The following is a 72089-nucleotide window of genomic DNA, read 5'->3' as shown; positions in this document are numbered from 1 at the left end:
CCCCCCCATCATATGCCAGTAATAAGCACCCCCCCATCATGTGCCAGTAATAAGAGGCCCCCCATTATGTGCCAGTATTAAGAGCCCCCCAATCATGTGCCAGTAATAAGAGCCCCCATCATGTGCCAGTAATAAGCACCCCCCATCATGTGCCAGTAATAAGAGACCCCCATCATGTGCCAGTAATAAGAGCCTCCATCATGTGCCAGTAATAAGAGCCCCCCATCATGTGCCAGTAATAAGAGCCTCCATCATGTGCTAGTAAAAAGATCCCCCACCATGTGCCAGTAATAAGAGCCCCCATCATGTGCCAGTAATAAGCACCCCCATCATGTGCCAGTAATAAGCACCCCCCTATCATGTGCCAGTAATAAGCACCCCCCAATCATGTGCCAGTAAATAAAACCCCCTCCAATGTGCCAGTAACAAGAGATCCCCCAATGTGCCAGTAACAAGAGCCCCCCCCCGATGTGCCAGTAACAAGAGCCCCCCCCCCCCCCAATGTGGCAGTACAACTATTGTACACATATAAAAATATAGTCATTGAGAAGTGCTGCGGCGAGGCAGGGGAGGGAGAGGAATGTCCCTTCCCCTTCCTCTGATAGGCTGCAGGCACTAGGAATGGTAGCGCTCATCTACCTGTGCCCTGCCGACACCGCAACCCCCACTTCTGAGCAGCTCGGGGGAGGGGGGAAATTGCCCCGTTGCCCCCCTTCCCTGGATCCGCCAGTGACTGGAGGACTGACTGCCCAACTACCATGTATGATTGCATATTATCTCGAGAAACACTGTAGCATTCTCTTTCAAAATGCTTAAAGCAAAGAAACTATAACATTTAGTATGTTTTATTTATTTACACACTAATATAGCGCTACTATATTCCACAGCTCTTTACAGACATTAGCATCACACTGTCCCCAATGAGGCTCACAATCTAAGGTCCCTATCAGTATGTCTTTGGTAGGAAACCAGAGTACCCAGAGGAAACCCACGCAAACACATGGAGAACATACAAACTCCATGCAGATGTTGTCCTTGATTGGGTTCAAACCTAGGAGCCCAGCGCTGCAAGGCACCAGCGCTAACCACCGAGCCTCCATGCTGCCCGTGTATTCAAGGTGGCCTTGCTTAAAAGGGTTTTCCCATTATAAGAAATTTATGTTATTTAATATGTTATGTGTTTAATGTGTATTTCTACCTACAGGATTTGAACATTGACTATAATTGAGTTGACATGTTGCGTACTTTCATTGCATGTCCCACTTCCCGTTCCAGCATGCACAGTTATGCTCGCAGCCAAAACTGTCTGTTCTCTTCTAGAAGTGCACTGAGGACATCTAGTGGGCACTCTCTGTATTGCGAGCAGCAGATCTTTTGTAGTAGGACGTAAAAAGGTTCACATCACCATTTATTTTTCCGTTCTTCTGATACACCAGAAGAACAGAAAAATAAAGAAAAAAATGGATCCTATATTTAAAGCATCCGTTATGCACATTTGGAATCTGTTTTTCCTGCATGCAGGACTTTTTTCCCCATCTATAATAACGGATCTCAGACAGAAATGGCTAAAACTGATGCCAAATGTGCATAACTGAGCATAACGGATGCTTTAACCCCTTCCCGACTTGTGACGTACTATTACGTCACATGTCGGGTCTTTAAAGATGTCGCCATAGCAACATCGGCGGTTAATGTCCGCATCCGGTGGTAATGCGATCAGAGGAGCTGGAGCTTGTGTGCAGCAGCCCCTGTCTTTGTGAATGACAGGAGGCTGCCCTTGCCTGTAATAGGGCTCCATAGGAAAGTAGTAAAATCATAATAGACTCCAATGCAAGTGCATTGGAGTCTATAATAATAGCAATCAAATGGTTAATTGTTATTGTTCCCTATGGAAACTATAAAAAAGTGTAAAAAAAATTTATAAAGTTTTTACAAATAAAATAAATATAAAAGTCACCCCCCTTTACCCAAAATGAGAATAAAGAATGTAAAAAAATCGAAAAATACACATCATGGGTATCGCCGCTTGCGTAAATGCCCGTACTGTCATAATATAAAAGTATTAATCCCATACAGAAAAAGTCAAAATGAAAAAAAGGGTAAAAATGGCTTATTTTCCACTTTTTTGGTCGCTTCTCCTCCCACAAAAAAATTAAATAAAAAGTGATCAAAAAGTTGTACATGCCCCAGAATGGTATCAATGAAAAGTACAGATCGCCAGCAAAAAAAATGAGCTGTGCACACATAACTACAAAAAAGTTATAGGGGTCAGAATGTGACAGCAAAAAAATAAATAAAAAAATGTCGTTTTTTATTTTTTTTTTTAGCAACAAATGCATGGAAAAGTATACATATGTGGTATTTACGGATTCGTACTGACCCGGAGAATGAAGATTACAAGTCAGTTTTATCGCATAATGAATGCCGTAAAAAAAACAAAAAACCACTTTTGGAATTTTTTCCCACTTCTCACTACATTCTATGCAAAATTAAATGGTGGAGTTGGAAAGTACAAATTGTCCCGCAAAATATAGACCCTCATACGACTATGTGAACGGAAAGATAAAAAAGTTATGGCTCTGGGAAGGCTGGGAGCGAAAAATTAAAACGCAAAATAAAAAGAAACCTCCGGGGTAGAAAGGGTTAAATACCGGATCCGTATTTTTTTCTGTTCTTCTGATGGATTAAAAGAATGGAAAAATAAACAATGATATGAGCCTAGCCTAAGGCCTCCTGCACACGGCCGTTTTTTCCACCCGTCTACTGGCCGTTTTTTTGCGTTCCGTATACGGAACCATTAATTTCAATGGTTCCGCAAAAAAAACAGAATGTACTCCGTATGCATTCCGTTTCCGTATTTCCGTTTTTCTGTTCCGTTTAAAGATAGAACATGTCCTATTATTGCCCGCAAATCACGTTCCGTGGCTCCATTCAAGTCAATGGGTCTGCAAAAAAACTGAACACATACGGAAATGCATCCGTATGTCTTCCGTTTCCGTTCCGCTTTTTGCGGACCCATCTATTGAAAATGTTATGCCCAGCCCAATTTTATCTATGTAATTACTGTATACTGTATATGCCATACGGAAAAACGGAACGGAAAAACGGAACAGAAACAGAAACACAACGGAAACAAAAAACTGAACAACGGATCAGTGAAAAACGGACCGCAAAACACTGAAAAAGCCATACGGTCGTGTGCAGGAGGCCTGAGACAGATCTAGCATGCCAGAGAGGTGCAGGGGGCTCTGAGCTTATACAGCCAGTCCCATCTGAATGTAAGTGTAGTCAGCAGACCCAGGGCTCCACTAGTCTAAGAAGTGAGTCAGTGGAGATTCTATAAGAATTGTGCTTTCTGCTTTGTGAGTGACCATTATGCTTTGAACCTTGTTTGTAAGCATTATTATTATTGCTTCCACGTGCGTTCTTTTATAGTGGTCTACAGCCTATTTATTAGCACCACACCTTAAAAGAAACAAAGGCATCCAGGTCTACAGTACTACCTGCAGATAGCCCACTACATTCTTAGAGCACATCCTTAGGCTACATGCACACGACCGTTCTGTTTTTTGCAGTCCGCAAACCGCGGATCCGCAAAACACGGATGGCGTCTGTGTGCTTTCCGCAATTTGCAGAACGGCTCGGACAGCCTTTAATATAACTGCCTATTCTTGTCCGCAAAGCGCGGACAAGAATAGGACATGTTATATTTTTTTGCGGGGCCACAGAACGTAGCAAGTGGAGTGCTGTCCGCATCTTTTACGGCCCAATTGAAGTCAAGGGGTCCGCATCCGAGCCGCCAAAACTGCGGCTCAGATGCGGAACAAAACAACGGCCGTGTGCATGAGGCCTTAGTAGTATATTTTCTGAACACACTTTTATAAAAAGAACTGAAACTCAATTCAACACATTTTTGGTGCACTGGAAATGTCTTACATATATATGGGAATATTGATAGACTTTGATAGCCTCATGTGTTGCAAAAAGTTGTCATTCAGGCATAGATGTGGCTGGTATAAATCAGGACACCGCAGTGTGAAACGCAAATATATATACCGTATTTTTCGCCCTATAAGACACACCTGCCCATAAGACGCACCTAGGTTTTTGAGGGGGGAAATAAGAAAAAATATATTTTGAACCAAAAGGTCTGCTTTTGGTGGGTTTTGAACTAATGGTGGTCTGTGGATGACACTATTATGGGGGATCTGTTGAGGACACTGTTATGGGGGATCTGTGGGTGACACTGTTATGGGGGATCTGTGGGTGACACTGTTATGGGGGATCTGTGGGTGACACTGTTATGGGGGATCTGTGGGTGACACTGTTATGGGGGATCTGTGGGTGACACTGTTATGGGGGATCTCTGGATGGCTCTTATTGGGGTCTCTGAATGACACTGTTATAGGGATCTGTGGATGACACTGTTATAGAGGGATCTGTGGATGACACATATACTGTATGTGTCATCCACAGATCCCCTCCATAACAGTGTCCCTGTAGTGTGAATGACCCCCAATACAGGGGGTGGGGGTCGCATCTGGTTTTATAATGATAGCGTGGCCCGTGCAGTGACTGTATTCTACTACACGTGCCCCGCTCACTGTATATACCGTAATCTTATCTATAATTGTGGCATTGTTAAATATACAAATTCGGGTTAATCAGCGCCTGTATTACTTACAACAAGCGCTCGGTAGCAGAGAGGAGGGAGGAGGCAGGCCGGGAGGACGGGGTAGAGATATATGGAGCTAAAAAGAACAATAAATTACTAATAGGAGTTTAGTATAAACCAGCTAATATACCAGAGTCCACAGAAAATCTATTAATAAATGAGATAGACAAGGCGGCAAATCATAATGAGGTGGTTATTATGGGGGACTTCAACTACCCAGTTATAGACTGGGAAACTGAAACTTGTATATCTCATAAAGGAAACAGGTTCTTGGCAATAACCAAAGACAATTACCTCTCCCAACTGGTTCAGGACCCGACTAGAGGGACGGCCATACTGGACTTAGTATTAACCAATAGACCTGACAGAACAACAGACGTGCAGGTTGGGGGACACCTGGGAAATAGTGACCATAAAGTAATAACCTTCCAATTATCATTCAAAAGAGTGTTTCTACAGGGAGGAACAAAAATACCAAACTTCAAAAAAGCTAAATTTAGCCAACTAAGAGAGGCCATAGGCCTCACTAAATGGGATAAAGTCCTCACAAATAAAAATACAGCCACAAAATGAGATATCTTTAAAAGCATCCTAAAAGCTCATTGTGAGAGGTACATACCGTATGGGAATAAAAGGTTAAGGAACAAAAAGAAACCAATATGGATAAACAGAACTGTAAAGAAAGCAATAAATGACAAAAAGAAAGCATATAAAACACTAAAACAGGAGGGTAGCACAGAAGCACTGAAAAACTATAAGGAAAAAAATAGAACATGTAAAAAACAAATAAAAGCGGCCAAACTAGAGACTGAGAGATTAATTGCCAAAGAGAGTAAAACTAACCCTAAAATGTTCTTCAATTATATGAATGTTAAAAAGTATAAATCTGAAGGTGTCGGCCCTATAAAGAGTAATGAGAGGGGAGTTGCAGAGAGCGACGAGGAGAAAGCAAAGCTGTTAAATATTTTTCTCTCCAATGTATTCACTGAGGAAAATAAACTGTCAGATGAAATGCTGAATGTTGAAATAAATTCCCCATTAAAAGTGTCCTGTCTGACCCAGGAAGAAGTACATCGGCGACTTAAAAAGATTAAAATAGATAAATTGCCAGGACCGGATGGCATACACCCCCTTTTCCTAAGGGAATTAAGTAATGTCATAGCCAGACCCTTATTTCTGATATTTGCGGACTCTATACTGACAGGGAATGTCCCACAGGATTGGCGCATGGCAAATGTGGTGCCAATATTCAAAAAGGGTCCAAAAACAGAGCCTGGAAACTATAGGCCGGTAAGTTTAACATCTGTTGTGGGTAAACAGTTTGAAAGTTTTCTGAGAGATGCTATGTTAGAGCATCTTAACGGAAATAAGCAAATAACGCCATATCAGCATGGCTTCATGAGGGATCGGTCATGTCAAACTAATTTAATCAGTTTCTATGAGGAGGTAAGTTCTAGACTTGACAGCGGCGAATCAATGGATGTCGTGTATCTGGACTTCTCCAAAGCATTTGACACTGTACCACATAAAAGGTTAGTATATAAAATGAGAATGCTCGGACTGGGAGAAAACGTCTGTATGTGGGTAAGTAACTGGCTCAGTGATAGAAAACAGAGGGTGGTTATTAACGGTACACACTCAGATTGGATCACTGTCACTAGTTGGGTTCCTCAGGGGTCAGTATTGGGCCCTATTCTCTTCAATATATTTATTACTGATCTTGTAGAAGGCTTGCATAGTAAAATATCAATTTTCGCAGATGACACTAAACTGTGTAAAGTAATTAACACTGAAGAGGACAGTATACTACTACAGAGGGATCTGGATAGATTGGAGGCTTGGGCAGATAAGTGGCAGATGAGGTTTAACACTGACAAATGTAAAGTTATGCACATGGGAAGGAATAATGCAAGTCACCCGTACATACTAAATGGTAAAACACTCGGTAACACTGACATGGAAAAGGATCTAGGAATTTTAATAAACAGCAAACTAAGCTGCAAAAAACAGTGTCAGGCAGCTGCTGCCAAGGCCAATAAGATAATGGGTTGCATCAAAAGGGGCATAGATGCCCGTGATGAGAACATATTCCTACTACTTTACAAATCATTAGTCAGACCACACATGGAGTACTGTGTACAGTTCTGGGCTCCAGTGAACAAGGCAGACATAGCAGAGCTGGAGAGGGTCCAGAGGAGGGCAACTAAAGTAATAACTGGAATGGGGCAACTACAGTACCCTGAAAGATTATCAAAATTAGAGTTATTCACATTAGAAAAAAGACGACTGAGGGAAGATCTAATTACTATGTATAAATATATCAGGGGTCAGTACAGAGATCTATCCCATCATCTATTTATCCCCAGGACTGTGACTGTGACGAGGGGACATCCTCTGCGTCTGGAGGAAAGAAGGTTTGTACACAAACATAGAAAAGGGTTCTTTACGGTAAGAGCAGTGAGACTATGGAACTCTCTGCCTGACGAGGTGGTGATGGTGAGTACAATAAAGGAATTCAAGAGGGGCCTGGATGTATTTCTGGAGCGTAATAATATTACAGGCTATAGCTACTAGAGAGGGGTCGTTGATCCAGGGAGTTATTCTGATTGCCTGATTGGAGTCGGGAAGAAATTTTTTATTCCCCTAAAGTGAGGAAAATTGGCCTCTACCTCACAGTTTTTTTTTTGCCTTCCTCTGGATCAATTTGCAGGGTGACAGGCCGAATTGGATGGACAAATGTCTTTTTTCAGCCTTATGTACTATGATGTTACTATGTTACACGGGCCCCGCTCACTGTATATACCGTAATCTTATCTATAATTGTGGCATTGTTAATATATACAAATTCAGGTTAATCAGCGCCTGTATTACTTACAACAAGCGCTCGGTAGCAGAGAGGAGGGAGGAGGCAGGCCGGGAGGACGGGCGCTGGCAGCGTGAGTCACTACGTCATGCGCCCACGCCGCCTGCTTCATTCATACAGTGAGCGGGGCCCGTGTAGTAGAATACAGTCACTGCACAGGCCCCGCTGTCATTATAAAAGCAGATGCCGGCCCCCAGCCCCTCCTTCCTCTCAGCTGATACACCCGCCGTGCGGCATCGCGGCGCGGCGTATCATTGACAGTTCGGCAAAATGCAGCATTCGCCCCATAAGACGCACTGCTATTTCCCCCCCACTTTTGGGGGGGGGGGAAAAGTGCGTCTTATAGGGCGAAAAATACAGTAAATGTTTTTTTATGCTCTTGATGTTGATGATCTACCCTCAGGATAGGTCATCAATATCTAATCAGTGGGAGTACGAGGCCCCGCACCCCAACCAATCAGCTTTTCCCTGCAGCCTCCAAACCTTGAACTAGCACTTTGAATAGAACAGGAAGCACAGATCCAATGTGTAGTGGTCATGCTAGGCTACTGTAGCTAAGCTCACATTGAAGTGAATGGGCAATAAGCAGCAGTAACCCGGAACGGCCACTACACCTTGAATGGAGCTGTGAGCTGATCAGTGGGGTGCAGGTTGTCATGCTCCCACTGATTGGCTATTGATGACCTATTCTGACAAGATTGTTTCAAAAGAAATACTGCAAAAAATGCTAGTATGGCATGGCTTTAAAGGGGTTTTCCAGTTTGCTTCCACTTCCTTTAAAATAATTATTTATGAAGAAAGCAGTAATTTTGTAATGTACTTATTTTTCCTTTGTTGCTCCTATCTTCCATTCTTGGATGTGGTCACATGATGATGTCCATGCAGCTCTTTCTTATAGGGAAAGGGGGAGTGTCTCTGTAACCAGCTGAGTGGGAGGAGCTATAAACTAGCTAGGAACAGAGTATGGGAGCGGTAGCGGCCCTTATGAGATAATATGTCACAGTGTACTGCATCATTCCATTGCTCCCTTGGGATCAGTGCAGTGAAATGGTGCTGGTATACAGTGCAAACATTAAATAACATTACAAACATTACATAACACACCAAACTTTGTAGATACCCCCTGGTCTGGAGTACTACATATGAGTTGCAATCAGTAAGTAGCTGGTCCTTTATCTAAATGGAAAGAGCTCCTCAACTGGTTTTGTGCTGTTATGGCAGTTATATCTCTGAGACGGAATAAGGGCATGAACACAAGGCACTGGTTTGCCATAAGTTTTATGAATTCTTTGGAAAATATGCATCAGAAGTCCAAAGCAATTTCTGCTGTGGATTGGCAAGCATATGCTCCTGCAGATCATCCCCATTACTACAAGAATCTATGGTCATAATGAAAATGGAATATGGATATTAAAATCTGCACAGGTACACTGCTCACATGCATTACCACCAGAATGTCAGCAAATACCGTCTGAATATAGGCTCGATATCCATGAAAGAATTCTGAAAGTGTGAGCATGAGCTTAGACTATATAGTAGTGGTTTCGGCATTATAGTGCTAGGAAGTTCATGCGCAGTGAAAATAGAATGTGTAGCCAATCATACAGCCACTGCTAAAAACTAACCATATGAAAGGAACAGAAAAACCTAAACAAAATATGTCTGGAATATGAAAATATAATGTTATCTATCGCTCGTGGAGAATTGTTATTTTTTTGTTCACCTCTCTTTCCCAAGAAATGGAATAAAAATTATTAAAAGGTCACATATATCCCAAATGTATTCCAAAGCAATAAAAACTTGCCCAGCTCCATCAGCAGAAAAATAAAAATGTAGGTGTCTAAATATGGCGAAACTCTAGTCCTAAAACATTCTCCACTTAGATTAGACAGTTGAAAGATGTGCCATGTTCATCCCAGTGGCTGATGCTGGTTGATGAATATGGCACACGCTTTAGACTGTCTAGTTTAGTTTTATACCACCTATTAATTGACCTATTTAGTGGCAAAGTTGTACACCGAAATTCTGGTGCAATTTTGGAGCCCGGCATCACATTTTATGTTACACCCCCTTTTCCCACAAAGCATGCCCATTTCATGCTAGGTCACGCCTTATTTTCAAGGAGACCTGATAAATGTGGCAAGGAGCAAACCACTCTAAGCTCCTTACTCTGAGCCAAATCCCACCATAATAAGAACTCAGACATTTATTGATATTAACTTAATGTCAAACCAGATAACTTACCAACGCAATCGTACACCCACTGCTGCCAGACCTGGACATGACGTCTGATGGTCCAGAACCACAAAAGTATAGCAAACATCAGCTGTGATGTGATTTAAATATCAGAAACAAATTATAGCTCTATTGAGCCTAGAATAAGATAAATCATTCCCCTTCTTTTTTTTCCATAAACGATATCAGACACCAGACAAAAGTCACACTCGAGTCAATAAAGAAAAAAGACCATCGAGTGGGACACTGAAAACTCTTCTTCCTTCACAAGGACACAGGAAAAGAGACCAACCAACTATAGAGTGGGTCATAGTTACTTTTGTAGTGCCCTGGAGCAAGGGTACTTTGGACTATGGACATGTGTGAACATTTGCTCGTATTGTTGCTATGCAAAGCCATCAACTCCCTACTTTATTGTACTTTGATGGGTTAACTTGCGCTGAGATTTATGCTGTTATGTGCACTTATACTGTTTCATATTGTTGAACTGCATTTATATGTTTATTGTAATATATCCTGTTCATTTGCACTGTTATTACACTATAGCTACACTGCAGTGTGGAAAGGGTTAATGCACCGCCAGCTAATACTAAGATACTTTATTATGAATTTCTGTCTATGATAGCTATGATCTGTAGTTTTGGAGCGAAAAAACTGACACATTGACCTTTTGACTGGTTTAGCTCTGTTGTCTGAAGACTTGTTTATGTCTTGAATATCTATACAAGTCTATGATAGAAATTGTAACAATGTTTCTATTTAGGTTGTGCTTCTCTACTCCACCCCTCCCACCAGAAGGTTGAAGTTCAGCTAGAAACTGTATATAAGGAGAGCAGTCATATCCCCTAGTTTTGTGCAGATAGGGACCAGTGCTTTTTAGGAAAGAGTCTGCCAGACTGAGTGACCAGAGTGACCAGAAGAAGACACTGAGATGGGGATACTCAGCCACAGTTTCTGGGTCACCAACCCTGTGACCAGGGAGCCAGCCAGATGACTGAGCCAAAGACCCAGGGCCACCAGCCTTTTGCCAGGGAACAAGCCTTCTGAGAAAGGGACAGCTTACTCAGGCCTTTCCTCAGCAGAAAACCTTCTTGTGCCAGAGATAAGACTGGAGAAGCCAGATCAGTGCGTTGCCTGTATTGCTTTGCACTTGAGTTTCCCAGTAAAGAAACACAGTGTTTACTGGAAACCCTAAATCTTGGACTTACTTCCCATTGTGGTGCACTGCACCTTACCGTACTTTTTGGAAAGTAGCAACACATGGTGACACCTCAAAGGAGTCCTGAAGACCCAGCGTTGGGGCCACTCTAAACCCAGACACTGCACTTTTTAAGGGAGTGCCTGCAGGGACAAGTTAGGTAGGGGTTAACTGGAGGGATCTCAGGCCCATGGGAATCATGTCAGGATGGTTAAAGAGGTTGGCCCATCTTAGACATTGATGGAATATTGTTAGCATATGCCACCATGTTAGATAGATGTGGGTCCCAGAGGTGGGACCAGAATGAGGCCCCTAAAGCGAAGAAGAGCAGACTGCGCATGTATGGCATACTCATCGCTATGGAAGTTCCAAAAGTAGCTGAATGAGTGAACTCAGCTGTCTTTGGAAGTCCTATAATGATGAAAGGAGAGCGCACTGCACAGGTGCAGCCAACTCTCCATTTACTGCTGTACGACTGCTGGAACTAGCTGATCCAGCACTTGGCTATTTTCAGGACTCCCATAGCGATGAACTGAGGATGGCTGAGTTGTGGCTTCTCTCTGTTTACTTTGGGAACTCAATTCTGGAGATAGGAAAGGCTCCCAGAGGAGGGACCTACGTATAGATGATATTGAGCGAACTCAGCTGTTTTTGGAAGTCCCATAGTGGTGAATGGAGAGCGCACTGCACAAGTGCGGCCAACTCTCCATTCACTGCCATATGACTGCTGGAACTAGCTGAGCCAGCACTTGACAAATTTCAGGACTCTCATTGTGATGAACTGAGGGTGGCTGAGTATGTGGCTTCTCTTCGTTTACTTTGGGGACTCAATTGTGTAGATAGGAAAGGGTCCCAGAGGAGGGACCTGCATATACATGACATTGATGGAATATCCTAATGATATGCCATCACTGTCTGAGATGGGCCACCCTTTTAACCCCATCCTGACATGATTCTCATGGGCATGAAATCCCTCAAGTTAACCCCCTACCTAAGAAGTAAAGCCTCAGTCAAGCTGTGACACAGATCCCAGATAAAACCATGAAACTCAACTGTTTTCCAGGCTGTATATATAATGCGTTTATGCATGGTTGACATGGTGGGAGGTTTCATATATTTTGAAATTGAATATATTTCTGTGGTATAAAACAGTACACACATAGGCGTGCACAGCCTATTGCATTAGGGTGTGCACCCTAAAGCACAAACACACACACCACGGGCGTGTGTGTGTATGTATGTATGTATGTATGTGTGTATATATATATATATATAGCCTTTATGCCATTAGCCCCTATTATCAGCCCTTATGCCTCTCATTAGCCCCCATTATGCTTCTCATTAGCCCCCATTATGCTCCTCATTAGCCCTCATTAAGCCCCTCATTAGCCCCGATTATTTCTCATTAGCCCCCATTATGCCTTTTTAGCCCCCATTATGCCTCATTAGCCTCCATTATGCATCATTAGCTCCCATCATCAGCCCATATGCCTCATTAGCCCCATTATCAGCCCTTATGCCTCATTAGCCCCCATTATGCCTCTCATTACCCCCATTATGCCTCATTAGCCCCTATCATCAGCCCTTATGCCTCATTAGCCCCATTATCAGCCCCTATGCCTCTTATTAGCCCCCATTATGCCCCTCATTAGCCCCATTATGCCTCATTAGCCCCATTATGCCTCTTATTAGCCCCCATATGCCTCATTAGCCCCCATTATGCCTCATTAGCCCCCATATGCCTCATTAGCCCCCATATGCCTCAATAGCTCCCATATGCCTCATTAGCCCCCATATGCTTCTCATTAGCCTCCATTATGCCCCCAGCAGCTTCATTTTATATAAAATAAAAAACCACTAACCTCTCTGTTCCTGGACGCCGCCGCTCCTCGCCGCCCGCGATCCCCTTCCTCCTGCTATCGGCTGTGCTCTGAACTGGCGTGCACAGCGTGACTTCACAAAGCGCAGCCAACATCCGAGGACCAGGAAGAGGTAAGTACATAGCGTTCACCGCTTTCTGGTCCTCCGGTACTAATGAGCACTTCCAAAATGAAAGCGCTCATTAGTATTCGCTGGCACACCCCGTGCGCACGCCTATGAGTACACAATAAATCAGAGTTAAAATAAAATTCACCAAAAATATACAATCATTGTAGGTTTTACTGTGTTCAGATTATATCGCTGTCACTGTTAACTATACTTTTTTAAAAGTCATGTATATGTCTTCCATCAAGTGAATCATGTACATATAATATGCAGTATGTCACCGCTTTCTGTTGATGTCAACATGTTTAAACAAATAACTTATTTCCTGACACTTTAAGTTCTTCTCTCTCAAAATGATACTGAAAGTTGCTTTTTGTTACGTTCAGAACGGATCCGTCTGCATAACTGGTTTTTACAGATCCGACAGTATATTCTAACACAGAGGCATTCCCATGGTAATGGGGACGCTTCAAGTTAGAATATACTAAAAGAACTGTGTACATGACTGCCCCCTGCTGCCTGGCAGCACCCGATCTCTTACAGGGGGCTGTGATCCGCACAATTATTGTGCGAATCATAGCCCCCTGTAAGAGATCAGGTGCTGCCAGGCAGGAGGGGGCAGACCCCCTCCCTCCCCTGTATTAAATGTGACCAGTGCGGCCCCCCTCCCTCTATATTCATTGGTGGCCAGTGCGGCCCCCCCTCCCTCCCTATTATTAAATGTGACCAGTGCGGCCCCCCTCCCTCTATATTCATTGGTGGCCAGTGCGGCCCCCCCTCCCTCCCTCCCCAGTATTAAATGTGACCAGTGCGGCCCCCCTCCCTCTATATTTATTGGTGGCTAGTGCGGATTTCTAGTATTAAATGTGACCAGTGCGGCCTCCCCTCCCCCCCCCCCTAATTCAAATCACCCCCCCCCCCCATCATTGGTGGCAGCGGAGAGTTCCGATCGGAGTCCCAGTTTAATCGCTGGGGCTCCGATCGGTTACCATGGCAGCCAAAGACGCTATTGCAGTCTTGGCTGCCATGGTTACTTAGCAATAAATAGAAGCATTATACTTGCCTGCGAGCTGCGATGTCTGTGACCGGCCGGGAGCTCCTCCTACTGGTAAGTGACAGGTCTGTGCTATAGGCAATGCGCCGCACAGACCTTTCACTTACCAGTAGGAGGAGCTCCCGGCCGGTCACAGACATCGCAGCTCGCAGGTAAGTATAATGCTTCTATTTATTGCTAAGTAACCATGGCAGCCAAGACTGCAATAGCGTCTTGGCTGCCATGGTAACCGATCGGAGCCCCAGCGATTAAACTGGGACTCCGATCGGAACTCTCCGCTGCCATAAATGATGGGGGGGGGGGGGGGGTGTGATTTTAATTAGGGGGGGGGAGAGGGGAGGCCGCACTGGTCACATTTAATACTGGGGAGGGAGGGAGGAGGGGCTGCACTGCCCACCAATGAATATAGAGGGAGGGGCGCCGCACTGGTCACATTTAATACTGGGGAGGGAGGGAGGGGGGCCGCACTGGCCACCAATAAATATAGAGGGAGGGGGGCCGCACTGGTCACATCTAATACTGGGGAGGGAGGGAGGGGGGCCGCACTGGCCACCAATGAGTTAAATACAGGGGGGGGAGGGGGGGATCTGCCCCCTGCTGCCTGGCAGCACCTGCCAGGCAGCAGGGGGCAGTCATGTACACAGTTCTCAGTATATTCTAACTTGAATCGTCCCCATCACCATGGGAACGCCTCTGTGTTAGAATATACTGTCGGATCTGAGTTTCACGATCTAACTCAAATCCGATGGTATATTCTAAACATGGAGGCGTTCCCATGGTGATGGGGACGCTTCAAGTTAAAATATACCATCGGATTGGAGAAAACTCCGATCTGATGGTATATTAATAGGGGACTCCTGACTTTACATTGAAAGTCAATGGGGGACGGATCCGTTTGAAATTGCACCATATTGTGTCAACGTCAAACAGATCCGTCCCTATTGACTTGCATTGTAAGTCTGGACGGATCCGTTTGGCTCCGCACGGCCAGGCGGACACAAAAACGCTGCAAGCTGCGTTCGGGTGTCCGCCTGCTGAGCGGAACGGAGGCCAAACGGTGCCAAACTGATGCATTCTGAGCGGATCCGCATCCACTCAGAATGCATTGGGGCTGTACGGATCCGTTCGGGGCCACTTGTGAGAGCCTTCAAACGGAGCTCACAAGCGGAACCCCGAACGCAAGTGTGAAAGTAGCCTAAGAATATGAGAAGAGTCCTGACCAATTAACTTTATATTATATTATTACTAGCAGAAGGACCCGGCTTCGCACGGGTATATTTCATCTATTTCATTTTATGTTTCCGTGTGTCATAAAAAAATATCAACAGTTTTCCCCATAACAGTGACCTTTACAGTACCCGTCCCTATAACAATAACCTCCACAGTGCCCGCTCCTTTAACAATGACCTCAGCAGTGCCCGCCCCTTAACAGTGACCTCCATAGTGGCCGCCCCTTTAACATTGACCTCCACAGTGGCCGCCCCTTTAACATTGACCACCACAGTGCCCGCCCCTTTAACAGTGACCTCCACAGTGCCCGCCCTTTTAACACTAACCACATCTTTAACAGTGACCTGCACAGTGCCTGCCCCTTTAACAGTGACCTCCACAGTGCCCGCCCCTTTAACAGTGACCTCCACAGTGTTCGTGTCACGGTAAGTGGGGAAAGGAAGAACACCAAATAAGCAAACTACAACAGTAACACAGACTAGACCCCAAAGCTAGTGAGAGGGGGATGGTAACCTCGTAGTTATCCCTGAGCCTCTCCCTGACTGCTGACAATATGAGCAAATCCTAATGGTCGAAGAAATACACCGGAACCTAAGAACTGCTGAAACTGTCAAAAACCCTAATTTAGGGAGCGGGGATGAGACTGACGGAACCTTCCACCGTGAAGGGACCAGCGTCTCCCTGAGACCTAGACACAACACACACACAAAGTAGAAACAGGAGGACTTAGCTTGAGATGAGTAAGAAGCAGAACCTCTAACAACCAGCTAAGAACTCCAGAAGGAAATAACAACCACAAGGTCTGCAGTCAGAGGCGGGCTTAAATAGAGCCACTAAACAACAAATGAGCAGTACCTGTGGAGAGGTGAGATCCTGCCCACAACAACAGACAGCAAGGAAAAACAGACGGATAGGCCTCTTTCACACGACCGTATGGCTTTTTCAGTGTTGCGGTCTGTTTTTCACAGATCTGTTGTTTCATTTTTTGTTTCAGTTTCCATTCCATTTTTTCATTCCGTTTTTCCGTATGGCATATACAGTATACAGTAATTACATAGAAAAACTTGGGCTGGGCATAACATTTTTAATAGATGGTTCCGCAAAAATGGAACGGATACGGAAGACATACGAATGCATTTCCGTATGTGTTCTGTTTTTTTGCGGACCCATTGACTTGAAAGGAGCCACGGAATATGATTTGCGGGCAATAATAGGACATGTTCTATCTTTCAACGGATGGAAAAATGGAAATACGGAAACGGAATGCATACAGAGTACATTCCGTCTTTTTGCGGAACCATTGAAATGAAAGGTTCTGTAATCGGACCGTATACGGAACGCAAAAAACTGCCCGTAAATGGAAAAAAGAAAACGGTCGGGTGAAAGAGACCAAAGACTCACGTGCTGCAAGTCTATCTGATCTTCTCAGACCTCTCAAAGGGCAGGCAGTGACAGTCTGCCCCTTTTACAGTGACCTCCGCAGTGACCGCCCCTTTAACAGTGACTTTAACAGTGCCCGCCCCTTTAACAGTGACCTCCACAGTACCCGCCCATTTAACAGTGACTTCCACAATGCCTGCACCTTTACCTGTGACCTCCGCAGTGCCCGCTCCTTAACAGTGACCTCCACAGTGCCCGCCCCTTTAATAGTGTACTCCACAGCGCCCGTTCGTTTAAAAGTGGCCCCTGCCCCCTATGCATGTAGCAGTGTAGTTGTGCCGTCATACGTCATATGACTGAATATTTAAGGACCTGCGACCTGCTGAATCCTGTGATCAGTTGGTATGGCAACCTGGAGTAGGACCTGCGAGCTTCTATTGGCTGATAAGGGACATGTGACCGTGTGTATGGCAGTTGGGATATGAGTAAAAGACTTGCAGGCTTCTATTGGCTAATGCAGGTCATTTTTGGGGAATATCTCAGGAACGGTATGTCCTAGAGAGCTGAGACCCGGTCTAAAACCTTCCCGGACACCCGATGTACCTGTGTGCCAAATTTGGTAAAGATCAGTCTAGTCGTTTGGTCGTGCATAAAGAACGTCCAGACAGACAGACAGACAGAAAATAATTTTAATATATTTAAGAGACTAGCAGAAGGACCCGGCTTCGCATGGGTATATTTGATCTATTTCATTTAATGTTTCCGTGTGTCATAAAAAGATATCAAAAGTTTCCCCTATAACAGTGACCTCTACAGTACCTGCCCCTTTAACAATGACCTCCACAGTGCCTGCCCCTTTAACATTGACCTCCACAGTGCCCGCCCCTTTAACAGTGACCTCCAAAGTGCCCACACCTTTAACAGTGACCTCCACAGTGCCCACCCCTTTAACAGTGCCCACCCCTTTAACAGTGACTTCCACAATGCCTGCCCCTTTAACATTGACTACCCTGTTAACAGTGACCTCTACAGTACCTGCCCCTTTAACAATGACCTGCACAGTGCCCCCCTCTGTAACAGTGAACTCCACAGTGCCCGCCCCTTTCACAGTAACCGCCTTTTAACAGTGACCTCCACAGTGCCCGCCCCTTTAACAGTGATCTTTATGGTGCCTGCTTCTTTAACAGTGATCTAAACAGTGGCCACCCCATTAACAGTGATCGCCCCTTTAGCAGTGACCTCCACAGTGTCCGCCCCTTTAATAGTGACCTCCACAGTGTTTGCACCTTTAACTGTGACCTCCACAGTGCCCGCCCCTTTAAAAGTGACCTCCACAGTGCCCGCCCCTTTAACAGTGACCTCCACATTGCCCATCCGTTTAATAGTGGCCCCTGCCCCCCATACATGTAGCAGTGTAGTTGTGCCATCATACGTCATATGACTGAATATTTAAGGACCTGCGAACTGCTAAAACCTGTAATCAGTTGTTATGGCAACCTGGAGTAGGACCTGCGAGCTTCTTTTGGCTAATAAGGAACATGTGACCGTGTAAATGGCAGTTCAGATTTAAATGAAAGGCTTGCTGGCTTCTATTGGCTAATGCAGGTAATTTTTTGGAAATATCTCAGTAACGGTAAGTCCAAAAGAGCTTATACCCGGTCTAAAAGCTTCCCGGACACCTGTTGTACCTGTATGCCAAATTTGGTAAAGATCAGTCCAGTCGTTTGGTCGCGCATAAAGAACGTCTAGACAGACAGACAGACAGAAACTCATTATTATATATACAGTACAGACCAAAAGTTTGGACACACCTTTTCATTCAGAGTTTTCTTTATTTTCATGACTATGAAAATTGTAGATTCACACTGAAGGCATCAAAACTATGAATTAACACATGTGGAATTATATACATAACAAACAAGTGTGAAACAACTGAAAATATGTCATATTCTAGGTTCTTCAAAGTAGCCACCTTTTGCTTTGATTACTGCTTTGCACACTCTTGGCATTCTCTTGATGAGCTTCAAGAGGTAGTCCCCTGAAATGGTTTTAACTTCACAGGTGTGCCCTGTCAGGTTTAATAAGTGGGATTTCTTGCCTTATAAATGGGGTTGGGACCATAAGTGGCGTTGAGGAGAAGTCAGGTGGATACACAGCTGATAGTCCTACTGAATAGACTGTTAGAATTTGTATTATGGCAAGAAAAAAGCAGCTAAGTAAAGAAAAACGAGTGGCCATTATTACTTTAAGAAATGAAGGTCAGTCAGTCAGCCCAAAAATTGGGAAAACTTTTAAAGTAAGGGCTATTTGACCATGAAGGAGAGTGATGGGGTGCTGCGCCAGATGACCTGGCCTCCACAGTCACCGGATCTGAACCCAATCGAGATGGTTTGGGGTGAGCTGGACCGCAGAGTGAAGGCAAAAGGGCCAACAAGTGCTAAGCATCTCTGGGAACTCCTTCAAGACTGTTGGAAGACCATTTCAGGTGACTACCTCTTGAAGCTCATCAAGAGAATGCCAAGAGTGTGCAAAGCAGTAATCAAAGCAAAAGGTGGCTAGAATATGACATATTTTCAGTTGTTTCACACTTGTTTGTTATGTATATAATTCCACATGTGTTAATTCATAGTTTTGATGCCTTCATAGTCATGAAAATAAAGAAAACTCTTTGAATGAGAAGGTGTGTCCAAACTTTTGGTCTGTACTGTATATAAGAGACTAACAGAAAGACCCGGCTTCGCACGGGTGTATTTCATCAATTACATTTTATGTTTCCGTGTGTCATAAAAAGATATCAAAAGTTTCCCCCATAACAGTGACCTCTACTGTACCCGCCCCTTTAACAATGACCTCCACAGTTCCTGCCCCTTTAATAGTGATCTCCACAGTGCACGCACCTTTAACAGTGACCTCCACAGTGCCTGCCCCTTTAGCAGTGACCTCCACAGTGCCTGCCCCTTTAACAGTGCCCATCCCTTTAACAGTGACCTTCACAGTGCCAGCCTCTTTAACATTGACCAGCCCCTTAACAGTGACCTTTATAGTGGCAACTTCATTAACAGTGACCTCCACGGTACCAGCCCCTTTAATAGTGACTTCCACAGTGCCCGCCCCTTTAACAGTTACCTCCGCAGTGCCTGCCCCTTTAACAGTGAACTCCACAGCGCCCGTCCGTTTAATAGTGGTCCCTGCCCCCATGCATGTAGCAGTGTAGTTGTGCCGTCATACATCATATGACTGAATATTTGAGGACCTGCGAACTGCTAAAACCTGTGATCAGTAGTTATGGCAACCTAAAGTAGGACCTGCGAGCTTCTATTGGCTAATAAGGGACATGTAATATGAAGGGATATGAAGAGAAAGACTTGCAGGCTTCTATTGGCTAATGCAGGTAATTTTTTGGGAATATCTCAGTCGTTTAGTCGCACATAAAGAACGTCCAGACAGAGAGACAGACAGTCAGAAACTATTTTTTAGGACCCGGCTTCGCATGGGTATATTTCATCAATTTTATTTTATGTTTTCGTGTGTCGTAAAAAGATATAGACAGTTTCCCCTTTAACAGTGACTTCCACAGTGTCCGCCCCTTTAACAGTGACCTCCACAGTGCCCGCCCCTTTAACATTGACCAACCCTTTAACAGTGACATTTATAGTGGCCGCCCCTTTAACAGTGACCTCCACAGTACCCGCCCCTTTAACAGTGACCACCCCTTTAACAGTGACCTTCACAGTGTCCTCCCCTTTAATTATGACCCCCACAGTGTCCGCCCCTTTAACAGTGACCGCCCCTTTAACAGTGTCCTCCACAGTGCCTGCCCCTTTAACAGTGACCTCCACATTGCCTGTCCCTTTAATAGTGGCCGCCCTTTAACAGTGACCTCCACAGTGCCTGCCCCTTTAACAATGATCTCCACAGTGCTCGCCCCTTTAACAGTGACTTCAACAGTGCCCGCCCCTTTAACAGTAACCTCCACAGTGCCCGCTTCTTTAACATTGACCACCCCTTTAACAGTTACTTTCATAGTGGCCGCCCCTTTAACAGTGACCTGAACAGTACCCACCCCTTTAACAGTGACCACCCCTTTAACAGTGACATCCACAGTGCCTGCCCCTTTAACAGTGACCTCCACAGTGCCTGCCCCTTTAACAGTGACCTCCACATTGCCTGTCCCTTTAATAGTGGCCGCCCTTTAACAGTGATCTTAGTGCTCGCCCCTTTAACAGTGACTTCCACAGTACCTGCCCCTTTAACAGTGACCTCCACAGTGCCCACCCCTTTAGCATTGACCACCCCTTTAACAGTGACCTTCATAGTGGCCCCCCTTTTAACTGTGACCTCCACAGTACCAGCCCCTTTAACCGCCTCCGGACCGCCTAACGCAGGATTGCGTTCCGGAGGCGGTCGATTCATTCCTCCTGGACGCGGCGGCACGTCATCTAGCGAGAGGCGAGATTTCCTGTGAACGCGCGCACACAGGAGCTCGCGTTCACAGGAACCGAAGTTAAACGAGTGGATCTGCAGCCTGCCAGCGGCGATCGTTCGCTGGCAGGCTGTAGATGCGATTTTTTTAACCCCTTAAAGGTATATTAGACGCTGTTTAGATAACAGCGTCTAATATACCTGCTACCTGGTCCTCTGGTGGTCCGTTTTGCTTGGATCGACCACCAGAGGACACAGGCAGCTCTGTAAGTAGCACCAATCACCACTATACTACACCCCCCTGTCACTTATTAACCCCTTATTAACCCCTGATCACCCCATATAGACTCCCTGATCACCCCCCTGTCATTAATCACCCCATATAGACTCCCTGATCACCCCCCTGTCATTGATCACCCCCCTGTAAGGCTCCATTCAGACGTCCGTATGGAAATAGATATTTATATATATTTTTTTTTCTTACAAAGTCTCATATTCCACTAACTTGTGACAAAAAATAAAATCTCACATGAACTCACCATACCCCTCACGGAATCCAAATGCTTAACAATTTTTAGACATTTATATTCCAGACTTGTTCTCACGCTTTAGGGCCCCTAAAATGCCAGGGCAGTATAAATACCCCACAAGTGACCCCATTTTGGAAAGAAGACACCCCATGGTATTACGTGAGGGGCATGGCGAGTTCATGTAAAATTTTATTTTTTGTCACAAGTTAGTGGAATATGAGACTTTGTAAGAGAAAAAAATAAAAAATAAATAAATTAAAAATATTTTTCCGCTAACTTGTGCCAAAAAAAATATATTTTAGGAACTCGCCATGCCCCTCACTGAATACCTTGGGGTGTCTTCTTTCCAAAATGGGGTCACTTGTGGAGTATTTATACTGCCCTGGCACTTTAGGGGACCTAAAGCGTGAGAAGTAGTTTGGAATCCAAATGCGTAAAAAATGCCCTGTGAAATTGTAAAGATTCTCATTGGAATTTGGGCCCCTTTGTGCACCTAGGCTGCAAAAAAGTGTCACACATGTGGTATCGCCGTACTCAGGAGAAGTAGGGCAATGTGTTTTGGGGTGTATTTTTACATATACCCATGCTGGGTGAGAGGAATATCTCTGTAAATTGACAACTTTGTATAAAAACTTTTAAAAGTTGTCATTTACAGAGATATTTATCTCACCCAGCATGGGTATATGTAAAAATACACCCCAAAACACATTGCCCTACTTCTCCTGAGTACGGCGATACCACATGTGTGACACTTTTTTGCAGCCTAGGTGCGTAAAGGGGCCGAAAGTCCAACGAGTACATTTAGGCTTTACAGGGTTGCTCACAATTTAGCCTTGCCCAAAATGCCAGAACAGTAAACACACCCCAAAAATGACCCCATTTCGGAAAGAAGACACCCCAAGGTATTCGCTGAGGGGCATATTGAGTCCATGAAAGATTGAACGTTTTGTCACAAGTTAGCGGAAAGGGAGACTTTGTGAGAAAAAAATATATATTAATTTCCGCTAACTTGTGCCAAAAAAAAAACTTCTATGAACTCGCCATGCCCTGCACGGAATACCTTGGGGTGTCTTCTTTCCAAAATGGGGTCACATGTGGGGTATTTATACTGCCCTGGCATTTTAGGGGCCCTAAAGCCAAATGTCTAAAAATGCCCTCCTAAAAGGATTTTGGGCCCCTTTGCGCACCTAGGCTGCAAAAAAGTGTCACACATGTGGTATCGCCGTACTCAGGAGAAGTAGGGCAATGCGTTTTGGGGTGTATTTTTACATATACCCATGATGGGTGAGAGAAATATCTCTATAATGACAACTTTGTATAAAAAAATGGGAAAAGTTGACTTTTAGAGAGATATTTCTCTCACCCAGCATGGGTATATGTAAAAATACACCCCAAAACACATTTCCCTACTTCTCCTGGGTACGGCGATACCACATGTGTGACACTTTTTTGCAGCCTAGGTGCGCAAAGGGGCCCACATTCTAAAGAGCACCTTTAGGATTTCACAGGACATTTTTTGAATTTCAAACTACTTTTCACGCATTAGGGCCCCTAAAATGCCAGGGCAGTATAACTACCCCACAAGTGACCCCATTTTGGAAAGAAGACACCCCAAGGTATTTCGTGATGGGCATAGTGAGTTCATGGAAGTTTTTATTTTTTGTCACAAGTTAGTGGAATATGAGACTTTGTAAGAAAAAAAAATAAAAAATAAAAATCATAATATTCCACTAACTTGTGACAAAAAATAAAAAGTTCTATGAACTCACTATGCCCATCAGCGAATACCTTAGGGTGTCTACTTTCCGAAATGGGGTCATTTGTGGGGTGTTCCTACTGTCTGGACATTGTAGAACCTCAGGAAACATGACAGGTGCTCAGAAAGTCAGAGCTGCTTCAAAATGCGGGAATTCACATTTTTGTACTATAGTTTGTAAACGCTATAACTTTTACCCAAACCAATAAATATACACTTATTGCATTTTTTTTTATCAAAGACATGTAGAACAATAAATTTTGAGAAAAATTTATATAGAAATGTAGTTTTTTTTTTTTAAATTTACAACTGAAAGTGAAAAAACAAAAAAAGTAAAAATGTCAGCAGCAATGAAATACCACCAAATGAAAGATCTATTAGTGAGAAGAAAAGGAGGTAAAATTCATTTGGGTGGTAAGTTGTATGACCGAGCAATAAACCTTGAAAGTAGTGTAGTGCAGAATTGTAAAAAGTGGTCTGGTCATTAAGGGTGTTTAAGCTAGGGGAGCTGAGGTGGTTAACATTGACTTCCACAGTGCCCGCCCCTTTAACAGTGACTTCCACAGTACCTGCCCCTTTAACAGTGACCACCACAGTGCCCGCCCCTTTAGCATTTGTAACATCCCAGAGTATGTCACTAAAACTCTGTCACCCAGCTTCATGATGTTAAAGTGTAGATGTGTTGTCATCTTGTGTATCCTGACATTGCATTTATATTATCTGGATTTTCTATGTCTGTATTAAATGTATTTGCTGTAATTCCAAATGTACACCAGCAGGTGGCAGCAATATGTAGACAGAATAAGGCCAGTTAGTATACCTAGACTGGAATAGACCATTCCAGGCTAGCTGTATGGCAGTTCAGATTTAAGTGAAAGGCTTGCAGGCTTCTATTGGCTAATGCAGGTCATTTTTTGGGAATATCTCAGGAACGTTAAGTCCTAAAGAGCTGAGACGTGGTCTAAAAGCTTCCCGGACACCTGGTGTACCTGTGTACCAAATTTGGTGAAGATCGGTCCAGTCGTTTGGTCGCGCATAAAGAACGTCCAGACAGACGTCTAGAGTCTAGACAGACAGACAGAAATTCATTTTTATAAGAGACTAGCAGGATGACCCGGCTTTGCACGAGTATATTTCATCTATTTCATATATAAGTTTCTGTGTGTCGTTAAAAGATATTGACAGTATCCCCCATAACAGTGACCTCTACAGCACCTCGCCCTACTGTCTGCTGAGCTGTGTATCTAATCCTATCCCATTTGATACTGTCTGCGGAGCTGTGTATCTAATCCTAACCTGTGTGATACTGTCTGCTGAGCTGTGTATCTAATCCTAACCTGTGTGATACTGTCTGCTGAGCTGTGTATCTAATCCTAACCTGTGTGATACTGTCTGCTGAGCTGTGTATCTAATCCTATCCTGTTTGATACTGTCTGCTGAGCTGTCTATCTAATCCTTGCTGAGCTGTGTATCTAATCCTATCCTGTGTGATACTGTCTGCTGAGCTGTGTATCTAATCCTAACCTGTATGATACTGTCTGCTGAGCTGTGTATCTAATCCTATCCTGTTTGATACTGTCTGCTGAGCTGTCTATCTAATCCTTGCTGAGCTGTGTATCTAATCCTATCCTGTGTGATACTGTCTGCTGAGCTGTGTATCTAATCCTATCCTGTGTGATACTGTCTGCTGAGCTGTCTATCTAATCTTTGCTGAGCTGTGTATCTAATCCTATCCTGTGTGATACTGTCTGCTGAGCTGTGTATCTAATCCTATCCTGTTTGATACTGTCTGCTGAGCTGTGTATCTAATCCTTGCTGAGCTGTGTATCGAATCCTATTATGTGTGATACTGTCTGCTGAGTTGTCTATCTAATCTTATGTTGTGTGATATTGTCTGCTGAGCTGTGTATCTAATCTTATGTTGTGTGATATTGTCTACTGAGCTGTGTATCTAATCCTATCCAGTTTGATACTGTCTGCTGAGCTGTGTATCTAATCCATGCTGAGCTGTGTATCTAATCCTATCCTGTGTGATACTGTCTGCTGAGCTGTGTATCTAATCCTTGCTGAGCCGTGTATCTAATCCTATACAGCGTGATACTGTCTGCTTAGCTGTGTATCTAATTCTATTCTGTGTGATACTGTCTGCTGAGCTGTGTATCTAATCCTTGCTGAGCTGTGTATCTAATCCTATCCTGTGTGATACTGTCTGCTGAGCTGTGTATCTAATCCTATCCTGTTTGATACTGTCTGCTGAGCTGTGTATCTAATCCTTGCTGAGCTGTGTATCGAATCCTATTATGTGTGATATTGTCTACTGAGCTGTGTATCTAATCCTATCCAGTTTGATACTGTCTGCTGAGCTGTGTATCTAATCCATGCTGAGCTGTGTATCTAATCCTATCCTGTGTGATACTGTCTGCTGAGCTGTGTATCTAATCCTTGCTGAGCCGTGTATCTAATCCTATACAGCGTGATACTGTCTGCTTAGCTGTGTATCTAATTCTATTCTGTGTGATACTGTCTGCTGAGCTGTGTATCTAATCCTTGCTGAGCTGTGTTTCTAATCCTATCCTGTGTGATTCTGTCTGCTGAGCTGTGTATCTAATCCTATCCTGTGTGATACTGTCTACTGAGCTGTGTATCTAATCTTATGTTGTGTGATAATGTCTGCTGAGCTGTGTATCTAATCCTATCCTGTGTGATACTGTCTGCTGAGCTGTGTATCTAATCCTATCCTGTGTGATACTGTCTACTGAGCTGTGTATCTAATCTTATGTTGTGTGTAGGTATGTTGCGAACATCAAATTTTCCGTTTGCAAACGGCGAATGCGAATTTACGCAAATGTTCGCGAACGGGCGAATCGGGCGAACCGCCATAGACTTCAATAGGCAGGCGAATTTTAAAACCCACAGCGACTCTTTCTAGCCACAATAGTGATGGAAAAGTTGTTTCAAGGGAACTAACGCCTGGACTGTGGCATGCCGGAGGGGGATCCATGGCAAAACTCCCATGGAAAATTACTTAGTTGACGCAGAGTCGGGTTTTAATCCATAAAGGGCATAAATCACCTAACATTCCTAAATTGTTTGGAATAACGTGCTTTAAAACATCCAGTGTGTGTATACGATCAGGTATGATGTTGTATCGATCAGGTAGTGTAAGGGTTATGCCCGCTTCACAGTGACAGACCAAACTGTGACAGACCAAACTCTCCGTTTAACGCACCGCAAACAACCGCAAAGAGTTGTCAATAGTTGACACACTCATGACATAAATTTTATTCCTCTATGCGTGTAGTGATGACTGTGTTTGTGCGCACGTTTGGGAGATTGCAGGCGATGGCAGTTTTTCAAAGCCTATGGTCGTGCTGAGGTAGTTCAGTGACAGTTAAGTGACACAGAAAACAATGATTCTGCAGTGTGGGCCCATTGTTGGCCTAGTAGGCTTTAATGGTCACCTTAGATGATCACAAAGACATTTAATGTTTTTTCTATGAAAAATTATCCAGCCGATCGCTTTTGGTCTGTTCACAATGAAGCAATGAACTTATCATCTGGGCTGTGCCAACATTGCCAACACACTCATAGAGGTGATCGCTTCATTGTGATACGCAAGCCCCTTCACCACAACAAGGTAACGATCACGAAAGGGGAATTGACACATGTATGTGCCTTTTTTTTTGTTTTGTTTTTGCAGCCACAGTGCAGCACCAGAGGCCACATGCCTGAAAAATTAGGTATTCTATAGCAGCGGCCGGAAAAATTGATGTTTTCCAGGCAGAAAGTGTACTAAAACATTGTGGCTTGAACTCTAATTGGTGGCGGAGAAGTCACGCAAGTAATCTGGCATGCAGAGATTAAATACAGCAGCGTGGGGACCATTTTTAGCCCAAGGCATCTCATCAGGCCTTTTTTTGTCAAATGCATCCCCCACTGTCAGTCCCTTCGGGATCCATGCCTCATTCATCTTAATAAAGGTGAGGTGATCTAGACTTTTTTGACCTAGGCGACTTCTCTTCTCAGTGACAATACCTCCTGCTGCGCTGCAGGTCCTTTCTGACAGGACACTTGAAGCGGGGCAGGCCAGAAGTTCTATCGCAAATTGGGATAGCTCAGGCCACAGGTTAAGCCTGCACACCCAGTAGTCAAGGGGTTCATCGCTCCTCAGAGTGTCGATATCTGCAGGTAAGGCGAGGTAGTCTGCTACCTGTCAGTCGAGTCGTTCTCTGAGGGTGGACCCCGAAGGGCTGTGGCGATGCGTAGGACTTAAAAAGCTCTGCATGACCTCCATCAACAACACGTCTGTAAAGCGTCCTGTCCTTGCCGGCGTGGTCGTTGTAGGAGGAGGATTACTTTCACCTCTTTCCCTGTTAGATTCCCGTTGTGCTATGACATCACCCTTATACGCTGTGTAAAGAATACTTTTCAGCTTGTTTTGGAACTGCTGCATCCTTTCCGACTTCCAGTAATTCGGTAACATTTCAGCCACTTTCTGCTTATAACGGGGGTCTAGTAGCGTGGCCACCCAGTACAGGTCGTTCTCCTTCAGCCTTTTTTACGAGGGTCCCTCAACAGGCATGACAGCATGAAAGACCCTATTTGCACAAGGTTGGATGACGAGCTACTCATGTCCCGTTCCTCGTCCTCACTGATCTCATTGAAGGTCTGTTCTTCCCCCCAGCCACGTACAACACCACGGGTCCCAGATAGGTGACAACGAGCACCCTGGGATGCCTGCTGTGGTTGGTCTTCCTCCTCCTCAAAGCCACATTCCTCCTCTGACTCCTCTTCCTCAGACTCCTCTTCCAGCATTGCCGCAGGTCCAGCAAGCGATGATGATAAGGCTGTTTCTGGTGGTGATGGTGACCACAACTCTTCCTCTTCCTCTTCACGCTTATCTACGGCCTGATCCAGCACTCTTCGCAGGGCACGCTCCAGGAAGAAAACAAATGGGATGAGGTCGCTGATGGTGCCTTCGGTGCGACTGACTAGGTTTGTCACCTCCTCAAAAGGACGCATGAGCCTACAGGCATTGCGCATGAGCGTCCAGTAACGTGGCAAAAAAATACCCAGCTCCGCAGAGGCTGTCCTAGCACCCCGGTCATACAAATACTCGTTGACGGCTTTTTCTTGTTGGAGTCGGCGGTCGAACATTAGGAGTGTTGAATTCCAACGTGTCGGGCTGTCGCAAATCAAGCGCCTCACTGGCATGTTGTTTCGCAGCTGAATATCGGAAAAGTGCGCCATGGCCGTGTAGGAACGCCTGAAATGGCCACACACCTTCCTGGCCTGCTTGAGGACGTCCTGTAAGCCTGGGTACTTATACACAAAGCGTTGTACGATCAGATTCAACACATGTGCCATGCACGGCACATGTGTCAACTTGCCCAAATTCAATGCCGCCAACAGATTGCTTCCGTTGTCACACACCACTTTGCCAATCTCCAGTTGGTGCGGGGTCAGCCACTGATCCACCTGTGCGTTCAGGGCGGACAGGAGTGCTGGTCCGGTGTGGCTCTCTGCTTTCAGGCATGTCAACCCCAAGACGGCGTGACACTGCCGTATCCGGGATGTGGAATAGCCTCTGGGGAGCTGGGGGGGGGGGGGGTGCAGTTGATGTGGAGCAAGACGCAGCAGCAGAAGAGGACTCAGCCGAGGAGGTTAGCGAAGAGGATGGAGTAGGAGGAGTAGAGGAGGTGGTAGCAGGCCTGCCTGCAAGTCGTGGCAGTGTCACCAACTCTGCTGCAGAGCCACGCATTCCATGCTTGGCAGCCGTCAGCAGGTTTACCCAATGCGCAGTGTACGTGATATACCTGCCCTGACCGTGCTTTGCAGACCAGGCATCAGTGGTCAGATGAACCCTTGCCCCAACACTGTGTGCCAGACATGCCATGACTTCCTTTTTTACAATAGAGAACAGGTTGGGGATTGCCTTTTGTGAAAAAAAAATTTGGCCGGGTACCTTCCACTGCGGTGTCCCAATAGCTAAATTTTTTTTGAAGGCCTCAGACTCCACCAGCTTGTATGGTAAAAGCTGGCGGGCTAAGAGTTCCGACAAGCCAGCTATCAGACGCCGGGCAAGGGGGTGACTCTGTGACATTGGCTTCTTACGCTCAAACATTTCCTTGATAGACACCTGACTGTGGGCAGATGAGCAGGAACTGCTGAAGTTGAGAGGCGGAGTGGCGGGTGGTTGAGAGGGGGCAAGGAGGACAGCAGTGGTTGACGTGGCTGAAGATGCTGGACCAGGAGGAGGATGGTGGCTTTGAGTTTGTGTGCTGCTTGTACTCATCTGTTGATCCCATAGGCATTTGTGATGTGAGATCATGTGCCTTCGCAAAGCAGTTGTACCTAGGTGGCTTTTGGCACAGGTTGCAAATGGCATCGCTGTTATCAGAGGCAGACACACACAAAAAAATCCACACTGCTGAGCTCTGCAATGACGGCATTCTGGTGGTGGCAACAGCATGCGTTGATTGGCGTGCTGTCTGGCTGACCCTGGGTGCCGATGCATGCTGTCTGACTGTGCCACTAGCTCCTTGCGACGACCTCCCCCTGCTTCCAACTCGTCTCCTCCTCCTCTCTGTCTCCCCATCTGAACTTTCCCCCTGTTCTTCTTCTCTTTAAGCGGGCACCCACGTGACATCCATGGACACATCGTCATCATCAACCTCTTCACTTGTATCTGACAACTCAGCAAAGGAAGCAGCAGTGGGTACAACATCATTATCATCACACCGTACGTCCATGTGTGTAATGCTGCCTGACTTAGACATATCCCTGTTATCTACATCCTCTGGCAATAATGGTTGCGCATCACTCATTTCTTCCAACTGATGTGTAAATAACTCCTTTGACAGATCAAGTGAAGCGGCTGTGGTGCTAGTGTTAGTGGTGGCGGCGGGCGGGCGAGTGGTAACTTGAGAGGTGCCCGAAGCTGAGCTGGAGGAGGATGGTGCATCAAGGTTCCGAGCGGAAGCTGTAGAAGATTGGCTGTCCTGTGTAAGGGCTCTTTCACACCTGCGTTATTGTCTTCCGGCATAGAGTTCCGTCGTCGGGGCTCTATGCCGGAAGAATCCTGATCAGGATTATCCTAATGCATTCTGAATGGAGAGTAATCCGTTCAGGATGCATCAGGATGTCTTCAGTTCCGGTACGGAACGTTTGTTGGCCGGAGAAAATACCGCAGCATGCTGCGCTTTTTGCTCCGGCCAAAAATCCGGAACACTTGCCGCAAGGCCGGATCCGGAATTAATGCCCATTGGAAGGCATTGATCCGGATCCGGCCTTAAGCTAAACGTCGTTTCGGCGCATTGCCGGAGCCGACATTTAGCTTTTTCAGAGTGGTTACCATGGCTGCCGGGACGCTAAAGTCCTGACAGCCATGGTAAGTGTAGCGGGGAGCGGGGGAGCAGTGTACTTACCGTCCGTGCGGCTCCCCGGGCGCTCCAGAGTGACGTCAGGGCGCCCCAAGCGCATGGATCACGTGATCGCATGGATCACGTCATCCATGCGCATGGGGCGCTCTGACGTCATTCTGGAGCGCCCCGGGAGCCGCACGGACTGTAAGTATACCGCTCCCCCGCTCCCCGCTCCTACTATGGCAACCAGGACTTTAATAGCGTCCTGGGTGCCATAGTAACACTGAAAGCATTTGGAAGACGGTTCCGTCTTCAAATGCTTTCAGTACACTTGCGTTTTTCCGGATCCGGAGTGTAATTCCGGCAAGTGGAGTACACGCCGGATCCGGACAACGCAAGTGTGAAAGAGGCCTTAGCCAGTCAACTATATCCTCAGAATTTTTTGAGTTCAGGGTACGTGGCCTCTGAACACTGGGCATTATTCTAGGGCCAAAGGAAATCACAGCACCATGACCACGATGGCCCCTTCGGGGTGGCCTGCCTCTGCCTGTCATTTTTTTTTAAATTAGTGGTACTATGCGTGCAAGGTACTGTGCCACCTTATATGAGTGGTGGGCAGTGGGCACAGTACAGTCAGTGGGCCTGACACTCACTGGCAGGCAACTGCAATTATATTACAGAGGAAAAATTCTATGTCTTTTTTATCTGCAAGGTACTGTACCACCCTATATGAGTGGTGGGCAGTGGGCACAGTACAGTCTGAGGGCCTGACACTCACTGGCAGGCAACTGCAATTTTATTACAGAGGAAAAATTAAATGACTTTTTTTTTTTTGCAAGGTACTGTGCCACCCTATATGAGTGGTGGGCAGTGGGCACAGTACAGTCAGTGGGCCTCACACTCACTGGAAGGCAACTGAAATTATATTACAGAGGAAAAATTAAATGACTTTTTTTATCTGCAAGGTACTGTGCCACCCTATATGAGTGGTGGGCAGTGGGCACAGTACAGTCAGTGGGCCTGACATTTACTGGCAGGCAACTGCAATTATATTACAGAGGAAAAATTCTATGTCTTTTTTATCTGCAAGGTACTGTACCACCCTATATGAGTGGTAGGCAGTGGGCACAGTACAGTCTGTGGGCCTGATACTCACTGGCAGGCAACTGCAATTATATTACAGAGGAAAAATTAAATGACTTTTTTTTTTTGCAAGGTACTGTGACACCCTATATGAGTGGTGGGCAGTGGGAACAGTACAGTCTGTGGGCCTGGCACTCACTGGCAGCCAACTGCAATTATATTACAGAGGAAAAATTAAATGACTTTTTTATCTGCAAGGTACTGTGCCACCCGATATGAGTGGTGTGCACACAGTACAGTCTGTGGGCCTGTGGCCTCTCACACACGGGCAGGCAACTGCAATATACACTGCTTAAAAAAATAAAGGGAACACTTAAACAACACAATGTAACTCCAAGTTAATCACACTTCTGTGAAATCAAACTGTCCACTTAGGAAGCAACACTGAGTGACAATCAATTTCACATGCTGTTGTGCAAATGGGATAGACAACAGGTGGAAATTATAGGCAATTAGCAAGACACCCCCAATAAAGCAGTGGTTCTGCAGGTGGTGACCACAGACCACTTCTCAGTTCCTATGCTTCCTGGCTGATGTTTTGGTCACTTTTGAATGCTGCCGGTGCTTTCACTCTAGTGGTAGCATGAGACGGAGTCTACAACCCACACAAGTGGATCAGGTAGTGCAGCTTATCCAGGATGGCACATCAATGCGAGCTGTGGCAAGAAGGTTTGCTGTGTCTGTCAGTGTAGTGTCCAGAGCATGGAGGCGCTACCAGGAGACAGGCCAGTACATCAGGTGACGTGAAGGAGGCTGTAGGAGGACAACAACCCAGCAGCAGGACCGCTACCTCCGCCTTTGTGCAAGGAGGAACAGGAGGAGCACTGCCAGAGCCCTGCAAAATGACCTCCAGCAGGCCACAAATGTGCATGTGTCTGCTCAAACGGTCAGAAACAGACTCCATGAGGGTGATATGAGGGCCCGACATCCACAGGTGGGGGTTGTGCTTACAGCCCAACACCGTGCAGGACGTTTGGCATTTGCTAGAGAACACCAAGATTGGCAAATTCGCCACTGGCGCCCTGTGCTCTTCACAGATGAAAGCAGGTTCACACTGAGCACATGTGACAGACGTGACAGAGTCTGGAGACGCCGTGGAGAACGTTCTGCTGCCTGCAACATCCTCCAGCATGACCGGTTTGGCATTGGGTCAATAATGCTGTGGGGTGGCATTTCTTTGGAGGGCCGCACAGCCCTCCATGTGCTCGCCAGAGGTAGCCTGACTGCCATTAGGTACCGAGATGAGATCCTCAGACCCCTTGTGAGACCATATGCTGGTGCAGTTGGCCCTGGGTTCCTCCTAATGCAAGACAATGCTAGACCTCATGTGGCTGGAGTGTGTCAGCAGTTCCTGCAAGACGAAGGCATTGATGCTATGGACTGGCCCGCCCGTTCCCCAGACCTGAATCCAATTGAGCACATCTGGGACATCATGTCTCGCTCTATCCACCAACGTCACGTTGCACCACAGACTGTCCAGGAGTTGGCAGATGCTTTAGTCCAGGTCTGGGAGGAGATCCCTCAGGAGACCGTCCGCCACCTCATCAGGAGCATGCACAGGCGTTGTAGGGAGGTCATACAGGCACGTGAAGGCCACACACACTACTGAGCCTCATTTTGACTTGTTTTAAGGACATTACATCAAAGTTGGATCAGCCTGTAGTCTGTTTTTCCACTTTAATTTTGAGTGTCACTCCAAATCCAGACCTCCATGGGTTGAAAAATGTGATTTCCATTTTTTAATTTTTGTGTGATTTTGTTGTCAGCACATTCAACTATGTAAAGAACAAAGTATTTCAGAAGAATATTTAATTAACTCAGATCTAGGATGTGTTATTTTTGTGTTCCCTTTATTTTTTTGAGCAGTGTATATATAGAAAAAATAAACAAAAGCAGACTGATGTACCAGCCCTAAAAAGGGCTTTTTGGGGTGCTGTCAGGATGCTGTCCCTACAGCAGAGGAGTCTTTGAGGACTGGAGTGGACACAGAACACTGGCCTAGCTAACGCTTTCCCTATTCATTCAGCAGCAGCAGCTCTCCCTGCTCTAACTAACACTGCAGCTTCAGAATGAATCTAAGATGGATGCCGTCCTTGCTTTTTTATAGGAGGTGGGAGGGTCTGGGAGGGAGGGTATGCTGATTGGCTGGAATGTGTCTGCTGACTGTGAGGTACAGGGTCAAAGTTTGCTCAATGATGACGTATAGGGGGCGGACCAAACATCGCATATGTTCGCCCGCCGCAGCGAACGCGAACAAGCGATGTTCGCCGGGAACTGTTCGCCGGCGAATAGTTCAGGACATCTCTAGTTGTGTGATACTGTCTGCTGAGCTGTGTGTCTAATCCTATCCTGTGTGATACTGTCTGCTGAGCTGTGTATCTAATCCTTGCTGAGCTGTGTATCTAATCCTATCCTGTGTGATAATGTCTGCAGAGCTGTGTATCTAATCTTATGTTGTGTGATACTGTCTGCTGAGCTGTGTATGTAATCCTATCCTGTTTGATACTGTCTGCTGAGCTGTGTATCTAATCCATGCTGAGTTGTGTATATAATCCTATCCTGTGTGATACTGTCTGCTGAGCTGTGTATAGTGACCACCCCTTTAACAGTGACCTCCACAGTGCCAGCCCCTTTAACATTGACTACCCCTTTAACAGTGAACTCCACAGCGGCCGTCCGTTTAATAGTGGCTCCTTCCCTCCATGCACTAGAAAGGATGACTATTAAATCGTTTGATGCATGTATCTTTACAGAGGAAGATGTTCTAAGTTTGCTGTCTAAGGTGAAGACAGATAAGTCACAGGGGCCTGATGAGATACACCCAAAATTATTAAAAGAGCTTAGTGGTGAGCTGGCAAAACCGTTAACAGATTTATTTAACCAATCATTAGTAACAGGAGTCGTCCCGGAAGATTGGAAATTGGCAAATGTCGTGCCCATTCACAAGAAAGGTAGTAGGGAGGAATCGAGCAACTATAGACCAGTGAGTCTGACATCAATAGTAGGCAAATTAATGGAAACCCTATTAAAGGATAGGATTGTGGAACATCTAAAATCCCATGGATTGCAAGATGAAAAACAACATGGGTTTACTTCAGGGAGATCATGTCAAACAAATCTTATAGATTTTTTTGACTGGGTGAATAAAATAATAGACGGTGGAGGTGCAGTAGACATCGCATATCTAGATTTTAGTAAGCCTTTTGACACTGTCCCACATAGAAGACTTATCAATAAACTGCAGTCATTGAGCATGGACTCCCATATTGTTGAGTGGATTAGGCAGTGGCTGAGTGACAGACAACAGAGGGTTGTAGTCAATGGAGAACATTCAAAACAAGGTAATGTTACCAGTGGGGTTCCACAGGGATCTGTACTGGGACCGATTTTGTTTAATATCTTCATAAGTGATATTGCAAAAGGCCTCGCTGGTAAGGTTTGTCTTTTTGCTGATGACACAAAGATATGTAACAGGGTTGATGTTCCTGGAGGGAAACGCCAAATGGAAAAGGATTTAGGAAAACTAGAAGAATGGTCAGAACTCTGGAAACGGAAATTTAATGTGGATAAGTGCAAGATAATGCACCTGGGGCGTAAAAACCCAAGGGCAGAATATAGAATATTTGACACAGTCCTGACCTCAGTATCTGAGGAAAGGGATTTAGGAGTAATTATTTCAGAAGACTTAAAGGTGGGAAGACAATGTAATAGAGCAGCACGAAATGCCAGCAGAATGCTTGGATGTATAGGGAGAGGTATAAGCAGTAGAAAGAGTGAAGTGCTTATGCCGCTGTACAGAACACTGGTGAGACCTCACTTGGAGTATTGTGCGCAGTACTGGAGGCCATATCTCCAGAAGGATATAGATACTCTAGAGAGAGTTCAGAGAAGAGCTACTAAACTAGTACATGGATTGCAGGATAAAACTTACCAGGAAAGGTTAAAGGACCTTAATATGTATAGCTTGGAAGAAAGAAGAGACAGAGGGGATATGATAGAAACTTTTAAATACATAAAGGGAATCAACTCGGTAAAGGAAGAGAGCATATTTAAAAGAAGAAAAACTACCACAAGAGGACACAGTTTTAAATTAGAGGGGCAAAGGTTTAAAAGTAATATAAGGAAGTATTACTTTACTGAGAGAGTAGTGGATGCATGGAATAGCCTTCCTGCAGAAGTGGTAGCTGCAAATACAGTGAAGGGGTTTAAGCATGCATGGGATAGGCATAAGGCCATCCTTCATATAAGATAGGGCCGGGGGCTATCCATAGTATTCAGTATATTGGGCAGACTAGATGGGCCAAATGGTTCTTATCTGCCGACACATTCTATGTTTCTATGTTTCTATGTAGCAGTGTAGCTGTGCTGTCATACGTCATATGACTGAATATTTATGGACCTGCAAACTAATAAAACCTGTGACCAGTTGTTTTGGCAACCTGGAGTAGGACTTGCGAGCTTCTATTGGCTAATAATGGACATGTGACCGTGTAAATGGTAGTTCGGATTTAAGTGAAATGCTTGCAGGCTTCTATTGGCTAATGCAGGTCATTTTTTGGAAATATCTCAGGAACGGTAAGTCCTAGAGAGCTGAGACCCGGTCTAAAACCTTCCCGGACACCTGATGTACCTGTGTGCCAAATTTGGTAAAGATCGTTCCAGTTTATTGGTTCGCACGGATATATTTCATCTATTTCATTTTATGTTTCTGTGTGTCGTAAAAAGATATCGACAGTTTCCCTCATAACAGTGAACTATACAGTACCCGCCCCTTTAACAAAGACCTCCACAGTGGCCACCCCTTTTACAGTGACTTTTACAGTGACCGCTCCTTTTACAGTGACTTTCACAGTGACCACCCCTTTAACAGTGACTATCACAGTGACCGCTCTTTGAACAGTGACTTTCACAGTGACCGCCCCTTTAACAGTGACTTTCACAGTGACCGCCCCTTTAACAGTGACCACCCCTTTAACAGTGACTTTCACAGTGGCTGCCCCTTTAAAAGTGACTTTCACAGTGACCGCCCCTTTAACAGTGACCGCCCCTTTCACAGTGACTTTCACAGTGGCTGCCCCTTTAAAAGTGACTTTCACAGTGGCCACTCCTTTAACAGTGACTTTCACAGTGACCGCCCCTTTAACAGTGACTTTCTTAATGACTGCCCCTTTAACAGTGACTTTCACAGTGACCGCCCCTTTAACAGTGACTTTCACAGTGCTCGCCCCTTTAACAGGGACCTTCATAGCGCCCACCCCTTTAATAACAGTAACCTCCACAGTGCCCGCCCATTTAATAACAGTTCTTTGGTTATTGAGATCTGCACACCTTCTTAAAGGTGGGTGCTCACAGAGGGATAAGTAGATATCCATTTTATAGTGGCCCCTGCCCCCCATGCATGTAGCAGTGTAGTTGTGCCGTCATACATCATATCACTGAATATTCAAGGATCTGCGAACTGCTAAAAGCTGTGATCAGTTGTTATGGTAACCTGGAGTAGGACCTGTGAGCTTCTATTGGCTAATAAGGGACATGTGACCGTGTGTATGGCAGTTGGGATATGAAGAGAAAGATTTGCAGGCTTCTATTGGCTAATTCCAGGTAATTTTTTGGGAATATCTCAGGAACAGTACATCCTAAAGAGCTGAGACCCGGTCTAAAACCTTCCCGGACACCTGATGTATCTGTGTGCCAAATTTGGTGAAGATCGGTCCAGTCGTTTGGTCACGCATAAAGAACGTCCAGACAGACAGACAGAAACTCATTTTTATAATATAAGAGATATTACTAGGTTTAAAACTCAGTATCACTTCAAAGACTATAAGAGTATTTAAAGGCTCTGGACACTTTTTATTACTATTGTATTCTACTTATTTTGAGATAAAAATAATTTTTTTAATTAGTCTTTATTAACATTTTTCAACAAATGTCTTCACTGCATCTGCGGACTGTTGCTCCCCCTTCTCACTGAATCCATCAAAGAGCTGGTCTGATGGCTTGATCTGTAGGCCTTAGCATTACTTTCCTAATAGCTCCGAAACGTTCATTACAGGCAAATTCTTTGGGTGGGTTCACACTAGCGTTAGGGATTCCGTTATCGCTTTCCGTTATAACATGGTTATAACGGAAAATAACGGAATGCCCAGACAGAATGCAAAATGGAAGCCTTTAAAAGGCATTCCGTTTGCTTTCCGTCCTAATATTAGTCTATGGGAAAGCATAACGAATCCGTCTGGGTCCCGTTATGCAAGACGGAAAACTAAATCCTGTCGACAGAACTTTGTTCTCCGTCTTGCATAACGGGACCCAGACGGATCCGTTTTGATTCCCATAGACTTCTAATCGGACGGAGAGCAAACAGAATGCCTTTTAAAGGCTTCTGTTTTACATTCCGTCGTAACACAAGTATATTGGCAGAAGAACGGATCCGCCCTTCCGTCTTATGGATTCCGTTATTTTACGTTATTACCATGTTATAACGGAAAGCCATAACGGAATCCCTAACGCTACTGTGAACACACCCTTTTCAAACTGAAAAGAATGTTTACCTAAATTAAATAGAATGCAATAATAAAAAAAATCCCCCAAAAGTGTCAGTAGCCACCTACAGTATATATTACCACAGGCTAGTGAATGAATGCTAAACTAATCAGATTTGTTTACGATGACGTCACCGAAAGAGAATACGTCATCGGCGCAGGCGCACTGAGGGAGTGCTGAGGAGGCGAGCCTCCTTCTCTCAGAGCGCCTGCGCCGAATGAAGACAGGCGCGGGATTTGAAATGCTGACAGGGCCAGCCGGAGGAGGAGAGCGCTCGCTGGCCCTGTCAATCAACAGGAGGAGGGGGCGGTTTTTTGCGGAGGCTACCAGCAAGTAGACGCCCTACTTGCTAGTAGTGAAGCGATTTGCATATTTTAAAATATAGTTTTTTAAGGAAAAGAAGCCACAGACAAAGGTAAGATCCCTATATAGGGAATAGTAGTTAAATAAGGATTTTAACAAGTCCAAAAAAAAAAATATAGGGTTTTGGGGGTGACAGAAGCCCTTTAACTAAGGCCCCAGTTCCAGCTGAAGAAAAACAGCCCCTTGGCATGATGCTGCCACCACCATGCTTCACTGTGGGTATGGTGTTCTTTTGGTGATGTGCAGTGTTGTTTTTGAGGCACACATATCTTTTGGAATTATGGCCAAAAAGTTCAACCTTGGTTTCATCAGACCATAACACCTTTTCCCACATGCTTTTGGAAGACTTCAGATGTGTTTTTGCGAAATGTAGCCTGGCTTGGATGTTTTTCTTCGTAAGAAAAGGCTTTCGTCTTGCCACTCTACCCCATAGCCCAGAGACATATGAAGAATACGGGAGATTGTTGTCACATGTACCACACAGTCAGTACTTGCCACATATTCCTGCAGCTCCTTTATTGTTGCTGTAGGCCTCTTGGTAGCCTCCCAGACCAGTTTTCTTCTCGTCTTTTCATCAATTTTGCAGGGACGTCCAGTTTTTGGTAATGTCACTGTTGTGCCATATTTTCTCCACTTGATGATGACTGTCTTCACTGTGTTCCATGGTATATCTAATGCCCTGGAAATTCTTTTGTACCCTTCTCCTGACTGATACCTTTTAACAATGAGATCCCTCTGATGCTTTGGAAGCTCTCGGTGGACCATTGCTTTTGCTGTGGGATGTGACGAAGAAAATTTCAGGAAAGACCAACTAGAGCAGCTGAACTTTATTTGGGGTTAATCAGAGGCACTTTAAATGATGGCAGGTGTATGCTGACTCCTATTTACCATGAATTTGAATGTGATTGCTTAATTCTCAACACAGCTACATCCCCAGTTATAAGAGGGTGTGCACACTTATGCAACCACATTATTTTAGTATTTTATTTTGTTTTCTTCCCTCCACCTAATAGATTTCAGTTTGTTTTTCAATTGAGTGGTACAGTTTATAGGTCACATTAAAGGTGGAAAAAGTTCTGAAATGATTTATCTTTGTCTCATTTTTTTACATCACAGAAACCTGACATTTTAACAGGGGTGTGTAGACTTTTTATATCCACTGTAATTGGGCGGATGTGAGTTTTATCAGGGAAAGTTTAGCATAGAGAGCGAGTAAGGGATTGGCCACTGTTTTAGTCGCTTTGTACAACTTACTGGCAAGTTCTGCATTACAAAATCCTGCAAGAAACTCATATTTTTCTGTATAAACAGCCTGCCAGTAGTGTTGAGGGAATCAAAGTAAAACAAATTGATTTTGATCCAAATTTCAGGAGACATTTGATCCACCATGATTCTGAATTTCCTTGCACTTCGTGGTAATGAATTGTTTTTTCCTAAAATGGAGACTACACGAGTTACAAAGTGAATATAAGAAGCCCAGGAACGTGATACGACCCATAATGCTGTGCAGCCAGCCAATCAACAGATAGTCATCACTTGTGATGTCACAACCCTATAAAAGCCTTATCCTGCACGGTTGCCGCCATTTCACTGTGAACTGAGCATAGAGAAAGACATGGCAAGTGTTTTAGAAAGCTTTTAATTGTAGAATATTGGATAGGGAGAGTGCAGGTACAGTGTAGGGAGATCTTAGGGAGAATTTTTAGACACTGTAGGGAGACTGAAGGGACAGTGTAGGCTCAGTATAATAGCCCTGTGCATCTTGTTCAACTGCTGCGCCATTTATTCTTAATCTGTTCTGTTATACATAGACTTATTGTGTATAAGACTCATTGTCAACAGGCAGTCTAATATATAGGCTTGTTTATCTAGTTCACCTGCTGAGCCATTTACACTAAGGAGCAAAAGGGTAACCATGTTTTGAAAGTTTGACTTTCAGGCTCCATATCTCACCATCCACTACAGCTTTCAACGTGAGGCTACCATCATTTTATAAACAATCATCTTGGCTATCTTATACATAAATTGGACTTGCAACTATTTCGCGTTTGATTAGTTATTTTGATTTTTGTCATGTAACTGCATTGTTACTGTTTTGCTCCTAAAATTCTAAATTTGAATTTTTATTAATCCACAATTGTCTTTCAACCCTGCCTGAATCCTTCTGGGCATCCTCTTGATCAGATTCAAGTGTGTCTCGACTCAAATGTTGACTCACTTGGGTACGAACACAGCTTTTTCTTAAATTTTACCCACAAGTGTTCAATTGGGTTGCGGTCTGGGGACTGTGGGGGCCAATCCAGCACCTCTGCTTCATTGTCATTGAACCATTTTTTTGGATCACCCGATCCAGTGGGAAAATAGAACTGGCCACCAGTGAGCTGACCAAGAGTGTCAGGCTGCATCCACATGCAGTACAACATCCATGTAATTGTCATCGTCAGTTACTGCTTATCCCATTCAGACTACTCCTCCTCCTCCTCCTCCTCCACTCTAATGTCAGCCATATTTAACAGAATGTGTGACTAGGAAACAACTCTGTGCTGGCGATGCAGTTGCTACCGTACCACTAAGGCTATATATTTACACGACCGTATGAATGGGTCTGCATCTGTTCCTCAATTTTGTGGAACAGGTGCGGATCCATTCATTTCAACTGAGCCTCAAAGATGTGGACAGTGCAGTTACCAGGATGCGGGTACGCTGACGCCACTTTAATGCAGTGGCTGGGTCAGGTGGATAATAGTCTGTATTTTGTTTGTGACGCCAATTGCAACGTGCGCAGGGTACTATCACAGGGCCCTTCCAAGGTGTTATAACGCACGTCCCAGGTTAGGAATGCCAGAGTGGTGTAATGGCTTATAATGTCTCTATAGGTGGTGGTAATTGTGTCAAAGTTGTCTCCTACCTGGGTACGGCTGGACTCCTTGCTCCTGGCTCACTTGCAATAAATTTGAGTGTAGTGATAGTAGGAGTAATAGAGGAATTTTGCAGCAGATATTGATGTCCAGACCTTTAGATGAAGTTCAAACTTTTCTTTACTGAAGATAACTTGAATCCAAACAGAATATAGCTTTGGTCTTTGGTCCCAGCAGGTTTTTGGCAATCATTGGCAGGAATAAATGCTACTGCTTTGAACTGTACTTTCTGCTTTGTGGGGACAGACTAGCTGAGGAGGAATGGCTTCTCCTAGGTCTCTGGACTTGACTATATTCTAAGGGGATGCTTTCTTCCTGGAACTGGAGGTTGTCTGCAACTTTCTGCCTCTTTCCATCCAGTTGAGCTGCAGGGCTCAGACTGGGAATTTGATGCTGTCTTCCCTATACAGGGACAACCTAAAACTGGATCTACGGGCTATTTTACGCGAGCGGATGCCGTGCGTGACATCTGCTCCGTGAATGACAGTCAAGACCCGATGCAGACTGCAGAAGCACGGAGCATTAACATGACTGATAATGCTCCGTGCCTCTCTGTGATCTCTTTACTACGAAATCACAGTGACAACTTTATCTCACTGTGATTTCGTAGTAAAGAGATCACAGAGAGGCACGGAGCATTATCAATCATGTTAATGCTCCGTGCCTCTGCAGTCTGCATCGGGTCTTGACTGTCATTCACGGAGCAGATGTCACGCATGGCATCCGCTCGTGTGAAACAGCCCTAACAGTTTTTTTCTCCCTTGCTGCAGGAAGATGGAATCCTCCACTTCTCCTCAGCAGGGGGGCAGAATAGAACAGAATCGTTCCACTCTGAATGGCCATAACATTAAAACTATCTCTACCAATGATGCTGCCATCTACTGGTGGACCTGTAAAATTACAAGAAAAAAAATTACATTTAACATGGTTGGAGACATAATACAAATTATATCTGCTGACAATATAAAATCTCCTAAAGGGCAGTAGCGGGGTAGAGGCGTGTAGTAACACAACTCTGGGGTGTTACAACAGCACACTGTGGTAGTGGTTCAGTTCCGCGGCCCTGCAAAAAGCGGACAAAAATAGGCATTTTCTATATAGTGCCGGCCCTGTGCATTACGCTAAAAGCGGAAAGGTATCCGTGTTTTGCAGATCCGCAATTTGTGGATGTACCCTTAGGCCTCTTGCACACGAATGCTTTTTTTTCCCGTTTCCGTTCCGTTTTTGAAGATTCCGTTTGCAGTCCGTATGCAGAACCATTCATTTCAATGGTTCCGCAAAAAAACCGGAATGTACTCCGTATGTATTCCGTTTCCGTATTTCCGTTCTGCTGATAGATAGAACATGTCCTATTATTGCCCGCAAATCACGTTCTGTGGCTCCATTCAAGTCAATGGGTCCGCAAAAAAAACTGAATGCATACGGAATGCATCCTTATGTCTTCCGTATCAGTTCTGTTTTTGTGGAACCACCTATTGAAAATGTTATGCCCAGACCAATTTTTTTATGTACTTACTGTTTAAACATTATTGTATGCTTCCATTTCCGTTTGCGATCCACAAAAAAACGGATCACAAACGGAAACCAAACGGAAAAACGGAAGCGGAAGCACTACTGAAACAAAAAAACTGAAAAACTGATCAGTTAAAAAAGGACCGCAAAATACTGAAAAAGCCATACCGTATGCTTTTGCGGTCCTTTTTAAACAGATCCGTTTTTCCACTTTATGTTTCAATAGTGTTTCCGTTTTGCTTCCATTCTGTTTTGCCGTTCCGTTTTTCCGCTTGGTTTCCGTTTTTTCGCAAATGGAAATGGAAGCATGGCATATACAGTATACAGTAATTACATAGAAAAATTGGGCTGGGCATTAAATTTTCAATAGATGGTTCCGCAAAAACGGAACGGATACAGAAGACATACGGATGCATTCCGTACCCGTTCTGTTTTTTTTTACAGCCCCATTGACTTGAATTGAGCTGCGGAATGTGATTTGCGGGCAATAATAGTACATGTTCTATCTTTGAACGGAACGGAAAAACTGAAATACGGAAACGGAATGCACACGGAGTACATTCCATTTTTTTGCGGACCCATTGAAATGAACGGTTCCGTATACGGAACGCAAAAAAACGGAACGTAAACAAAAAAAAACTTTTGTGTGGCTGCGAGGCTGCGATGTCTGTGACCGGCCGGGAGCTCCTCCTACTGGTAAGTGACAGATCATTAAGCAATGCGCCGCACAGACCTGTCACTTACCAGTAGGAGGAGCTCCTGGCCGGACACAGACATCGCAGCCTCGCAGGTAAGTATAATGCTTCTACAAATTGCTAAGTAACCAGCGGATCCGTCTGTATAAAAAGTAACCTACGGCCACGGATCACGGACACGGATGCCAATCTTGTGTGCATCCGTGTTCTTTCACGGACCCATTGACTTGAATGGGTCCGTGGACCGTTGGCCGTGAAAAAAATAGGACAGGTCATATTTTTTTCACAGCCTGGAAACAGGGATCACGGATGCGGCTGCAAAACGGTGCATTTTTACCGATTTTTCCACGGACCCATTGAAAGTCAAAGGGTCCGCGAAAAAAAACCGGAAAACGGCACAACGGCCACGGGTGCACACAACGGTCGTGTGCAGGAGGCCTAACTGCAGGATCAGACTACATTGTTTGCAGTCTGGCATGTGGGTCTGCATAGGAGCTGTAGCCAACAAATGGTGGATCATTTTTAATAATGATTATTTTCAAAAATGCAGAATTTTTCATTTTATATGCATTTTGACAAAAAATAAATAGTTATACCCTGAATCCATTATCTTTCTCTTCTTTTGACAACAACTAATCTAGAATAGTGGTCTAAATACCATTCTACACTTAGCTGTCCTACTCTACTGTTCTTACAAATCAGGACACATAATGGCTTATTGACAGTGTTAATGCAAAAATATCACAAAAAGGCTTTAATCTAAAAAGTAATATCTATTAACTTTCTGTCCGTTCAGTTGTTTTTTTTGCAGACCGTATACGGAACCATTCATTTCAATGGGTCCACAAAAAAAACAGAAGTTACTCCGTGTGCATTCCGTTTCCGTATGTCCGTATTTCCGTTCTGCAAAATAGAACATGTGCTATTATTGTCTGCATTACGAACAAGGATAGGACTGTTCTATTAGGGGCCAGCTGTTTCGTTCCGCAAAATACAGAATGCACACGGACGTCATCTGTATTTTTTGCGGATCCATTTTTTGCAGACCGCAAAATACATATGGTCGTGTGCATGAGCCCTAACATTGAGGGTTTATAGCTATACACAATAATGTTAGTACTTCTTGGCTTTGGCTACAAACGGGTAATGTCGCCAATGTGACTGCCAACAGGTGACTAAACTGATATTCTGTTGCTGAATGAAACTTACATTTATTTAGACGTGTATTTAGGTGGGTTCACACATACCTATAGCTTTTTAATGGCATTTATTTGCTCTTTTGGGATTTTAGTTTTGCTGTTTGCACCTACGGGTTTTTGGTGCATTTTTTTTGCGGTTAAAAACACCGTCTCCATATGTTAGCTGAAAGTCTTTTGGAAATGGAAAATGCAAGACACATAAGCATTTTTTGCTTCTGCTATTTTTATTAATTATGTGGCATTTTGGGGTCTTTTTTTTTTTTTTTAAATACATGTATAACTGTTCAAGCATTTTTTTCTGCCGTTTTGACATGTCCTATATAGATAAAAATGCCATAAAAAGTGTGGTTCATCCAGTCCATAAAAACCCCATGTGGTATGAAAAGAAAATATGGACCGTTTCTCTGGCGTTTTTTTTGTGAGCAGAAAACGCAAGAGCAAATTTTTGCATGTAGCGAGCCTTATGGTTGTCAGAAGATATCCAACGATCACACAGATTCCTTCCTCCAGTTATTCTATGATTACAGATAATGTGAAATTAGACCAATTGTTCTAGGTGCCTCACTTGCGCAGAGTAGCCTTCAGTATTTGATATAGCTGCCCTCTATGATTCTGTTATTTCGGCTCCTGTTTTACTGAAGCTATACTTCTGCATTCATACACTATGTTTACGTCTTAGTGGTGTTTTAGTGGTATTTTTCTCTTCCTTTAAAGCGCGGTGGTCAGATGATTGCTTTTAGTCAGTGGAAAAATATGATCACATCTTGGTTTTCAGGGCCCTTTTGGCCCTGACCCAGGAGAAGTTTTTTAGTTTTCTTCTTAATGTACAAAGATTGTGTTACTTGCATGGTTCACACTCAGCCCTCAACCAGAAGCTCTATGCGGTAGGCAGTTGACCTTTATGTCTAAGTGTTGTAGAAAGCCAGGATGTGACATTGCTATTGGGGTTAAAAAAAAAAAAAGGTAGTTTTTGAATATTGATCTATGTTTTGTATCTCTCAGTGTGGTCTGTACTCTATTGTGGTATATACGTCACAAATACATTTATATTTCCTGTCTATACCACCGAAGAAAACAGCTCTGTAGTTTTTTTTTTTGCATTTCAGCTCCACAGAAGATGACTGACAGTATTACTGCTCATAAAAGGATGTCTCATGAATAGCATAATATCTACCAACCGGCTAACAAACATCTGGCATGCTACTTAGTAGTGTAGTGAACTGAATGACCCCCACCGGTCATAAAAATGGGGACCCTGTGCTCTCTGGGCCCCCCACCCCCCAAAATAAATGGAGTAGCAGTTCGGCCTGTGCACTGTGGCTTCAATCATCTGTGTTGTAGCTGTAGAGATGAATAGAGCGGCAGTGCTCATGCCTGACCTGCTGCTCCATTCATATAATCGGGGCCCCAAGAGGTACGGGATCTCTATTCTCATGAGCAATGGGGGTCCCAACGGTAGTACTCCAATGAATCTGATACTTTTCTGATAACCTGCCACAATGGGGAATACTCCATTAAATATTTATGAAATACTTAAATTGGTGCAGTGGTGGAAGGCTGATGCCAGGAGTCTTAGCATCATTGTGCTGAACAAGAGGATTTTATGATGATGACAATAGTCAATAGTCAATAGAAAAATGAGGCAGAGGCATAGTCAGACAGGCAAAAGGTCAGGGCAGGCGGCACAGGTACAGGTCAGGCAATCCGGGTCTGCAACAGGAGAGAGAAGGCAAGCATGCAGGGATCAGATGATAAGCAGAGTCCAGGAATGAAGTATAAATCAGGAGCACACAAGAGTATCAGGAACCAGCAAACTCAAGGACCTTGACACTGAGGCATCTGGGAATACCTGCAGGAGAGCAAGGGGTGGTCAGCGAGGTCACCTGACCTAATCCACACAGCCCAGAGTGATGCGCTCCGCCCTTAGAGCAGTGTAACATGAAACCAGCCAGGGCTGAGTGGAAGCTGTGGAGCGGAATCCTCAAAAGCAATACCACCTACAGACACAGACCCCAGGACCGCAGCGGTGAAATGGAAAGCACTGACCACAGGTAATGATGGACGAACATCTGCCGGGACGGTTCGTGAATGTGATCGCACGAACGCGATCAAATGTTAGCGAACCGCAAGTTCGCGGCGGGTCCCATTCATTTTAATGGCAGGCGAACCTGAAAAACCTTCAGCTCATATTTGCAGCCAAGAAATAATTACTAGAAGTGCACAAATAGTCCCACAACATGGACAGTGACATACCAGATGTATTATTCAAATTTGCGATCTCCATTCATAATTTTTTTCAATGCAAAATGCACTATACAGTACCCAAATGCACTATAAAGAAAGTATATTGGTATATAACACCCCGCTTCAATCAGTTTTTTTGGGGGGGGGCGACTGGTATATCACACCTGTAGAAATTATTTGTTCCAATAACACTTGTCCCTCTATATACCTGCAGTATCGCAGCAGAACCGCACACAACTGCCGCACAATACAAATGCACTATAATATACTTTCTAACATAAAAAGTATATTATAACAATGTACAAGGAAGGCAATCCATTAGAATATATATAAAGATAAAACGTAACCTTTAATAATTTTACTATGAGGGTCCATTCACACGTCCGTAAGTGTTTTGCGGATCCGCAAAACACGGACATCGGCAATGTGCATTCCGCAATTTGTGGACCGCACATCACCGGCACTATAATAGAAAATGCCTAATCTTCTCTGCAATTGCGGACAAGAATAGGACATGTTCTATTTTTTTGTGGAAACTGAAGCACAGATGCGGAAGTGCGGATCCGCAAATGCGGATGCGGACAGCACATTCTGGCCCCATTGAAAATGAATGGGTCTGCACCCGTTCCGCAAAATTGCGGAACGGATGCGGACCCATTTTGCGGACGAGTGAATGGAAAAGATATCCCTCAAAATCAAAATAAATTAAATTATTAAAGTTAAAGGGGTTCTGCACTTTGTTTAAACTGATGATCTATCCTCTGGATAGATCATCAGCATCTGATCGGCAGGGGTCCGACACCCGGGACCCCCGCCGATCAGCTGTTTGAGAAGGCATCGGCGCGGCCTTCTCACTGTTTTCCGCCGGCCCAGTGACGTCACGACTAGTATCAACTAGTGTGGGTGGGGCTAAGCTCCATTCAAGTGAACAGAGCTTAGCCCCGCCCACGCTAGTTCATACTAGTCGTGACGTCACTGGGCCAGCGGTAAACAGTGAGAAGGCCGCGCCGCTGCTGAAGCACCGCTGCCTTCTCAAACAGCTGATCGGTGGGGGTCCTGGGTGTCGCACCCCCGCCGATCAGATGCTCAGGGCCGTCTTTAATATTGATTGGACCCTGGGCAAAAATTTACTTGGGCCCCCTGGATCCCGCCTTCCCACACCTTAGGCAATCACGCCCTCCACCACAACACACACAGAAAAAAATCCACACATCTGGTAGAGTCCAGTGAATGACTGTAAATACTTCCAGTTCTGAAGACTCCAGCGGCTCAGGATCAGTGCTCTGGGCAGCTGGGCTCAGGCTGGAAGTGGGCACCGCTCTGCAGGGAGGAGACCAGGGCTCGGCTCACCCTAGTGTTACAGTGCACCCCAGCACCCCACAGTATGCAGTATAGCACCCTATAGTATACAGCACCACACAGTATGCAGTTTAGCACCCCACACTATACAGTACCCCACAGTATATAGTAGAGCAGTATAGCACCCCACACTATACAGTACCCCACAGTATATAGTAGAGCAGTATACCACCCCACACTATACAGTACCCCACAGTATATAGTACAGCAGTATAGCAGCCCACAGTATACAGCACCTCACAGTATACAACACCACAAACTATACACGATACAGCCCCCCACACTATACAGTACAGCAGTATAGCACTCCACACTATACCGCACCCACAGTATAAAGACCCCCACAGTATACAGTACAGCAGTATAGCCCCCCACACTATACAGCCCCCCCACACTATATAGGCCCCCCCACAGTATACAGCCCCCCCCACAGTATACAGGCCCCCACATAGTATACAGTCCCACACAGTATACAGCCCACCACACAGTATACAGCCCCCCCCACAGTATACAGGCCCCCACACAGTATACAGGCCCCCACACAGTATACAGCCCACCACACAGTATACAGCCCACCACACAGTATACAGCCCCCCCCCACAGTATACAGCCCCCCCCCACAGTATACAGCCCACCACACAGTATACAGCCCACCACACAGTATACAGTCCCAACAGTATACAGCCCCCACAGTATACAGCCCCCACACAGTATACAGCCCCCCCCCACAGTATACAGGCCCCCACACAGTATACAGTCACACACAGTATACAGCCCCTCCACAGTATACAGGCCCCCACACAGTATACAGCCCACCACACAGTATACAGCCCACCACACAGTATACAGCCCACCACACAGTATATAGCCCCCACAGTATACAGGCCCCCACACAGTATACAGCCCACCACACAGTATACAGCCCCCCCACAGTATACAGGCCCCCACACAGTATACAGCCCCCCCCACAGTATACAGGCCCCCACACAGTATACAGCCCACCACACAGTATACAGCCCACCACACAGTATACAGCCCACCACACAGTATACAGCCCCCACAGTATACAGGCCCCCACACAGTATACAGCCCATCACACAGTATACAGCCCCCCCACAGTATACAGGCCCCCACACAGTATACAGCCCACCACACAGTATACAGCCCACCACACAGTATACAGCCCCACCACACAGTATACAGCCCCACCCCACAGTATACAGGCCCCCACACAGTATACAGCCCACCACACAGTATACAGGCCCCACACAATATACAGGCCCCCCACAGTATACAGGCCCCCACACAGTATACAGCCCACCACTATACAGTAGTTTACAGTTCATTAACATAACAGCCCCTGTCACCTTTTTCTGATGTAATGTTCACACAAAAAAGCTCCACAGAACACTCCTGGTAGGACCTGTGATGACCTCATAGCCATGTGACCAGTAATTGCTAGGTTACTGGTCACATGGTGATGATGTCATTAAGGTCCTGATCACAACTTTAACACAGTACGATCATGATGCCTGGACTCAGTGCAGGCAGGCATGGCAGCACCCCCTGTGTAGCTGACAGCTTGACACCCGGGGCAGTAGCTAGCAGGGCTCAAGAGGCAGCTGCCTTGGGCCCCCCAGGAGCAACTGGGCCCGGGGCAGCTGCCCCTTTTGCCCCTTGGTAAAGACGGCCCTGCAGATGCTGATGATCTATCCAGAGGATGATCTATCCAGAGGATAGATCATCAGTTGAAACAAAGTGCAGAACCCCTTTAAGCAAAAAGCATAGATGTGGTAGGGAATAACAAGTGCTCAGCGGCACTAAATCAGGTGTTCGGCGGCACCAAATCAGAAACCATATGTCCTACCACAATCCGGGGGGTTCCAGTGCACATCCATGAATCCCGGAGAGAAAGCAAAAAACATCTATCCCTGGGCTAGATGATGATGTGGTATAGAAGGACAGGGTGGGCAAAGAACTGCCCCTGATATTGCCCTACAGGGGGGTTTTATTGTGGCCCTGATAGCCTAACCACAGACCACCCGCCCTGATAAGAGCGACCCCGGCCGAAACCTTACCCTATATAAAAATGGCCCTAGTAAGCCCCTAGCCCCCTGACTTCAAGGTGATCACTACTGTATATAGATGTGTTTTTTACTCATTATAAAAGTATATTATAAGTATATCGCACCCCTCTGTGTATCACACATATAGATAGCACACCTATACTAGTCCTTAAAAAGACTTTTGTGGCCCTATTAGCTAGCGTTTGGTGTCCCTAACAGCCTGTCCCTGCTCCACACAGCAACCTCTCCCTACACTGGCAAAACACTGAATGTAAAATGGCAGCCAGATCAGGTTTATTTATAAGGTAGGGGGTATGTCCATGTGCTGAAACGTCTCAATTGGCTGTCCTGTACCACCTGATGGATGTGTCATTGGTCAAAGTTCTTCATAATGTAAAAGAATATGGCGGGCGCAAATTTCTCCATATGTTCGGTGAATCGTGAACACGCAAAGTTCGCCGCGAAACGACCACCGGGCGAACCGCAAGGCCATCTCTAACCACAGGTCACCGCTGAGCACGGCGCCCGGGGCGATAAGCGGGGGAACAGTGGCGTACAGCAGCCGCTGTTACAGTACCCCCCCCTTACGCCCCCTTTTCCTGAGTCAACGACGGGACAAGAACCTTTTTATCAGGTCCGGAGCGTGAATATTCTTTTCCGGACTGAAGCCCTTCCAATCCACCAGGTAGTAGGTAGTATGTCCTTGACTTCGAATGTCTCTTCCGAGTCTTCAGACACTGGAATCGCCGTAGATGGAGCTGTAGAGAAGCGGTTAAGTACTACCGGTTTGAGCAAAGATACATGGAAGGCATTGGGGACACGAAGAAAGAGGTAGCCGTAACTTATAGGTCACTTTATTGATCTTCACAACTACGAAGGGTCCCAGGACCCTAGGGGCAAACTTGAAGCTAGGAACCCTTAAACAGATGTTTCTGCAGGAGAGCCATACCTTATCTCTCGGTGAGAACGGAGGCGGTTTTCTTCTTTTCCTGTCTGCATTCGTCTTCATGCGGGTCACTGCTTTATCGATGCAAATCTTGGTTCTGCCACATCTTCAAAAAATCCCTAAAAGAGGAATCCGCCGCTGGTACCCCAGAAGATACCCCAGAAGATATAGGAACAGGGAGAGGAGTACGAGGATGCTGTCCAAAAACGACAAAGAAAGGCGATGACCCCGTAGACTTACTTGTATGGTTATTGTATGAGAACTCTGCCCAGTGTAACAATTGTACCCAGTTGTCGTGTTGAGCTGAAACAAAATGCCAATTGTAATTCTACTTGCCTGTTGGTTTGGGGGTGATAACCAGAGGAGAAGTCCAGGTCAACTTCTAGCAGTCAGCAAAGAGCTCTCCAGAGCTTGGAGGTAAACTGGACTCCCCGATCAGAAACAATATGCCCCGGTAAACCATGCAGACGGAATATATGTTTCACAAACAGTTTAGCAAGTTCCGCAGCCGAGGGCAATCCAGTCAAAAGAACGAAGTGCACCATCTTGGAGAAGCGGTCCACGACCACCCAAATCATGGTACATCCGGCCAAAGAGAGCAGATCTGTAATAAAGTCCATGGCAATGTGTTGCCATGGAGCATCAGGAACAGATAGCGGTAACAACAGACCAGGCGGTTTGCTCCAGGAGATTTTATTCTGAGCACAGATGGTGCAGGCAGAGACATAATCACGCACATCCTTAGATAATGTGGGCCAGTTCTGTGGCCTTGCGAATTCCTGTGTGACCGGCCAGTTTGGAGTTGTTGCCCCACGTTAGGATACGTTTCCTTTTGGCAGATGGCATGAATGTTATCCTGGGAGCAATGTCTCTTACCAGGACAAGAGCCACTGTGATCAAGTGAGCAGGATCTTCAATGAATTGGGGCTCCTCCTGCTGGTCTGTGAAATCAAATGACCTAGACAGATCATCCACCTTGATGTTTTTCTCAGCTGGGCGAAAGTGCAACTCGAAATTAAAATGAGAGAAGAAGAGAGCCCACCTAGCTAGGCGAGGGTTCAGACGCTGGGCTGTCTGCAGATATGTGAGGTTCTTGTGATCCGTGAATATTCTCACCTGATGCTGGGCCCCCTCCAACAGATAACGCCACTCCTCCAAGGCAAGTTTTATGACTAGAAGTTCTGTCTCCTATACAGTAATTCCTCTCAACCGGTGAGAAGAGAAGAGAACCCACAGGTAAACATCTTGCCCATTGAACCTCTCTGTAGAAGAAGAACCCTATGGAGGAGGCGTCCACTTCTAGAAAGAATTGGCGGGAGACATCAGGGTGACGCAGAACCGGTGTGGAAGCAACAGACTTCTTTAATTGGATGAAGGTGGCCTCTGGAGTCCGGTTCTTGGCATTCACCCCTTTCCTAGTAAGAGCGGAGATTGGAGATGTAAGTGTCACACCTTGCCCTGTGAATGTGCGGAGATCTGTCAGACTGGCTGCACATGTCTGACTTCTTGGTTTGTTTTTATTTGGATTTGAGCTGGATCCACCTTCCCTCAGGTGTACTGGGTTTCATCGTTAGTGAGGCTATTTATCCCTTCTTCCCCCAGTGGTCTGTGCGGGTTATAGTTCTTTTCTAGGTGCTCTTGATTTGTGGTGGATCGTCTGCACCAGCTCTTCTCAAGATGTCCTCTCCTTCCTTTCCCTTTGTGTGTGTTATCTAGGTCTCTAGGGAGACGCTTGCTTCTTCCTGGTTGGAAGAAGCAGGTTGCCTCTTCCCTTTTCCCTGCTGCTTAGGATTTGTCCAGGGTGTTCAGATTTAGGCACGAGGGCATGTGCATATCCACCCTAAGGGTATGCACATGGGCACAGCAGTCTAGGGAAAGCTTTTAGGGATCGCTAGGAGGTGACCCTTTTCTCCCTAGCTTTTGGGCCTAGTCATATGTTCTGTTGGTTTTCCCTGTGTTTGGTTGTTTCCCCGCTTACCCACCTGTTGTGACATTATAACCCGCCCAAAAAACTGTCATATTCCTGCCTGCTTGCGAAATGGAGGCTATGAATGCCTTGGTTGATCACATGCAGGGATTATCGCTGGAGGTTGCTGATCTCCGCAGTTCTGTTGCACAGTGTCAGAATGCTCTGGCGTCTGGTGCCGTTAAAGGAGATCAGGTCTGCTTAGAGCCTAAAGTCGCTCTCCCTGATAGGTTCTCAGGGGGTGGTGATTACTTTATATGGTTCAGGGAGTCCTGCAGATTGTATTTTCGCTTGCGGCTGATGTCATCTGATGACGAGAATCAAAGAGTGGGGATCATTATATCTCTGCTCAAAGGGGACGCGCAGTCTGGGGCTTTTTCTCTGCCGACCGGTTCACCATCCCTCCGGTCGGTGGATGAATTTTTTTAGAGCCTTGGGCTTGATTTATGGTGACCCAGACCGCGTCTCTATGGCTGAATCTAAGCTGCGCAGTTTGTTACAGGGAGAACATACTGCGGAGTCGTATTGTGCAGAATTTAGAAGATGGGCAACTGACTTGGGGTGGAATGATCCTGCACTCCGGAGTCAGTTTTGTCAGGGGCTATCTGAGAGGTTGAAAGATGCCCTTGCTTTTCATGAGTATCCTGATTCATTGGAGACGGCCATGTCTTTGGCAGTGCGGCTTGATAGACGTCTTAGAGAAAGGGCCGGGGGTCCCGTCTGTAAGTGGATCTGTCCCACCTAGTTCCCGGGGTAAGATGACTCTTGAATCAGGGGCAGGAGAGGAGCCTATGCAGTTGGGCCAGGTTTCCTTTCGCTCAGGTGATAGGGATTTTAAAGTTGAATAAGCTATGTTACTTCTGTGGAAAAGGTCATTTTGTTTGTGCATGTCCTTTTCTTACACCTCAAAGCGGTAATGAAAAACTATGGAGGTATTCACATAAAGAGAAAAAAATGACTTCCCTGACTCTTGGTAGTGTGAATTGGGAGTCTGAGCAAGCAAATAGACATTCTCCCTGCAGTACCCGTTTCCTCCTGCCTGACATGGTGATTTTGAGGTATTTGTTGACAGTGGTTCGAGGGTAAATCTTATTGATTTTCAGTGCTTCCAAAATCTTGGTTTTTAGAACTAGCACTTTAGATAAAGAGATACCAGTGTCTGACTCATATCGTTCATGACATTAAGTTAAGGGTGGGTGATTCACATGTTGAGTCCATTTCTTGTTTTGTTATGAAGGGCTTGCCTGCTCCGATGGTTCTGGGTTCTGGTTTATAAAGCCTACTATTGACTGGCAAACAAGACAAATCAGTAGCTGGAGTGAATTTTGTTCGGACAACTGTCTTGGTGCTTCTATCTCAGGGGTGTCAACTACGGTCCTACCTCAGTTTCTCTCTGATTTTGCGCACGTATTCTCGGAGGGTGGAGCCCAGGAGCTGCCTCCATATCGAGAATATGATTGTCCGGTCAATCTCATCCCTGGAGCTAAACTGCCAAAATCTCGACTATACAACCTTTCCCAACCCGAAAGAGAAGCTATGCGGAAGTATATTGCAGAGAGTTTGGCAAAGGGACATATTAGGCTATCTAAGTCACCTGTGGCCGCCGGCTTATTTTTCGTATGTTTAGATCACTTAGACTATGTTTAGATTTCCGGGAATTAAATCTAATTACGGTGCATGATCCGTATCCCCTTCCTTTGATTTCTGATCTATTTGATCAAATTGTCGGAGCCAAGGTGTTCCCCAAGCTGGATTTAAGAGGAGCTTATAATCTGATCAGAATCGAGGAAGGAGATGAGTGGAAAACGGCCTTCAATACACTCGAAGGTCATTTCGAGAATCTTGTCATGCCCTTTGGTTTAACTAATGTGCCAGCGGTCTTTCAGCGATTTGTGAATGATATTTTCCATCATTTAGTGGGAAGGTTCATTGTTGTTTACCTTGATGATATACTAATTTACTCACCTGATTTGGAGACCCATCAGGATCACGTGAGACAGGTGTTGTCGATCCTTCGGGAGAATAAATTTTATGTAAAATTGGAAAAATGTGTATTTGCAGTCCAGGAGCTACTGTTTTTATGATACCTGCTTTCTGACTCTGGTTTTCGTATGGACCCCGAAAAGGTCCGGGTGGTACTGGAATGGGACCGGCCTGAGAATCAGAAAGCTCTGATGTGGTTTTTGGATTTTACCAATTACTACAGAAAATTAATCTTGAATTTTTCCACCATTGTAAAACCTTTGACTGATATGACTAAAAAAGGCGCCGACTTTTCTGTCTGGTCGGATGAGGCATTACATGCCTTTTCTGCTATTAAGAAATGTTTTGCGTCTGCTCCCATTCTGAAGCAACCTGATGTGTCTCAGCCATTTATCCTGGAGGTTGATGCATCAGGAGTGGGGGTCGGAGCAGTTCTGTCGCAGGGTCCATCCCCTAGCAAATGGCGTCCGTGTGCTTTTTTCTTCAGAAAGCTCTCGGCCGCTGAAAGAAATTATGATGTTGGAGAGTTGCTGGCCATTAAATTGGCCTTTGAGGAATGGCATCATTGGTTGGAGGGGGCTACTCATCCTATTACGGTATATACTAACCATAAGAATTTGGCTTACTTGCAGTCTGTTAAGCGCCTGAATCCTAGACAGGCAAGGTGGTCACTGTTTTTTACTAGGTTCAATTTTGTGGTCACCTTTCGCCCTGGGGTTAAAAACGTTAAGGCAGATGCTTTGTCACGTAGTTTTCCTGGGGGGAGTGATTCGGAGGATCCCGCTATGATTTTGGCTGATGGGGTGGTGGTTTCCGCTCTGTACCCCGAGTTGGAGATAGAGGTGTTAGGGGCCCAGGAGAAGGCTCCTGATTCTTGTCCTCCAGACAAGTTGTTTGTTCCTGCTAAACTGCGATACAAGGTGTTCAAGGAACATCATGATACAGTCCTTACATCCTGGAAGCAAATCCACCATAGATCTTATTTCCCGGAGATTCTGGTGGCCAGAGTTGCGCAAGAGTGTAGAGGGTTATGTGACAGCTTGTGAGACCTGTGCACGCGTCAAGGTGGCTCACACTCGGCCTTCAGGACCCCTTCTTCCTTTTTCCATCCCGTCTCGTCCTTGGACGCATTTGTCCATGGACTTTATTACCGATTTACTGTGTTCCTCTGGGAAAACTGTCATTTTGGTGGTAGTGGACTGCCTCAGTAAGATGGCCCACTTTGTACCGTTGCCTAGCTTTCCCAATGCCAAGACTCTTGCTCAGGTTTTTGTCGATAACATTGTGAAACTACATGGCATTCCCTCTGATGTGGTGTCTGATAGAGGGACACAATTTGTTTCCAGGTTTTGGAGGGTGTTCTGCTCTCACCTGGGAATTCAACTGTCTTTTTCCTCGGCTTTTCATCCCCAGTCGAATGATCAGACAGAGCGCACTAACCAAAACCTGGAGACCTATTTGAGGTGTTTTGTTGCTGAGAACCAGGATGACTGGTCCTCGTTCTTGCCTCTAGCCGAGTTTGCCTTGAATAACCGTAGACAGGGGTCCACTGATAAGTCGCCATTTTTTGGCTCATATGGTTTTCACCCACAGTTTGGTACTTTTTCTGGGACTGGATCTTCTGGGATGCCAGAAGAGGAGAGATTCTCGTCTGCCTTGTCATCTATCTGGCGGAAGATCCAAGTTAATTTGGAAAAGATGGGTGAAAGATATAAACGGATGGCTGACAGGAGACGTATGACTAGTCCAGACCTGTGTATGGGTGATTCGGTGTGGTTGTCCACTAGAAACATTAAACTGAAGGTACCATCTTGGAAATTGGGTCCAAGATTTATTGGCCCTTACAAAATCTCTGCGATTGTCAACCCGGTGGCGTTGCGTCTGGATCTTCCGCAGACCTGGAAAATTTATAATGTGTTTCACAGGTCTTTATTAAAGAAATATATGGAACCTGTGGAACCATCTCTATTGCCACCTTCCCCTGTCCTGGTGGATGGAAATTTGGAGTTTGAAATCTCTAACATTCTCGACTCACGTGTTCTTCGGGGTTCCCTCCAGTACCTGGTGCACTGGAAGGGATACGGTCCCGAGGAAAGAATGTGGGTTCCGGCTGCTGATGTCAGTGCTAGCCATCTGGTGAGGGCCTTTCACAGGGCACACACAGATAAGGTTGGTCCGGGGTGTCCAGAGGTCACCGTAGAAGGGGGGAGTACTGTCACGCCTTGCCCTGTGAATGTGCGGAGATCTGTCAGACTGGCTGCACATGTCCTTCCCTCAGATGTACTGGGTTTCATCGTTAGTGAGGCTATTTATCCTGCCTTCCCCCAGTGGCCTGTATATCGTCCAGATACACTATTATGCAGACATAAAGCAGATCCCGGAAGATGTCGTTCACAAACTCCTGGAATACTGCGGGAGCATTGCACAGACCGAAGGGCATGACGAGATACTCGTAGTGTCTGTCATGAGTGTTAAAAGCAGTCTTCCACTCATCGCTCTTTCAAATGCAGATAAGATTATATGCGCCGCACAGGTCAAATTTAGTAAAGACCTTAGCTCCCCGGATCCTGTCGAAGAGTTCTGAGATTAGCGGTAGAGGGTATCAGTTTTTGATTGTGACTTTATTCAGACCACGATAGTCAATACAGGGATGGAAGGATCCATCTTTTTTTTTTCACAAAGAAGAACCCGGCACCGGCTGGTGAAGTAGATTTCCAGATAAACCCTGTCTCGAGATTTTCCTTAATGTACTCAGACATAGCTTGGGTCTCGGGAAGTGAGAAGGTGTAGACTCGACCACGAGGAGAAGTGGCAATAGGCACAAAATTTGTAGTTTCAAGAGTGTCACCTCATCAGATGTAGTCAGCGATTACACCATACAATACGCAACAAACAATTATACAGTGTTGCAATATTAAAAATACACGGCGGCATCCAGGTGGTAGGGAAAAAACTGATGCACAGGATCCGTTTTAATTTTTTTACAGGATCCTGTTTTTATTTATTTTTTCTGTTCTTCTGACGGATCAGAAGAACGGAAAATGAAACTGCGATGAAAACTTTCCCTAAAAAATTCCAACCACAGCCAGATCCAATTTGAAAATTTGCATGAATTTGATCACAGCTACTCTTAATGCAACTCAGTAGTGGATATGGTCCCCAGGTGCCTCCCGACAACATGTGGGCATGGTCCTGATGGTATCCTGTAGGATCTCCTCCATAACCTGGATTAGGGCATCAGTTAGCTTCAGGACAGTCTGTGAAGCTACTTGCTGGTGTTAGATGCACTAGCATAGAATGTCCAATTGGTTCTCAATTGGATTTGGCTCTGGAGGGCTAGTCAATGCCTTCCTCATCCAGGAACTTCCTACACAAACTTGCGACATGAGGGCAGACATTGCCCTGCTCCAGTAGGGGAAACCAGGACCCACTGCAGTAGCATAAAGTCTGACACTGAGGATTTCATTTGGTACCTAACAGTAGTCAGGGTACCATTGACTAACAAATTTAGGTTTGTGCAACTCTCCAATGATATGCCTCGCCAGACCATCACTGACCCACTGCAAAACCAGTCATGCTGGATGATATTGAAGGCAGCAAAATGTTCACCATTGCATCTTTAGACTCTTTCCTGTCTGTCACAGGTGTTCAGTGTAAAACCTGCTCTTATTTGTGTAGAGAACAGGGTGCCAAAAGTGGACCTGTCAATTCTGGTGTTCTCTAGCAAATGCCAAACAAGCTGCATAGTGCTGGTCTGTTGTGGATGGCACGTATGGATGTGCAATCCTTGAGGAGCAGGGCTACCCATGCAACCTGATTGGGCTGTAGGTACCACCTCATGCTACCATGTTACCATGTTACAAGAGCACTAACTAAAAAAACAAAACTGGAGAAGAATCAGTCACAAAGGACATAGAGAAGGTAATAGTCTGTGGTCACCTGTCACGGATGAGGTATAAGAGGAAACACCAAACTGACAACCAGGAGAGAAAGGGAAAGCCACTAGGCCTCAACGTTAGGAAAAGGAAAAGGTCACCTCCTAGTAACCCTACTCCTGGCCCTGACTCCTAACCGTATGGGCACCCCTTGAAGGTAGAAATGATCATACCCTAGAACCTGGGACCCGTTCCTTCCCCGATGAAGGAACAGGTATCTCCCTGAGGCATAGTAACAACAAGCAATGAAGGGAAAACAAAACACGAACAAACGCGACACTTAACTTCTGTAGTGGTGGATGAGCAGGAACACCAGAGATGACCTCACACCAGCTTTGCCAAAACCAAATTAAGCTATCTACCGCACAGTCAGAAGGGTGGGGCAACACTAAATAGAGTAGAGTAATGAGTACTAAGCTACACCTGAAACAGGGGATGAGGTCACAAACAAATAATGAATAAAGAGTAATCAAAGAGGCTGTTAGATTCCTTCACGCTCCGCCAGTCTCCTTGATCTCCTGACATCTGTCACAGAAGGGACCGTGACATCACCACTTGCAAAACCATTCCATGTTTGAGGGCTGTCTTGCTGTTAAATCTCCAGTGTACCTGTTGCTGCTTTCATTTCCACCAAAGCAGATTAAATTAACAATTTCTTATGCCTTCTATCTGGACATATTGATAACTCTGAAGTGTACGTGACTTGGGGGTTTACTGTGATTCTTAAGTGTTCCCTAAATGTATTTGATTTATTGATTTTCCTTTACTATTCGTGGCAGGGATGGCTGGGTTTGCTATGGGCAGGTTTGGGACCCTAAACCCCAGTTGCTTAATGGCATGCTGGTGATTTACTGCCGCAAACCAATTGACAGGCTCCCTTTAACCCTTAGGATACTAGAGTTTTTTTTGTTTTCATTTTTCTTCCCTATGTTTCTTGAGCCATAACTTTTTTTTTATTTTTCCATACACATATACCCATTATTTGAGCAGAATTGCTCATTTCTTATGTTGGCCTGCCACCTGCTGCCAAAATACGAATTGCAGCTTCAATACCCTGGGTCTCTTCAGAGAGACCCAGGGTATTGAAATCAATTACCAGTATCCTCATTGGCTGCAGAGGATGCTGGTAAGAAGCCTGGAAATGCGAGCTTCCATTTTTTTCACCCTTTAGATGCCGTGATCACACTTGATCACAACATCTAAAGGCTTTAATGACTGCGATCAGCAATATTGCCGGTCACTGTCATTAGCCGCGGGTCTCTGCTGTTTGAAACAGCGGAGAATCGACAGCCATAATGCTCGCAGCACGCGTGAGCGGACGCCATGTTTGCACTTCGCTCCAGCGCCGTACATGTATTGAACATAAAAAACAAACAATATTGTTATTGCTCGTAAATTGCAATAATACTTCATTTAAAATGTCCTATTCTTTGCACAATAATGTAAGATAACCTCCTGAAAGAATAAAATAGTTAAATTATTATTAAGGATAGATTTCTATTCCATTGATATGTAGAATTATTTAATTAATATCTCTATTGATTTACTATAATGATGGCAATTTCCCTCTTAAGATGATGGATGCTGTGTGCTTGGCAGCATACCAACATCATCGCTCTCCATGGCCAGGTGTGCTTGTGTAACACAAACTGTGCAAATCACGTACTTCTTGTTTTACTGCTCTTGGGCACTGTGGCGTTTGTATATTATCCAAGTGCCATGTAAGTAGCAGGTATAACTTATTACTAGAGATAAGCGAAGTTTTGAAAAATTCGATCCAGCAGATTTGACAAACTTCGACAAGAAATTTGATTAGTTACGAATTAATTAGTCCCAAATTGCAATAAATGTAATTGCGATAAATATCATGGTGGCTGAGGGAATATGCTGGCTGTATCATACAGCAGACAACCGGCCACAATGACGGAGAATGGCGCTCCCGCCAAACCCTGTCATTTAATCAATACTGATTGTGGCATGTTTGAGGTAAGGCTGAGGGATGCTGCTCCCTCTACCTTCCCATCAGAGTCCCCACAGAGAAATTGCAGGGGCCACCATGGCGCTTTTGAAGCTTCCCATGGCCACGGTAACCTCTCTGCTGCACTGTGCATGAGGCACAGCTCAGCAAGGAGCGTGTCAAAATCCTGTTGAACTAATAGGTCTCTATTAGTGTCACGGCCATGGCTATGACCGTGACTCCTGAACCGCATGCGGTTGTCAGCGGTTTAGTTTGGTTGTCAATCACAGGTGAGGGCTGTGGTATTTGCCTCACCTGTGGTTGCCGCTGGCAACAGTATGTACGTGGCAGCTTGCTATGTTATGCATGCGGTTTCGTGTGATATGTATGTCTGTGTGCACACTGTCTTATGTGTGGTGTGCACTTACATCTTCCCTTCACTGTGGTTGTCCGTGGCAGCAACGTTTTGTATAGTGTGTACATGTGGTGGCAGTGTCCCGGCCTTCGGGCTGACTCCCAGGACATGGTAGCCACCCATGTCGTTGCCTGCGGCAACAGCCACAGTTTGACTTTAGTTTTGACACTTCCCCTTTAAGTTGGTGTTTTCCCTTCCCTGTGGTTTTGGAAGGGTTAACTCCCTTTCTGTGTGTATGAGTCACGGGGTGTGTCTGATTGTGTGGGTGTGGCCACTTTGGCCTATATAGCCTTGGTGTTTGGCATGGCTCAGTAGGTTGCTTCAGCCATGCTTAGCTGGAGCAGCCTCCTGTGTTTACCAACTGCCAGTGAGAGCCACCCTTGTGGTTCATAAATATAATGTCACATTAAGTTTATGTTCATCTTTATGTGTGATGTCTATTTGATGGTCTGTTGGGATTTTCCTATGTTGTTTAGTGCAGCTTATGGATCTGGATTCCTGTTTGCACAGGGATCCAGTCAGCAAGGCTGTGGCAGGTACAGTAGGTGTTTGTGATATTGTGCTTTTAGCACGACAGCGTCGCGCTGATACTCGGCGACATGGTGCCGAGATCTCGCACTCACTGGAATAGTGACAGCACATCCCAGCAAGCGCGTCATAGAAGTGACGGGAGATCCGACTTGGATTCCCGCCAATTCTACACGTGTGCGGCGTTTGTTATGAATCCTGAGGGGGAAGTCCCCGCCGGATTTTAAATAAAAATCCGGCATGGGTCCCCCCCTCAGGAGCATACCGGGCCCTTAGGTCTGTTATGGGTTGTAAGGAGAGCCCCCCCTACGCCGAAAAAAACGGCGTAGGGGGTCCCCCTACAATCCATACCAGACCCGTATCCAAAGCACGCTACCCGGCCAGCCAGGAAGGGAGTGGGGACGAGCGAGCGCCCCCCCCCCCTCCTGAGCCGTACCAGGCTGCATGCCCTCAACATGGGGGGGTTGGGTGCTCTGGGGCAGGGGGCGCACTGCGGCCCCCCCACCTCAGAGCACCCTGTCCCCATGTTGATGAGGACAGGGCCCCTTCCCGACAACCCTGGCCGTTGGTTGTCGGGGTATGCGGGCGGGAGGCTTATCGGAATCTGGGAGCCCCCTTTAATAAGGGGGCCCCCAGATACCGGCCCCCCACCCTAAGTGAATGAGTATGGGGTACATCGTACCCCTACCCATTCACCTGCAAGAAAAGTGGTAAAAACACAAATAAACCACACAGTGTATTAAAATATTTTATTTTTCTGCTCCGGAGGCCGCCCCCTGTCTTCTTTATTAGCTCTTTTACCAGGGGGGGCTCTTCTTCTTCCGCTATCCCGACGGGTCTTCTCCGCTATCCGGGGGGTCTTCTCAACTCTCCGGGGTTCTCCTTCTGTCTTCGCCGCTCTCCGTTGTTGACTCGGCGCACCCCGGTTCTTCGTCTCGCGAGATCTCGGATTTTAAATAAAAATTTAGCGAGACGAAGAACCGGGGTGCTGACCGCGACATAGAAGAGGTTTGTGTCGGGTGAGGGAGAGCATCGAGTCCCCGAGCTGCTGTGGCGGGGACCCGATGCGACACCAGGCAGCCCGATGCCTTGCACGGCATCGGGAACTGCATTCTACGGGAGCCGAGGAGATCCAGCCTCAGGCTGGGTCTCCTAGGCAACCTGTTAGTGTATGACTCGGTGTCATACACTAACAGGCAAATGCATTACAATACAGATGTATTGTAATGCATTGCAGAGGGGATCAGACCCCCAAAAGTGAATGTCATAAAAAAAGTAAAGTAATAAAATTAATAAAGTAAAAAAGAAAAAAAAACGCCCCTTTCCCCTTATTTTATAATAAAAAACTGAAGAAAAAAAACAAAACCCACACATTAGGTATCTCCGCGTCCGTAATAACCGGCTCTTTAAATATATCACATGATCCACCCTGTCCGATAAACACCATAAAAAAATAAAAATGAAAACTGTGTAAAAAAATTCCATTTTTGTCACCTTACATCACAAAAAGTGCAACACCAAGCGATCAAAAAGGCGTATGCCCCCCAAAATGGTATCAATAAAACTGTCACCTCATCTCGCAAAAAATGAGCCCCTACCTAAGACAATCGCCCAAAAAAAAAACTATAGCTCTCAGAACATAGAGACACTAAAACATATTTTTTTTGTTTCAAAACTGCTATTATTGTGCTAAAGTGAAAGACATGATATAAATATACATATTAGGTATCGCCACGTCCGTAACAACCAGCTCTATAAAAATATTACATGACCTAACCATAAAAAAAAAAACAGTGTAAAAAAAAGCTATTTTTGTCACATTACATCACAAAAATTGCAACAGAAAGTGATCAAAAAGGCGTATGCCCCCCAAAATAGTACCAATCAGACCGTCACCTCATCCCGCAAAAAATGAGACCCTACCTAAGAGAATTGGTCAAAAAATAAAAAGGCTATGGCTCTCAGACTATGGAGACACAAAAATATGATTATTTTTTGCTTTAAAACTGCTATTATTGTGCTAAAGTGAAAAAAATAAAAAAGTTTACAAAACATCACATGACCTAACCACTCAGGTGAACACCGTGAAAAAAAATAAAAAAACCGGTGCCAAAACAGTAAATTTTTTGTTACCTTGCCTCACAAAAAACGTAATATAGAGCAATAAAAATTATATGTAATTTCACTTTCAGTTGTAAAATTTTTTAAAAAAAAGACTTCTATATATAAATTTTTCTCTTAATTTATTGTTCTACATGTCTTTGATAAAAAAAAAATGTTTGGGTAAAAAAAAAAAATGGTTTGGGTAAAAGTTATAGCGTTTACAAACTATGGTACAAAAATATGAATTTCCGCTTTTTGAAGCAGCTCTGACTTTCTGAGCACCTGTCATGTTTCCTGAGGTTCTACAATGCCCAGACAGTAGAAAACCCCCACAAATGACCCCATTTTGGAAAGTAGACACCCTAAGGTATTCGCTGATGGGCATGGTGAGTTCATGGAAGTTTTTATTTTTTGTCACAAGTTAGTGGAATATGAGACTTTGTAAGAAAAAAAAAAGATAAATGAGTGTGAGATAAATATCTCGGTCAAATGCCAACTTTGTATAAAAAAATGAGAAAAGTTGTCTTTGGCCGAGATATTTCTCTCACCCAGCATGGGTATATGTAAAAAGACACCCCAAAACACATTGCCCAACTTCTCCTTAGTACGGCGATACCACATGTGTGACACTTTTTTGCAGCCTAGGTGGGCAAAGGGGCCCGCATTCCAAAGAGCACCTTTAGGATTTCACAGTGCATTTTTTACACATTTTGATTTCAAACTACTTCTCACGCATTAGGGCCCCTAAAATGCCAGGGCAGTATAACTACCCCACAAGTGACCCCATTTTGGAAAGAAGACACCCAAGGTATTCTGTGATGGGCATAGTGAGTTCATGGAAGTTTTTATTTTTTGTCACAAGTTAGCGGAAAATGATTATTTTTTATTTTTATTTTTTTCCCTTACAAAATCTCATATTCCACTAACTTGTGACAAAAAATAAAAACTTCCATGAACTCACTTTTTATACAAAGTTGGCATTTGACCGAGATATTTATCTCACCCAGCATGGGTATATGTAAAATGACACCCCAAAACACATTGCCCAACTTCTCCTGAGTACGGCGATACCACATGTGTGACACTTTTTTGCAGCCTAGATGCGCAAAGGGGCCCAAATTCCTTTTAGGAGGGCATTTTTAGACATTTGGATCCCAGAGGCTTTAGGGCCCCTAAAAAGCCAGGGCAGTAAAAATACCCCACATGTGACCCCATTTTGGAAAGAAGACACCCCAAGGTATTCCATGAGGGGCATGGCGAGTTCATAGAAGATTTTTTTTTTTTTGCACAAGTTAGCGGTAATTGATTTTTTTTTTGTTTTTTTCTCACAAAGTCTCCCTTTCCGCTAACTTGGGACAAAAATTTAAATCTTTCATGGACTCAATATGCCCCTCAGCGAATACCTTGGGGTGTCTTCTTTCCAAAATGGGGTCATTTGTGGGGTGTTTGTACTGCCCTGGCATTTGAGGGTCTCCGCAATCATTACATGTATGGCCAGCATTAGGAGTTTTTGCTATTCTCCTTATATTGAGCATACGGGTAATGATATATATTTTTTTCGTTCAGCCTCTGGGCTGAAAGAAAAAATGAACGGCACAGATTTATTCATTCGCATTGATCAATGTGGATGAAAAAATCTCTGCCAAAAAAAAAAAAGGAGGGGAAAGGCGTCTGCCAGGACATAGGAGCTCCGCCCAACATCCAAACCCACTCAGCCCGTATGCCCTGGCAAACCCGATTTCTCCATTCACATCAATCGATGTGGATGAATAAATCATTGCCGGGATTTTTTATTTTTTTTTATATACAAAGTGTTTGCCAAAGTATATGAACACCACCTCCCCCTCAGCTCATAAGCCTCGGCAAACGTATCTTTTACTGCAGAGGAGAAATCTCGTCTTGCAGCGCCGCATACACCGACTTTTGTGTAATCTGACAGCAGCGCAATGCTTCTGTCAGAATGCACATCAGTGCTGCAGCTGGTTGATCGGTTGGTCCACCTAGAAGGTAAAAAAACAAAACAAAAAAGAAAAGAAAAAACCAGGCCGCAACGCAATAACTTTATTAACTCTATAATAACATTTGAACGGAACATATAAACTTTAACTTTTTGAACAGAACATTAACTTTTTTGCTTACCGGTGTTTTTTTTTTTTTTTTTTACCTTTTATAGGACAAACATCTCCTTCCCCTGGGACAATGTGCAAAGCGCAAATCGCCCAAAGATGTGGCGAAGTACATTATGCACTTTGTCCCAGGTGAAAGGAGAGGTTTGCAGCAGCTGTGAGTGAAAGGGCCCTAATAGCCCTGTGTGCCTGTCCTGTGAAACGCAATCCCTATGCTAAGTGTACCTGTGTGTGGTACTTCCGGAAACACTCCCCTGAGCATAGGGCAGGGTGGTCAGGGCAGTCAGGACAGAAATAGCGGGTGTCACGCCTTATTCCACTCCTGCTACAGACACAACATCTTTTTCGGGGTGACGGTTGGGTTGAGATACCGGCAACGACATTGGGGAAATGCCGCTCGTGTAGACGGCTCACTACACTGGTGGATAGGGCCACGGAACCTCCTGGATACAGGAGGTTCTCGATGATCTCTTCCTGAAATTTGAAGAAGGATCCTGTTCTCCCAGCCTTACTGTAGAGAACAAAACTATTATATGCAGCCAATTGAATCAAATATACAGACACCTTCTTATACCAGCGTCTGGTGCGTCGGGAAACTAAATAAGGAGCCAACATCTGGTCATTGAAATCCACCCCTCCCATGTGAAGGTTATAGTAGTGGACTGAGAGGGGCTTTTCAATGACACTGGTTGCCCGTCCTATTTGTATTGTCGTGTCTGCGTGAATGGAGGAGAGCATGTAAACGTCACGCTTGTCTCTCCATTTCACCGCAAGCAGTTCTTCGTTACACAAGGCAGCCCTCTCCCCCCTTGCAAGACGGGTGGTAACGAACCGTTGGGGGAAGCCCCGGCAACTAGGTCGCGCGGTGCCACAGCAGTTAATCTGTTCTAGGAACAAATGCCTGAAGAGGGGCACACTTGTGTAAAAATTGTCCACATAAAGATGGTACCCCTTGACAAATAAGGGTGACACCAAGTCCCAGACTGTCTTCCCACTGCTCCCCAGGTAGTCAGGGCAACCGACCGGCTCCAGTGTCTGATCTTTACCCTCATAGATCCGAAATTTGTGGGTATAGCCTGTGGCTCTTTCACAGAGCTTATACAATTTGACCCCATACCGGGCGCGCTTGCTTGGGATGTATTGTTTGAAGCCAAGGCGCCCGGTAAAATGTATAAGGGACTCGTCTACGCAGATGTTTTGCTCAGGGGTATACAAATCTGCAAATTTGGTGTTGAAGTGGTCTATGAGGGGCCAAATTTTGTGGAGCCGGTCAAAAGCTGGGTGGCCTCTGGGACGAGAGGTGCAGGAAACGCAGGATGGTCTCAAATCGTGTCCTGGACATGGCAGCAGAGAACAAGGGCAGGTGATGAATTGGGTTCGTGGACCAATATGACCACAATTCATGCTTTTTTTTTGTCAGACCCATGTTGAGGAGAAGGCCCAGAAAAAAATTTGATTCGGAAACTTGGACGGGTTTCCACCGGAAAGACTGGGCATAAAAGCTTCCCGGGTTGGCGGCTATAAATTGAGTGGCATACCGATTTGTTTCTGACACGACTAAGTCCAAGAGCTCCGCAGTCAAGAACAGCTCAAAAAATCCCAGTGCCGAACCTATCTGAGCTGTCTCAACCCGAACTCCAGACTGGGCAGCGAAAGGGGGAACTATTGTTGCAGCTGAAGTTGGGGGCTGCCAATCAGGGTTTGCCAGCACCTCAGGGACTCTACGGGCCTGTCTGTGCGGTGGCTGCGACGGGGGAACTAATGCACGTGCCACCGTACCAGCTTCAATTGCCCTTCTGGTGCTCGCCATTTCACCATGTTGTACGGCAGTGCTGGTACTAGGTCCAGGATGGGCTGCGCTGCTGGTGTATGCCTCACCACGTAATCCAACAGCGCCAGCCCCATTCTGCTGCCCTTGAAGCGGATCCTGCGCAACCTGTGGTCTAGCAACACGGGGCCTGGTACACCTGGTGCTATCAGGGACCTCAACCTCCTCGTCCGAACTTTGGGTCAGACTGCCACTGCTTTCTACAGGTTCATATTCTGACCCGCTAGATTCGGCAGATGAGCTTTCCCATTCCTCATCCGACTGGGTCAGAATCCTGTAGGCCTCTTCAGAAGAATACCCCTTGTTTGCCATTTGGTCAACTAAATTTAGGGGGTATTCCCTGAGACTACCCAAGAAAAAAAGCAAGCCTGTCTTACAAATAGGAGGCTAGCGAAGTACCGGAGGTCGCTGTGATTGATAAAAAATATCAAAACAGATTTTTTTATCGCCGCAGCGCTTGTAAAGTGATTGTGCAGTGATAAAAAATAATACATTTTTGTCACTGCGGCGGGGCGGGCGTGGGTGAACGCACGTGTGGGCGACCGATCAGGCCTGATCGGGCAAACACTGCGTTTTGGGTGAAGGGCGAACTAAGGTGACACTAATACTATTATAGATCTGAATGTGATCAGTTCTGATCACTTACAGATACTATAAAAGTACAAATGCTGATTAGCGATACGCTAATCAGCGAATCAGTGACTGGGGTGCGGTGGGCTGGGCGCTAAACGATCGCTAACTACCTAACCAAGGGGCCTAAACTATCCTAAAACCTAACAGTCAATACCAGTGGGAAAAAAAAGTGACAGTTTACAATGATCACTTTTTTCCCTTTCACTAGGTGATTGACAGGGGCGATCAAGGGATGATCAAGGGGTTAATTGGGGTGATGGGGGGTGATCTGGGGCTAAGTGAAGTGTTTGGTGTGTACTCACAGTGATGTGTGCTCCTCTGCTGGGACCAACCGACGAAAAGGACCAGCAGAGGAGCACAGAAGCCATTTAACACATTATATTTATAAATATAATGTGTTAACCGGCTTGTGATTTGTTTTTTTTGAAAATCAGCAGCCTGCCAGCGACGATCATTGGCTGGCAGGCTGATGACGAACTTGTCCTTTAACTTTTGCAGGCCCGCGATGAGCATGCGCGGGCCGGCTGTGAGCGTCATCTCGCGTCTCGCGAGATGACGCGCCGGCGCGTCCAGGAGGAATGAATCGACCGCCGCCGGAACGCAATCCTGCGTTAGGCGGTCGGGAAGCAGAATTTCAAGATTTGCTTCCATACTTCTAATCCTTCTAACGTCCCCAAAAAATAAAATGTAATTTTCAAAATGATCCATACAGGAAGACGACATATGGGGAATGTAAAGTAATTACTATTTTTGAAGGTATTACTATTTATTATAAAAGTAGAGAAATTGAAATTTGGAAATTTGTATTTTTTTATGAATAAAAATGTTTTTTTTAACTTATTTTTACCACTGTCATGAAGTACAATATGTGACGAGAAAACAATCTCAGAATGGCCTGTATAAGTAAAAGCGTTTTAAAGTTATCACCACATAAAGTGACACATGTCAGATTTGCAAAAAATGGCCTGGGCAGGAAGGTGAAAACAGGCCCGGGGTTGAAGGGGTTAAATCACCCTATTTTACATATAAAAATAAATAAACAAAAAAACATATTAGGAATCTAAAATATCTGAGCTATTAAAATATTAATAAAAATATCCTGTGCACTGATTGCTATAATGGAAAAAAAAAATTAAAACACAAGATTCGCAGTTTTTTTGCCACCTCCCCAAAATTTTTATAACAGTGATCAAAAAGTTGTACGTATCACAAAAATTATACCAATAAAATCAAAATTTCGTCCAGCAAAAGACAAGACCTCATACTCTGTAGACCGAAATAGAAAAAAGTTCTGACTGTCAGAAAATGGTGATGCAAAATTTTTTTTTCAAAGGTTTTTATTTTTTTAGTAGTAAAACAAAAAAAATATATATACAGGCCATATTTGTATTAAGCCACAGAATAAGAATGTTACAGTATGTAATTTTTAGCGCACAGTGAATGTCGTGATTTAAAAACCGGAATAGTCAGAATATACATATGTATTTTTTTCAGTTTAACCCCACAAATAATTTTTTCCCATTTTCCAATAGTAATACTCCCACCAAAAATAAGCCCTCATAATGCTATATGAATGGAAAATGAAAAAAGGTTATGGTTATTGGAACGCTGGGAGGAAAAATAACGAAAATGGAAAACCAAAAATGGGCCCTATTTTAAATGTTCTGAAAGCAACACAAACAATGAAGACACGTCAAAGAACCCTTCTTCTGCCATCTGCTTTTCCACTTTTTTCCACATCATCTAATACCGATGATATGTCATCAGGAATATCCAACTCCTCCTCTCTCTGCATCTTTCTGACTTTTCTTGGACATGGAGACTGCAAAGGATAATATGGAAGAAGTAAAGCCAATAATAGATGAGAATGGTCATCATTGAGACCTGGTTTTCCTAAGGGATGCATAAAAACAGAATGATTTCCATATTCTACTACATACTACTTCCATAGTCAACTACATGGAAAGGGAGGGACTGTAGTATCAGTAACTTGGCCAAGTGCATGTTAAGCTTCTGCGAAGAGTGCATGCATACTGTTGTCTTTTGGCAATCACCTATGATCAATTTCTGTCAAAACAAGTCAAAATGAGGAGGAGGAAGAGAAGCATCAGGAGCAATAGACGACATTAAAGTCGATGGGAAGGAACGATAGCTTCCTTCTGCTGGTGTTGATGAGCCCTGACTGCTGGAGAGGGGGTGTGGGCCAGTGGGAAATGCAGAGGTTGCTGCATCAGGCTGTAACACTAAATGAGTGGCACAGGTTTCCCACCCCAATTTATGGTGATCCTCCATGTGTTGACGCAGAGCTGTCATGCCATCATTAACACCCTAGCTGCACCTCACCTTCTGCCCACACATCCTGTATACCGCCACTCTAATGTCCCCCAGCGACTGGCGAGTATGGCAATTTCCCTTTGTGCACTGCTAGTGTGTTTCTCACAGGTAGTCTGTGAAGAGCGAGTAAACCATTACAGCTGGATTGTTGGTCAAAACACGACTGCTGGATGACTCTGGCCTGTTGCTGCGGCTGCTGCTACCACCACCCCTTCTTCTGCTGCTACTTGTGCTGGCTACAGTAACATTTTTGCCACAGTAATTCTTCCTTCTGCTGGTGTTGATGAGCCCTGACTGCTGGAGAGGGGGTGTGGGCCAGTGGGCCAGTGGGAGATGCAGAGGTTGCTGCATCAGGCTTTAACACTAAATGAGTGGCACAGGTTTCCCACCCCAATTTATGGTGATCCTCCATGTGTTGACGCAGAGCTGTCATGCCATCATTAACACCCTAGCTGCACCTCACCTTCTGCCCACACATCCTGTATACCGCCACTCTAATGTCCCCCAGTGACTGGCGAGTATGGCAATTTCCCTCTGTGCACTGCTAGTGTGTTTCTCACAGGTAGTCTGTGAAGAGCGAGTAAACCATTACAGCTGGATTGT

General features: G+C 45.1%; 1 long non-coding RNA gene across 1 annotated transcript; it reads left to right on the top strand.

Annotated features, from left to right (window-relative positions):
* Positions 1-24209: 24209 nt before the first annotated feature.
* Positions 24210-37602, top strand: LOC121005880. Its single transcript, XR_005779972.1, has 3 exons — positions 24210-24385; positions 32771-32776; positions 37586-37602. It is a non-coding gene; the product is annotated as an uncharacterized LOC121005880 (long non-coding RNA).
* The last annotated feature ends 34487 nt before the right edge of the window (positions 37603-72089 follow it).

The sequence above is a fragment of the Bufo bufo genome, chromosome 6 (genome assembly GCF_905171765.1).
Source record: "Bufo bufo chromosome 6, aBufBuf1.1, whole genome shotgun sequence".
NCBI classification, from domain to species: domain Eukaryota; kingdom Metazoa; phylum Chordata; class Amphibia; order Anura; family Bufonidae; genus Bufo; species Bufo bufo.
The sequence above is the reverse complement of the archived record's forward strand: the minus strand, read 5'-3'. Positions and strand labels throughout refer to the sequence as shown.